Below are 72,089 nucleotides of genomic sequence, written 5' to 3'. Positions count from 1 at the left end.
CCCAATGTTCTTGGCCTGATGTCGCGCTCGCCCGTGTAAATCCAGCCTGGCAGGTCTTTTCCTGTGCAGAGCAACAAGCGAGCACAAAGGCTGACGGTCGGGCACATGGGTCCGCTCAGTGCCCAGTCTGAGTACAAAGAAATGAGCAGCACTCGTCCGCTGGCTGATTAGAGCTTTCAGGTGGGCTCCTCATCAGCAGCACATCTCCCCCTATATACAGGGGGTGTCCTGCCATTGAATGTTATCTATATGCTGACAAGTGGCACGTCCATCGCGATTTCTAGACTTTCCACTATAATGTGATGGGTGTGTAGATATTTGTATCAGGGTGGAATAAAGGCTAAGAGGGAGCCAAGAGATGGGGCACCGCTTATCACAGGCAGGAGAGTCCCTACCACAAGGCAACCCGAGGCTGCAGGATCTCAGAGGGGCAGTGCTATGTGGCCCACTGGGGGTTACTATTACTATTGGAGCCACTATGGGAGTCGCTATTAATACTTGGGCCACTATGAGGGTCACTATTACTACTGGGTCCACAAACAAAGTCACTATTGTTACTGGAGCCACTAATGGGGCACTATTACTACTGGGACCACTAACGGGGTCACTATTGTTACTGGGACCACTAAGAATCACTATTACTATGGGGGTCTCTATTACTACTGGGAACACTATTAATACTTGGCCAATTTCAGGGTCGCTATTGCTATTGGGACCACTAATAGGATCACTATTACTACTGGGACCACTAATGGGGACATTATTGGGGCCACTACTATGGATTACTATTACTACTATAGCCACTATAGGGGTTGCTATTAATACTGGGGCTACTAAGGGTGAAAATATTACTACTTGGGCCACTATAAGGGTCACTGTTACTACTTGGGCCACTAACAGGGTCACTATTGTTACTGGGGCCACTAATGGGGTCACTATTACTTCTAGGGCCACTACTGGTGGTCTCTATTACTACTGGGGCCACTATGGGGGCCTATATTACTACTGGGAACACTTAACACTTGGGCCACTATGAGGACCACTATTACTACTAGGGCCATACTGGAGTAATTATGGGGGTCGCTATTAATACTGGGGAGACTATTAATACTGGGGCTACTATGGGTGACACTATTAGTATGTAGGCCACTATGAGGGCCACTGTTACTACTGAAGCTACTAACAGGCTCACTATTGTTACTGGGGCCACTAATGGGGTCTCTATTTCCACTGGGGACACTTTTGGGCCATACTTGGGCCAATATGATGGTCACTGTTACTACTGAGGCCACTAACAGATTCGCTGATGCTATTGGGGCCACTAACGGGGTCACTATTACTACCAGGGCCACTAAGGGTGGCACTTCCTATTGGGCCCCCTGCTGGTACTATTACTTAGACAAGTCTCATTAGTCCAAATATGTGTTGGGCATCAGGTGTATTGGTGCCTTCAATGCCTGTAAATTAGTTTTTGTTTGTTTTGTGGGCGGGGCCATTTCACACTTCACCTCAAGCAGCATAAAGGCTTGGAGCGCCGCTGATCACAGGGCTGTCTGTTACAACACCAGGGACGCACAGAGTTTATCAAGTTTATTCATTGGTACAATCTGCTCAGATTTGGGGTATAGATGCCCCCCTGAACTCCAGAATTCTTCTATACATAGTTTCCAAGCACCTAGAAGAATCTGCCCACCAATGGTTATAACAAATGGAATAATAATCCTGTGCTAGTCTAAATTTCATCCATATAGCACCAGTTCGCGCTCTATCCACCATTAGCGTGATGATCAATGTCCAAGGGTGGGTCAGAGGTCACCATGTCCATGTACCCCCCCCCCCCTTCTTTTCGCTGGAGCACCATTTCTGTAACATAACCTCAGCTCAAATCTTGAAGTCCTTAAAATATTGTCCTGTAAATCCACTTCTGGAAATTGGCCACGGCCGTGTATACCCCGGGGTAGTTGGGGTTGGCGCAGCTGTGACCCCAGGATACAACGCCAAACACTCGTCCGTCACACACCAGAGGCCCCCCGGAGTCTCCCTGCAACGAAGAAGGTGACAAATTAGGCCAACAGGTAAAAAGTCCCCATAATAAGTTTCCATGCGGCTGGATTACAGCGAGGGGCGAAATGGGTGCTTACTATGTAAAATGTTTTGTAAAACAATAGTTACACATCAACCCCTTATTGCCACAGGGCGTAAGCTGACGTCCCGGGTGCATGGTACTTGGGGTAAACATAATTTCCTGTGGATGGCATGGGCTCATAAGTGAGTCTGTGCCATCCTGCAGCGTGAACTGACTGTGATTGACATCCGGGCTCCCACTGCAACAGCAGGGATTGGTGAGAACACCGATCCCCGCTGTTAATCCCTTACATGTCACGATCAATGTAGATCGCAGCATGTAAAGGGTTCACAGAGGCAGGGCACTCCCTCTGTGACAACTCTGTTGCTATGTAATTGCAGAGTGCCAATGGATAGCCATGACAACCTGACTAAAGACACTGGCGTCCAGGCCTGCCATGGCCAGTAATCGCTATTGTAAGCGACAATGCATTGCAGTACAGAAGTCAGCTGTGCAAATAAAATCACAACTATTAGTACCAACAGCTTACTATGGAAACATTCATGCGGAGCAATTTTAAGCATCGAACCTAAGAAAATAGCAACTGAAATTCCCTGGAAATATAGGTCTTGACCTATCTTTGTTGCGCAAAATGCAGGAGTATCCATAGACTCCTATGGGAACTGGAAAAAAAAGAGAGGGGGAGGGAGTTCTGCCACACCGCTAAACCCAGAAGCACTGTGTCCCCACAGGGATGAAGGAAAGCCCCGCGGCAGGGGACTCTCTTTATCCCCATTGCGGGGCTTCCCTTCACTGGAGAGAGAGAAAGATGAAGGGAAACCCCAAGGCTTTCCTTCATCTCCCAGTGGGTTCCATTCATCTCCCAAGGGTTCCCTTTATTGGAGGGGTGAGGGGACTCCCTGGGGCTTTCCTTCATCTCCCCAAGGTTTCCCTTCATTGCAGGGATGAGGGGACACCCCAGGCTTCCCTTCATCTCCCCGGGGTTTCCCTTCATCACAGTGATTAGGGGACTCCCTGGGCTTCCCTTCGTCTCCCTGGGGTTTCCCTTTATCGCAGGGATGAGGGGACTCCCCGGGCTTCCCTTCATCTCCCTGGGGTTTCCCTTCATCGCAGGGATGAGAGGACTCCCCGGGCTTCCCTTCATCTCCCTGGGGTTTCCCTTCATCGCAGGTATGAGGGGACTCCACGGGCTTTCCTTCATCTCCCTGGGGTTTCCCGTCATCGCAGGGATGAGGGGACTCGCCGGGCTTCCCTTCATCTCCCTGGGGTTTCCCTTGATCGCAGGGATGAGAGGACTCCACGGGCTTCCCTTCATCTCCCTGGGGTTTCCCCTTCATCGCAGGGATGAGGGGACTTCCCGGGCTTCCCTTCATCTCCCTGGGGTTTCCCTTCATCGCAGGTATGAGGGGACTCCACGGGCTTCCCTTCATCTCCCTGGGGTTTCCCTTCATCGCAGGGATGAGGGGACTTCCCGGGCTTCCCTTTATCTCCCCAGGAAGTCCCCTCATCCCCGCAATGAAGGGAACCCCCGGGGAGTTGAAGGGAACCCTCAGGGAGATGAAGGGAAGCCCTGGGGCTTCCCCTTATCTTTCTCTCCAGCAGTGCATATTTTCGGTTCCTCCCGTTCGTTGTGGAAAGATCACTGCTGAAGCTCGGGAAAATCGTCCATTTAGACAATTTTCTGCAGCTATAGTTGTGATTTTTTTCTGCCTAGGTTATAGCTGTGTGAATTCCACGCCCGTGTGAACGGGCACTAAGGGATTTAGATGGGCGAGTTGCGGATGAAACTCAGACCAATACCACACTTGCAAAGCTGCGATTTTTATGTGGGTGTGATGCATTTTGCACGAAAAGCATATTGCATCACGGCACTTGCGATTTTCACACATTACGGAAGCAAAAACGCATCGCACTCGCATTACAGATACGAAATCGCACGTGTAAATAGACCTATTAAAAACAACAGTTCCTGTGCAATTACTCTTCATCTCGCAACACACAAAAAGTGCGGAAGAAAATGCCCCGTCTGAATACACACTAACATGAGGCTATACCCACCTACACTCTAATCTATTGGCTGTACCGCCCCCTGCAGGCCGCGCAGCTGTATGACACCTACCTGGCAGGCATCTTTGCCCCCGCCGTTGTATCCAGCACAGATCATGTTCTTGGTGATGTGCCCGGAGTAAGAGGTGGAGCTGTTACACCTCCGGACGGGCACAATGGGCAGTTTGACGCTGCGCAAGGTGTCGGAAGCTTTACCGCTGACTGTGGTGGTGTAACCCCAGCCCGACACCTGGCACAGGTGACCCTCATTGGGTGAGACCCCCTGTGCAGGAAGAGGCACTATGGATACAAAGGAGTTATAGATAGCGGCACGGTTAAGCTGTAAAATAAATGGAGCGGCATTAATGTACGGTCACTTCCATCACTGCAAAAGGGGCAGTAAAGGGGAACTCCACCCGAAACCAGAAATGGCATCAAGAAGGAATCATTTGATGGGAATTAGCTTCCATGTTACTTTTTCTCTGACCCCGAATATCAGTCGGTGGGACGACGTTTGTAAAGGTGACCTCCACCCAATGACAGTATTTGGTACTGGCTATAGTATAGGGATAATGTATTTAGGGTGGAGTTACCCTTTAAGGTCTCCAACCTGAACTCCTCAGCTGAAGGAGATATAATCTGCCAAAGCAGTGCATTGTGGGTGGACAAATAAACTGTTCTGTTGGGGTGACTGTAATGCAGCTCTGGATGTGACTAGTGATTATATTTATTTTAGCACTTGCAATGGAATTCTGGCTGCAAGAGGAGTAATCATTTGGGCAGGAATGCCAAAATTGCACCTCTTTTAAAGTGTATGCCAGCCCCCGCCACTGTGTTTTAAAGAAAAGTGGGTAGGGCTTAGCATTCACGCCAGAAATTGGCTTGGCGCTGGCATAGATTTCAGATTTGGCGCTTGGAGGTGCTGAAAGATGCAACAAATAAATGTCTTTATAGACTCGGCCTTAATACATTCGTCGCACTTTTCTTAGATCAGCATATTGAAACCCTCGCTCAGTCTAAGTAAATGCACCCCGATGTAACACAAGAGCCGGACATGCTGGGAGTTGTAGTTCAGCACCAGCTGAGGAGCTGCAGGTTATAGGAGAATTCTGCTCCGTGTTTCACCAATGTTATACATCAACTACAAGGGGACAATGGTGAGCGGCTAATGCAGATCAGAATGTGCGCAGTCATGTGATGACGGCACCAGGATCACCCTGAATTGCTCACCTTGATCAGCATGATGTCCGCATTCTTGGAAGCCGATCTGTAATCCGGGTGACACACGAGCTTCACTGGGCGGAAAATCTGCTCCGTCCCTTCAAAGATGGACAGGGAATATTCCCCGGCGACGATCAGCATCTGGCTCTGCCTTTAGAAATGTGAGTGATGAGATCAGAGGCCGGATTGTTGCAGTTTATACTGACACATTGTATTCTGTTACATTGTAGATACTTTACAGACCTGTTACATTGTGTCTTCTGCTCTAGTTACATTGAGAGCTGCATTTACAGTTCTCTGGCCATCCACCTTTGTGATAGTTGAGGCTCTGCTCACATTTGGGTCGAAGGCTCCGTTCAGACGCACATCTATCCATGATGGACATCATAATGGAAGCCGAACAAACCCCATTGATCCATGATCGCACTGGGCCATTTAGACAGGGATTCCGTTTTTTTGCTACCATAATGGAGTCTTGCGGCCACGTTTACGTTGGGGGAATTGGGCGCGGATTTTTACCGCACGGAAAATCTGCGATAATTACAGCAGCAATGTGGGTGAGATTTTCAAAATATCGTCAACACGCTGTGGAGATGCCTTCACACGGGCAAGAAAATCGTGCGATGTGAGAGTGAGTGAAAACGCAGAATTATAAAACCGATGATTTTCAATGGTTTCATTCCCATGAAGATTCTGCGTAAAGAGATGTGGTTCTCCTCAGAGGACTGGAAGCCAGCAGATTTGTAAATGCAGCTTTGGATGTGACTGGAGTATAAAAGCATGAAAATCTATAAAGATTGTCTGAAAGATGCCATTAGTAGAGAAGCTCCAATCCACCGGCAGCAGTCATATATACTAAGACATGATCCTCTACTTACTCCGTCTTGCAGTGGGCGGCTGTCAGGACCCAGAACCTGCTGACCAGAGACCCCCCGCAGAAGTGGAGACCAGTATTTCTCTTCAGGGACACCAGGTATCGGGTAGAATATGGCAACACTGAATACCCCCCAATAATGCGGGGCGCGTTCTTCTGCCCCTCACCTGAAATACCACAAATCATTAACACCACCTTCAATTTTCTGGTCCAGTGAGCTGACAATCATATGAGAGCGAAGGTTGTGTCATCACAAGGAGGGGAGCACAGCTTAATCACTGTATAGCAAAATGTTTTTCATCTTTCCAACAGACCTCGAATTTCATTTCCTCACCATGTTCAAGAACTCTGCTTGCTTTCAGTGAATAAAAACCTTCTTTACATCCAAATGGGGCTTTCTTGCATTTTTTTGTACCCTGAATGGTATCAGAACCTACATTATAGAGTTACATTGATGAGCAAAGCAGGATTATTGGGGGAACTGGGAGCACTTTGTGCAACCTACTGTATGTTCCTATGCTCAATGTCAGTCTTCACTGAGAGTTTAGCATTCTTTTCATGAACCAGAAAGAGTGACGAGTATGAGCACATGAGGTGATCGTAGCACTCATATTGAGGAAAAGGAGATGCAGAAGGAATGGGAGATGAATTGGGGATGGACTAGCATACTAGTAAACCCAGTACAGGGTACAGCTGTAGATAGGAAGTATAAAATGGCATTATAACATAAGTACAGCACCAGAACCAAGCTCAGTATATAAATACAGCACAGAACCAACATTATAACATAAGTACAGCACCAGAACCAAGCTCAGTATATAAATACAGCACAGAACCAACATTATAACATAAGTACAGCACCAGAAACAAGCTCAGTATATAAATACAGCACCAGAACCAACATTATAACATAAGTACAGCACCAGAACCAAGCTCAGTATATAAATACAGCACGAAACCAACATTATAACATAAGTACAGCACCAGAAACAAGATCAGTATATAAATACAGCACCAGAACCAACATTATAACATAAGTACAGCACCAGAACCAAGCTCAGTACATAAATACAGCACAGAACCAACATTATAACATAAGTACAGCACCAGGAACAAGCTCAGTATATAAATACAGCACCAGAACCAACATTATAACATAAGTACAGCACCAGAACAAAGCTCAGTACATAGATACAGCACAGAACCAACATTATAACATAAGTACAGCACCAGAAACAAGCTCAGTATATAAATACAGCACCAGAACCAACATTATAACATAAGTACAGCACCAGAACAAAGCTCAGTACATAAATACAGCACAGAACCAACATTATAACATAAGTACAGCACCAGAAACAAGCTCAGTATATAAATACAGCACAGAACCAACATTATAACATAAGTACAGCACCAGAAACAAGCTCAGTATATAAATACAGCATGGAACCAACATTATAACATGAGTACAGCACCAGAACCAAGCTCAGTATATAAATGCAGCACAGAACCAACATTATAACATAAGTACAGCACCAGAACAAAGCTCAGTACATAAATACAGCACAGAACCAACATTATAACATAAGTACAGCACCAGAACCAAGCTCAGTATATAAATAAAGCACAGAACCAACATTATAACATAAGTACAGCACCAGAAACAAGATCAGTATATAAATACAGCACCAGAACCAACATTATAACATAAGTACAGCACCAGAACCAAGATCAATAAAGGGCTAATTTTGCAAAGTCTAGTCAGCCCCTGCTACTTAAGTTTATGCTACTACCCATCATCACTATTGAGATAATACACTGACTAGTGTTGCTCAACCGGACAATAAAATCACTCTAACTTTAGCTAAATCAAATCTGGGAGATCCAAAACGATTTTCCCATAATGCAGATATCAGTGTGCAGCCAATCAGCAGCAGGAGCACCTTGCTGATGTCGCAAAATGTGTTCTCCATCTTGCATATGGGCAGCAGTTTCATTGGATGCCTACATTACATGACCTAGCCATATATAACATAGGCACAATGTAACCAGTGATCGTTTTACAGTTGAGCACAGGACAGAGAAGTTATATCATGGCTATATACCTTGTGGTCTGGTGTTAAAAGTTGTGAGTCAGCAGAGAACTTAAACGGGAGCAGAGAAAGAAGCTGCATAACGTTTATATACCTACACGAAACATGGTCTGTACATTGGGGAGAGGGTATTTCTGCTGCTGTCAATGTATATAGCAGCAAAGCAGACAGACAAAATACACTTTGGTGTGGGGAATAATGCCGTTCTCTGTGGCCCCAGACATTGTTCGTCAGTCCGGCCACTAGGAATTATTTGCAGCAGTGAGGTTTGGAGAATTCAATTACACTGCGCCAAACAGACGCAGCTCACAAATATACAAACTATTCACTGTGACCTTCTGTGGCCAGGGATTGTGGCATATTCACTTAGTGCTGGTTTATTTGTTAATATGAAACAAAAAACAGGGAAACAGCAAATACACACGGTGCGTGTCAGCGGCCTCAGACAGAGGTTGCTTAAAGTCGCAAGTCTGGCCACTACGAATTAATTAAAGGTCTTACGCAGCTTGCAGAGGTTTTCTAAAATTGCACTGAAAATTAAACAATAAATAAATAAATAAAAGGGAAACCTGAAGAAAGCAAAGGGTAGGGGGAGGTGTTGGTGGTGGAGGTGATAGAGGACGGGCCAAATTGGCACTTCAAGTGGCTCCAACTGAAGCAACAGCTCCACGTTCAGCAGGAGATGATGCATTCCCCCTGCCATTCTTTAGACGTTGTTCTGCCTGTGCGTTACATCCGCAGAACAGGTCGTAGAGTGGATGACAGCATGCCTCAACTACCACCACCTCCTCTTCCTCCCAGCAACAGTGCAGTTAGACTGCACCAGTTGGCCATGGGCATTCCCCCTATACTTCACCCTGTGCCTAATCCCCCGCACCCTCTGAAGCAGTCCACATAGATTAGTCTGAGGGGCTGTTCGATCATTCAGTGTCATGGATGTCAACAGGGCAGTCCAAAGCATAAGAGGAGAAGACCAAGACATTGAAGGCACTGATGCCCACCCAAGATGAGGGTGGGTCAGTACTCGTGGACCCACCCTCTACTCAGGAGGAGGAGAACGATGAAGAGGAAGTTGATGTACAGGGTACAGCTGTAGATAGAGTGTAATAGATTGTGGGGAGGTGTTATACGGAGGGTGCCTTTGTTAAGGTGCCTTTACATGTGACAAGTATTGTCCGATTAATTGCTCAATAGCAAATCTAAGTGACAGTCATTCGGTGTAAACACGGCCACAGACGCTAACTGGCTATCGTAGTTTTTTGAACATTTCCCAACCCTCCCACTTAACTCTCATTGGCTCCTGAAAACACATAAATACATGCAGAGATTGCACTATTCTTTCCGGTCAGCAATGTGTACCTAGGTGAATGTGGGAAGAAAGTGTGTGCTGATAATTTGGAAGCCTGCCAACAAGCCACAATTACACTGTTAATTTTTCTTGCAGAAAATGTCTGTAAAGCTTCTAAAGACAAACTCCAGTTCTGCAAAACAAAGGTTGTTCTCCTGGGTCATTGTTTAGCCCAAGGAACTGGACATCTGACAAAGGAACAAAAGGCTGCTGTCCAGGCCATACCTGTACCTACATCCGTTGCCAAACTCCGCACCTTTCTGGGCCTTGTTTCATATCTGCCGCCCATGGATCCACTCGGTTTCCTCTCTCATGCAACCACTCTATGACTGTCTTTCAATTATTCTTTTCTCTCTCACCTCTGAAACAGCTCTCTAGTCTTGGGTATTCCCAACTACACTTTATCCTTTACTCTTTTCTGTACTGAACTTTCTAGCCATGTGACGGCAGTGTTGACACAAAAGCACAAAGGACAACCACGGCCAGTTGGATACTACTCCATGAGGCTAGATCCAGTGGCTCGAGGAGCTCCCTCATGTGTTTGTGCGGTGGCAACAGTACAGGCAATGGTTGACAAATCTTCTGAGTTGGTATTGGACTACAGCCCCCCTAGTAGTCCTCACCCCTCATGTCATTCGGAGCATACTCACGCAAGTGCAACCCAAGCACTTATTTCTGGCCCGTCAGATCCGGCTACAATGTGCTCTTTTTATTCTTTCCAATGTTGCTACTACTTTGAACCCGGCTACTCTTCTTCCAATTGAGTATCCTAGTTCAAAGGGGGGGAGGAGAAGGCATAGGTGATCTAGGTATTGCAGATCAGCTATTTTTTTATTTTTTCCCAACAAGGTTCTGATCTATTTGAAATAGAATATCAGCCTGATTGTCTAGCAGTGATGGTACAAGAAAATGTAAGTTTTAAAAGGTTACTGAAGCCCCTGTTAGCAATGCATATTTTGAGTTGTTTTTTTATAGATGGTCCCAGGGTGAGGATGGACGACTCCACACTGGATATGCAGTGGTCACACAACAAGATGTCCTAAAAGCAGAATGCCTCTGCATGTCTCAGCACAAGAAGCGGAACTGAAGGCCCTCACTGAGGCGTGTAGAGTGGCAGAAGGTAAGACGGCAAACATTTACACTGACTCCCGGTATGCATTTTGCATAGCTCATGATTACGGCCCAACATGGAAGGCCAGACAGTTTTTTACCTCACCAGGACAGCCAATTAAGAATGGTGCAGCGGTGCAGAGTCTCTTGGAAGTGCTACTTCTACCTGACAAAGTGGAAAGCTCACACCGATTCCTACACCAGAAAAGCAAGAGGCAACGCTATCACAGACCACACAGCAAAGGCAGCGGCCCTCAAGCCGTGGAAGAAAAGAAGAAAAGAAGAATTTGACAAAAATCTTGGACATTGACTAAACTTTGGACTTTGATAAAAACATTGGACTTTGATAAAAACTTTGGACTTTGATATGCTAAAGACTTTACAGTTACAAGCCAGCAAGGAAGGAAAAGACAAACGGACTTAAAGGGGTTGTCCCGTGAAAGCAAGTGGGGTTATATACTTCTGTATGGCCATATTAATGCACTTTGTAATATACATTGTGCATTAAATATGTGCCATACAGAAGTTATATACTCACCTTCCCTGCGTTGGCGTCCCCGTCGCCATGGTCCCGTCTAATTTCTGCGTCTAATCTCCCGATTAGACGCGCTTGCGCAGAAGGGTCTTCTCCCATCTGCTCTGTCCCGGCACGAGCGGCGTTCTGGCTCCGCCCCCTTGTACGCGTCATCGCGTGGCTCCGCCCCCTCACGTGTGCCGATTCCAGCCTCCTGATTGGAATTCCAATCCAGAGCAGATGGGAGAAGACCCTTCTGCGCAAGTGCCTCTAATCGGGAGATTAGACGCTGAAATTAGACGGGACCATGGTGACGGGGACGCCAGCGCAGGGAAGGTGAGTATCTAACTTCTGTATGGCACATATTTAATGCACGATGTATATTACAAAGTGCATTAATATGGCCATACAGAAGTATATAACCCCACTTGCTTTCACGGGACAACCCCTTTAATATGGGAGCAGCAGAACAGGGCGGCGTATGGTGAACAGTCAACAGAACTTGCCTACCACGGTCCCTGTGCCCCGTGATGGCCCAGCTGACGCACGGAAAGACGCACCTCCCAAAGCAGCAATGATGTCGGTGCTTGAACAAGGACGGGTGACACCTGGGTTCTCTGTAGCTGCTGCATCATTTGTCCAATTTTGCATGGTCTTTGCCTTAAGCAACAGGGCAGAAGTAAAATTTGCCACATCACACTTGCCGGGGCCACTCTACCCATTTCAGGGATTGCCAATTGACTACACTCAGCTCCCACTTGTTGGGAAGCATGAATATGTGCTTCTTGTTGTTGATTTCTTTTCAGGTCGGAGACCTACCCTGTTACCAAAGTAAATAAGCAGGTAATCACACAGAAGCTCATGAATGAGGTAATCTGCAGATATGGGGTACCGGAAGTGATTGAGTCAACAAAGGTACACACTTCACAGGTGAAATAATGCAACACATCACGTCTGCTTTGGGTATATCCAAGGCCTTTCACACACCCTACCATCCACAGAGTAGTGGGAAAGTAGATCCATGGGCAATGAAGAAAACGGGCAAATCTTGAATTGAGTGTCTTCCATTAGTTTTTTCTTAGTTAAGTCCATACCACAGCAACTGAGTTTGGGGAATGATTCTCTTGCTAATTTTGTCATGGGCCTCTCCAAGGAATTGTCAATAACACATTCTGTAGTCTCTGCTTCTCTCTCAGGTCCTACAGACGAGTGTAACAATCTAAAAACCAGGTGACAGGGTCTATGTGAAAAAGTTTGAGAGAAAAGCCTGGTTTGAAGGTCCCTACCAGATGTTGTTCACCACCCCAACTGTAGTCAAGCTCGAAAGAAAGTCCACTTGGATCCACACCTCGCACTGCAAAAAGGCCCTGGGTCCCGGAGCACAGAACTCATGATCCTGCATATCCTTTACAGGCTATGGGCAGGGTTGGGGACCTGGGCGGAAGTGGCTGTCACAGTGACATTGTGGTACAATTCCACTAACACACACAAGTAGCCACATACACCTTTGACTACTGTACACTAGCCCCCAGTTTCAGGGATCAGAACAAATTAATACAATCAATAAGTCTACACTGAGGGTGAGAATCCAACACCGCATTGTGCTAAGAGAGAAATTGACGATCCAGGTGGCAGGTTTGATCCACATGTATATATATATAGATGCAATAGGAGTGCCAAGGGGGGTGCCAGATGAGTTTAAAGCCAGGGATCAAGTTAAGGCCGGATTTGAGTCCCTGTTTGGAATAGTAACCATCTATAAGAATGTTGATATATATTACAACCAACAAAGGTTCGTGAACTATACAAGAGATGCACTTTAAGGGCTTGCTGATCAATTAGGCCCCACAGCCACCATGACTTTCCAGAACCGAATGGCTCTGGATATGATACTAGCCGAGAAAGGTGGTGTTTGTAAAATTATTGGTGAAACTTGCTGTACGTATATTCCAGATAACACAGGGCCCCACAGGTAAAGTGACTATCGCAATAAAGAAATTGGCCACATTGTCAGAAGAGCTGAAGCGTAATTCTGGGATAACTAACCCCTGGGATGAGTGGTTTGCATGGACCGGACAATGGAAACAATTCTTGATGCAGATAGGAATAGGGATTCTGGTTACTCTTATCATACTCCTGCTACTTTCTGTCTGTATTGTACCCTGCATAAAACGCTCCTGTGCTAAGCTTACAGATCAGATGGTGCCTGTCGCCCCCATACACGTAGATGTAGAGACCCCAGGCTATATGCCTATGATACAACAGAGCAATTTGTCCCCTTATGTCTGTCTCAGCAGAAGCAGGGGTGACCACTCTAGTCTTCCAGCCATTAGAATAGAGTAGCATGTGTGTTGTAGATCCCTTCTGTGTCTATTAGGTCTTCGCGTTTAGTTAGTTAGGATTAGCTGTCAGGGAAGGGATTAGCCCTTGAACGGCTGACCAACAATGATAGGTAGGGCATAGATCATAAACTAGAGATAGGGAAAGCAAACCTTACCCCGCCCTGTAGAAGTTATAAAGTATTGTTTATTTAGAGACAGTTTCTAGGGGGAATTGAGAAGGTACAGGCTCATAACATGAAAGAATCTGTTTCAAAATGGCCGCTAGATACAAAATGAAGCATTATAATATATAAATAAGCTTGTGCGTAGTGAAACAATAATTCAAGCAGAAATAACCTTAGAGCATGAGATTCGGTGCAATGTCTAATGATTTGTTTTTATTCTTCCGAGAACCAAGCCTGGAACAATCGTTATCAGAAGAGACTCCCCCACGCCCTGAGCTCTGGGAAAAGAGCGAATCACGCTAATAAGATGTTGCGACCATCCAAACTCACAAGGGAGGACGAGATAACATCCGGGAGATATAAACATTTGAAGGACACATATATTCTCACGTTACGCTATTACTGAACAATGCATGATTCTTAAATGTTTGTCTAAGCCAATGAGATTAATGCCGTGACTAATGACGCATTCCTTTCCTGTATTGAGAAACGCTATGAAAAGTTAATAAAGATTCAGAGTACGTACGCCTTAAGCAGAGTGAGCTGTATACTTGCCGGGGCTCTCTCTACGTATCTGAGGAGAACTGGAAACCGACTCTTTGTGTGATTCTTGGCCTCCTTGATGCATCCAGGTACGAACTAATTTGGACCCCAAGGCCTGAAAGGTTAATGTGACCTAGGGGTCCTTAACAGTGCTCACTGTGTAGAGTCCACTCAGAAGGAGGAGAATGATGAAGAGGAAGATGATGAGCTGCTTGACCCAACATGGACAGACCGGTAGAGTCATCATAGCCGCTTGTAGCACCATGCTAAGACAAGGAGTAGACCATACCGTCGCCATCAGCTACTACTAGTTGCAGCAGCACCAACATCAGGCCACAGTGAGGTCTGCTCACAGGACTTGTGCAGCATGGGCATACAGTGTAACCGCATGTGATGACAGAAAAGCGACAAGAATGTAAACAACCTCAACAAAACATGTGTGAGCAGTCACATGAACTCCACCACCCACTGCCTTGGAGAGCCCACTGGGCCAGAGGGCAAAGAGTCAGCCTCATCCTGCTCCCTCTTCCTCCTTTTCCCTCCCTGGTCATATAGTAGCCAGTACTGTTGTATCTTGTCTCCACCAGAAAGATAGGTGGAGACCTAGTGATACAGAGTATCCACCCAGTTAACACCCCCCAAGCTCCTGATTGGCTAGGGTGGCATCTTTGCATGGCTACAGTTTTACGGGTTAGAGCTGGAGGGTTAGGGTTAGGATTAGGCTGGAGGCGCAGGGTTAGGATTAGGGTCTGTTTCACTTAGCACCCCGCTGTCAGTGTCCCCAGTAGGCAATGGGTCTGCGGCTGTGAGGCTTCAGCAGCGGCTGTGCTCGGAGTTCTCGGGGTGTGACTCTCCGACAGTGGCCTAACAGCATGCTACAGACTCTGCCTCTCCCCAGCAGCCTGTAATCATTGTTCGGGTGTGACAGGAGCTGGCCACCTGCGATCTCACTACCCGCCGCGCTGCAAGCTCTGTGTTCTCAACAGCAAGCTGTGCTGACCAGCATGCGGTAAGTGTCCCCGGCGGTCTCAGCACTCTGTTCCCCGCCAACCCTCAAATGCATAGCATTGAGGACAGTACTATCCCGGCGGCCTCGGCACTGTGGTTCTACCAGCTCTCTCACTCTGCACCATGGCTGCCCATCAATGCATAGGACTGAGGAATGACATGCCAGGGCCGTAGATAGCACCGCACATAGGCACAGCAGTGGAGGGGTGATTGAGGAGTTGGCAGCACTCATCATCGCACGGCGCAGGTGTTAGGTTGTGCAACTGGGACCTGTCGTTCTACAAGCTTCCTGGTGCACACCTTCACAGGTAGGGGTTAATTGAGCTGGCTGGGTGTGGTATTCTCCGCCAGCCAATCCCCTTTACTCTGCAGCATTTAAAGACCAGCATTTCTGAGTAGTTGATGCTGGCCATTTTACTGCTTGGGTATCACTGTCTTGTGCCCACTCAGAGCCGTGTTTGCCTGCTTGTCTGTCTGTGTCTCTCTGCTTCCCTAGAGACGGTTTGGACACCAGTAGTCCTTGTCTGTATCATATGCAGACCCCCTCTTTCCTTCCCCTGACAGGTGAGGCCTCCAGACGTCTTATGTCTCTTTTGTGTGTCAGATGGTTGATGCCTGACACAGTTTCCTATGTCAGCACGGTGGCTGCCTGTCTATTCCCTGGTATGAGGACACTGAGACTTGCGGTGGTATTTCAGCTGCTTGCATGTGAACTCTGGGCGGTGTTCCTGTTATATGCACTATATGTTGTATGTTTGGTGTTAACAGTGATGTGTTTGATATGACTGTGCTGTTTGCCAGACATTTTACGTATGTCTAGTCCTGTTCTGCGTTCAGTGTGTCAGTACAGTGTCATGTCTTGTGTGTCTGTTTAGTGCATCTCTCCAGCTCCCTGATCGGGAAAAGTTAGGTTCAAGGAACGAGTGCAGGTCCTCATCTATCGACGCGATCAGTCTGCCGTGGTAGGCAGGGTCTCTCCCTCGTTCGTTACATATTTAGGGAAAGAGTTCCCATGTAACATAGTATGTAAGGCTGAATGAAGACAATGTCCATCTAGTTCAGCCTGTTTATCCTCCTATGTTGTTGATCCAGAGGAAGGCAAAAACCCCAAGAGGCAGGAGCCAATTAGCCCATTTGGGGGAAAATTCCTTCCCGACTCCCTAATGGCAATCAGACTAATCCCTGGATCAACCCCTAATAGTTCCTACCTGCCTGTATACCAGGATTAACAATTAACCTAAGATTTATATCCTGTAATATCCTTCCCCTCCAGAAAGACATCAAGTCCCCTTTTAAATTCCTCTATGGATTTTGCCATCACCACATCCTCAGGCAGAGAGTTCGACAGTCTCACTGCTCTTACAGTAAAGAACCCTTTTCTGTGTTGGCGATGAAACCTGCTTTCTTCTAGACGTAGTGGATGCCCTCTCGTTACGATCTCAGTCCTGGGTATAAACAGATCATGAGAGAGATCCTTGAATGGTCCCCTCATGTATTTATACAGAGTTATTTGGTCGCCCCTTAGCCGTCTTTTTTCCAGGGTAAATAATCCCAATTTGGATAGCCTCTCTTGGTATTCCAGTCCTGTCATTCCATGTATTAGGTTAGTTGCCCTTCTTTGAACCCCCTCAAGCACTGCTACATCTTTCCTGAGCACCGGTGTCCAGAACTGTATGCAGTATTCCATGTGGGGCCTGACAAGTGCCTTATATAGTTGGAGGATAATGTTCTCATCCCTCGCCCCTATACCTCTTTTAATGCACCTCAAGACCTTATTTTCTTTTGCAGCAGCTGACTGGCATTGGTTGCTACAGTTTAGTCTACAGTCACTAGTACCCCCAGGTCTTTTTCCATCTCACTTTTCCCTAGCAGTACCCCATTTAGTGTATATTGGTGACATCCGTTTTTGCTGCCCATGTGCAGAACCTTACATTTATCCACATTGAACTTCATTTGCCATTTTTCTGCCCAAGCCCCCGGCTTATCCCGGTCCGTTTGTAGCCGCACATTGTCCTCCGTTGTATTAATCATCTTATATAATTTTGTGTCATCTGTAAATATTGATATTTTACTGTGCAGCCCCTCTATCAGGTCGTTGATAAATATATTGAACAGAATGGGACCTAATGCTGAACCCTGTGGCCCCCCAGTAGCGACGGTGGCCCTGAGTACGAACCATTTATTACCACCCTCTGCTTTCTATCTCTGAGCCAATTCTTTACCCAATTACACACATTTTCACCCAGTCCGAGCTGTGTCATTTTATATATCAGCCTATTATGCGGCACGGTGTCAAATGCTTTAGAGAAGTCCAGATATACCAGATCAATAGACTCTCCCAGGTCCAGCCTAGAGCTTACTTCATCGTAGAATTGTACCGTAGTAGTATTTGATAAGAGTGTTTGCAGGTCTTAAATGGACACACTTGCGTCCCTTCTATGGAATGGCCCTTTTGTGTGCCAAGCGGACATAACAGCAAGGTAGCAGTACATACTGGCAGCACAGCAGCAGCATGGAAGCCAATCGGGTAAAAGTAAGAAGCTCCTGCAGCCAATGAGGAACTGGTGGCATCGCCTGGCTATCAGGCGGACTATCCCTTGTCTCCACCTATCATTTCTGGTGTAGACAAGATACAACAATACCGTAGTAGCCTCTGAGCACAGAGAAGCAGTTTTTGTAGGGGGCAGTAGCACGCGGCCGAAGAGCTGTTAACAGCTCTGTAGGCTCAAGCTGACATGTGGTGGCCAGAAAGTGCTGTGGGACTGTGTGAAAGAAGTATTAAATAGTCATACTGTCCCCCTGTAGTAATAAATAGCCATATTGTCCCCCTGTAGTATTACATAGCCATACTGTCCCCTGTAGTAATAAGTAGCCATACTGTAGCCTTGTAGGAATATATCGCCATAATATCACCCTGTAGTAATAAATAACCATACTGTTCCCGATGTAGTAATAAATAGCCATACTGTTCCCCTGTAGTATTATATAGCCATACTGTTCCCCTGTAGTAATAAATAGCCATACTGTACCCTTGTAGGAATATATAGCAATACTGTCCTCCTGTAGGAATATATAGCCATAATATCACCCTGTAGTAATAAATAACCATACTGTTCCCGGTGTAGGAATACCGTATATACTCGAGTATAAGCCGAGTTTTTCAGCGCAAAAAAATGTGCTGAAAAAGCCCCCTTCGGCTTATAATCAAGTGAGGTAAAAAAAAAAACCCTCAATACTCACCTATCAGCCAGCTTCTGTGTCCCCGACGCGATGCTGTCCTCGGCGGTGCGGCCAGCTGCTGCAGTCTTCTCCCAGCTGTCTTCTCCCTGGCTTGCTTTTGAAATCCCGGCCATCTGCACTGTGATTGGATCGAGCACCGGCCAATCACAGCTGGCGATCATTAAACCAATCACACCCATTCAGTGATGTAATTCTGAATGGCTGTGATTCGTTTATCGAACGACGGCTGTGATTGGCCGGCGCTCAATCCAATCACAGTGCTGACGGTGGGGATTTCAAAACCAAGCCAGGGAGAAGACAGTGGGGAGAAGACTGCAGCAGCTGGCCGCACCGCCGAGGAGAGCATCGCGCCGGAGACACAGACGCTGGCTGATAGGTGAGTATTGCTTTTTTTTTACCTACTATATACTCAAGTATATAGACTTATACGGTATATAGCCATACTATTCCTCTGTAGCAATATATAGTCATATCATCTGCAATAGTAAATAAAGAGCCATACTGTCCTCCTGTAGTAATAAATAGCCATACTGTCCCCCTGTATGAATATAAAACAATACTGTCCTCCTGTAATATTACATAGCCATACTGCCCCCTGTAGTAATATATAGCCATACTGCCCCCTGTAGTAATAGGCATACTGCCCCCCTGTAGTAATAAATAGCCATAATTTACCCCTGTAGTAATATACAGTCATATTGTTCCCCTTTAGTAATATATAGCCGTAAGGTACACTTGTAGTACTATATAGCCATAATATCCACCTGTTGTAATTTACATCTATAGCCACGTTGAGCGTGATGGAAGGATCATGCTGGGTGCAAGAAGATGTGGGATGGCTGGAGCCCACCAGGACAAGCAGTAGACTACCTTGGATGGCGGGAAAGCGGTTCAAAATCAGAACTGCCCTGCCGGACTCGGGACGGTTGGGAGGTCTACTGTAGCGACTAATCAGATGATAGTTGTCCTGTATAAAGCCACTCTTGGAGAAAAGGGGATGGTTAGAAGGCAGGAGGACAAGGGGCGAAGAGCAGGAAAGGTTATGCAGATCCACCTATAGATATGGCGGTAAGGTTTCTTCCCTTGTTTCTTCTTACATCTTGTGATTCCAGACGTGGGAGACAATGTGAGGCGGAATTGCAGCACTTCTCTTGGGACAAGACGGAGTGATGGGACCCACAAAAGGCTTAGCAGCACTGTTAGTATGACGGGGCTACCAACTACGAGGCCACCATCACCTTTTTGGCGGACGTCCAGGTCAGTAATAAGCCATCTAGCAGGCTAATGATGCGGTGAGTGCCAGGCGGGTCACACCACAATCCGGTGGTAGGTGTGGCCCAGACGGATGTGATTGGCTTCAGACTCTCCCCATTGCTTTGCTTGTAGGTACATTTTTTCCAACAACATGATGGGGCTGATTTAGTAAGGTTGTGGTTTTAGGTGCCAGTCTGAAAATATTCCAGCCTTCAAAAGATGCGATCGGTATATTAAGAGGTGCCGCCTCTTGGCGCACCTTAGACTACCCATGCACCAGAAGAGAAAAAAAAATCCATGCCAGCTACGAGATGGTGTAGATTTCAGCTATACTTTGCGTCAGTCTTCTAATGAAATTAATTAAATGTGTTGGGTTGTGGTTGCCCCTCCTCCTGCCACCAAACCCCACCCACCTTTTAAAAACATGGCGGCGTATAACTGCAAAAAGCTGCAATTTTTGAGCAAAATGTCACTTTCACCAAAATTGCTATTTTTTTAATGCTAGAATTTTGGTGCAAGTGCAATAATAAATTCCCTCTTTTGTGTCTATTTGTATTTGATGCTGATTGGTTGGGTAAAGGGATATCATATAAGTATCAGGTTCCCCTCTTAAAGGGATTATCTAGGGTTAAAAAAAACATGTCTGCTTTCTTCCAAACACAGCATCACCCTTGTCTGTAGGTTATGTCTGGTATTGCAGCTAAGCTCCCATTCTCTTCAACAGAGCTGAGCTGCAATACCACACACAACCTTATGGTCAAGGGTGGCGCTGTGTTTGGAAGAAAGCAGCCATGTTTTCCTGGACAAGCCAGGCAACCCGTGTCGTATATGTGAGAGGACATAGGAAGTACATACGAATCTGTGATCTAGAATTAACCCTGTGTTGACCATCAGCCACTATGTTGCCTCCAAGGTTGGAGGAGCCCTTTAAACGATATTCTCTCCATTTCACAAGCTGTTTATTGTAGATGTTGCGGCTTTGTACCCTTTGTGTGCCAATTACTGTATTCTTCCTTCAGGATTCCTGGAAGTAAAGACACAGAGCGGAGTCCTACTTTTAGGTTCCTGGATTCCTGCATGAAAATCATTAGTCACTCATCACATAGAGATGACCCATCTACCTCCAGGACCGCTTAGGCAAGGAACAGGTTAATGATGGACTATACTGCATGTAAGGAAGTTAATCATGGACTATTGCTACATACTCAGTATTTCAAGTGTCACAATGTCCCTTCAGCAACACTAGAAAGGAAATGTAGTATTGAAGGGAGTTCGTTCTGATGAATAGTCATCCATGTAATACAAGGACTTCTAGGACAGAAACAACTCATGCAGAGTAGCTCCACATTCTGCATAGGGGGATCATGAACGGGAGACCCCCTCCATGTTGTCCAGGGGGCGTCTTCACAAGATATGTCTTTATGAATTATAATAGAATAAGAGTGACCAATGGGGAAGGCCACAACAGACTGTCTGGTAGGGGAGGTGAAGGGGCCTACCAGTGACATCACTAGCACCCAGGGCACATGCCCCACCAAGTGAGCAATGCTTTCCACTCTCTATTTGTTCTTGGGTCCAGTTGAAAACTATGGCAGAGCAGAGAGCTACCTTAGGCCTGTGGGCTATAAGTTACCATGAGTGCACTGAGGTTGCTAGCTTTCCATTGCAGGTGGTGCAATGACCTTGCTGCATCGCGCCACCTGTGTCAGGTCTCACACAGACAAGGAGAGTTTGAGGCTTTTTCATATTTGTTTTCATTGGCACAAAGAGGGCACTATTAATGGGAGGGGGCAGAAAAGACATAACTACTGTATGGGCGCACCAAAGAAGACCACTTCTGTGTTGTGGCACAAAGGTGGGCTATAATTGTGTGGGGCCTAAAAATGGCACTATTAATGGGAGGAGGCTCAAATGGCATAGGTCCTACAGATGTAACTGTGCCAGGCTTGAAGCCTGGTGCGCTATGTGATAAAATGTTACTGGTAGGTTGCCACCCATTTTTGCGTGTCAATCTGCCACCTTTCCAGTCTGGAGAATGTTGAGTGGATCTAGGCAGTTGTATTGGAGGGGCCTTTGATCTTGTATGCTCCTTCAGTGATAACAAGATTAGCTATTTGCAGGAGATTCCATAGTCTTTCTGCCCCTCCAATACGCATTCCCCAGACTTACTGACTGTGATTTCCCACCACTGATATGGGACAAAGAAAAATGAATAACAGGGATTAATGGTCATTTCAAGGTGCCAGATCAACAGCGGTTATATGTTCAAAACCGGTGCAGTGCATTCAACTCTGGAACCCACAGAATGGCACACCTGTGAAACTAACCATCTGTCACATATCATGTTTGGTATCCACTTGTAAGTAAATTCATCATATGAAACATTGTATCCATAGCCTTCCTTTTGGAGGGCCTCCTAGGGAAATGAGGCTGAAATGTTAAATTTGGTTTCCATCAAGAAGATCTGTGCATCTACTTGCCCAGGCTTCGGTGATGTCATAAGGAGGACGGCGGAGGTGGGACCCTAAGGGACTTTAAAATTAAAGGGGGATCTTCCCCTATTGTCAGACCCAGGAGTTGCATCTAAAGGCAGACTGTCCAGCTCTCCGCATGCTCTGCACCCCGGGACTATGGGAGACAACTTTATAGACTGGTATCTTCTATTATATATCCCTTTTTGTTTCCATAGAGTTTGTGTGTACTTGTAGCTCCTCCCCTTCCATAAATATCTCTTTTTGTATACTTTTACCTAAGCGCTGCTGACCCTTTGTAGAATAAAGCTTTCAACTTTATAAGTCGTTCTTGAACACTTTACGCGTTCCTTAATCCCGAAGCGTGTTAGTCGTGTGTCGGCTGGTGGAAACAGAGGAGGCTGACCTACCTGTCAGAAACGGTCAGTGGTGGCAGCAAGGTGAGTTTGGGCGTGCAGGGTGCAATCTGGGCGCCATCTTGGATCCAGGGAGCTGGAAATAAGTCAACCCTGCAGTCTGCCTCTGGGTACCGTATGCCGCAGGTTGGTGACTGTCGGAACCAGAAACCCTAGTTCTGTGATATGCAATGCTAGACTGTTCGTGTATTGTGGCCGCTGCCCTTCAGGGTCGAAGGGCTGGCCACGCTGCGCTATTTCTGTAGCTGAAATGTATTTCCCATCCAGCACGCCAGAGCAATTCGCGCAAAAGCTGCTGCATCTGTATATGCGGGCACCAAAGAGGATCACTTCTCTGTGGGTGCACAAATAGGCACTATAACTGAGGGGAGCCTAAAGAGGGGCACTATTACTGTTTTGGGGTGCTGTTACTGCGTGGGGCACTAAGGGGGACACTATAAAGGTACCTGCACATGGAGTGGATTTGCTGTGAATTTTCGCAATGTGTTTGGGTATGATGAGGGGCACAGGACTCTAGTTAGACCCCTGGCACCATCCCATACCTTGCATATACAGGCTTCTGTCCATTGTACCCTATGAGCTTCCTCCCAGACCCCAGCAGTGCAATATGCTTCATTGGCTTCATTGACATGTGGGAACATTGGGTTACTAAAATACTCATCCGGCGCTCACAGATCACCTTTGGTGCCTTCAATTTCCGAAATGTGTATTTGGGTTACACACACTACAAGGCAATCCCATTCTAGCAATAGTAAGGAAATTCCGTCTACCAGCAGATGTGGTCTGATAACGGGACAGTCACATAAAGGACAATGCGAAGTAAGACAATCCCCCACATATAAGCTCTAGTCGCCCCCCAAATAATAGTGGAAACTCACCAATCAATGAGGAAAACTGCAGGATGAGCAGCAGCCGCAGCTTGTGACAGTCCATCCTAAAATATTGATGGGCACAGAGAGAGATCAGCTTGGCTGTGTGACCCACGAACCTCTACCAGCGGTACCCGCTCCCTTTCCCTGCCACCACCGCAACGCTCCAGCTGGGTAGAAAGGGCTATTATGTCCCATGAGGTATCTGAGGACAGAGGGGGCAGCACAGGCAGCTCATCTTTCCCCCTGCCAGCTCATGACATAGAGCTGGAGGTGGCATCAGCGCATCTCTGGTTTCGCTGGCAGCTGCCATGATAACATGAGACGCCGTCCTTACAATCTCATGTGCATCCAGGTCGTCACCCCAAGAACTCAATCCAACATGTTGGTTTAGTTAGGCCTCTATTAACCCCATAAGGACCAAGCGCTGGCTGGAGACGACTGCAGGCACAAAGGAAGGAGCGGTTTCCCCAAAAAGGGGTTCATGCTGTTCTATTGAGTCTTAAAGGGGTTTTCTAAGAACCCCAAACATTGGTGCCAGTGGGTGGGACAGAGTATGTAATAACATAAAAAACCTCACCACCCCCTGAGCGCTGCTCCCCCAATGGCCGCTGCTCCGCTTTTCCATCTACATCGGCTGCAGCGGTGACATGGGTTGTTTAATCTTGTGAGCCAATGGGAAGCCGGCAGGGATGTTATTCGTAATGTGCCATAAATGTACCTGGAGGCTACTACATTAGAAGCACACATGACGGGTTACGGGACGTCGCCAAGCTTTGTCGCCGGGTGACGTCACCTGTCAGCAGCCGCCGCAGCAGGGAGTGTATTGCTTTTATATAGTTGGGGAACAGGGATCCTAAAGTTATATAAAAGTAAGAACATGGAAAACCCCTTTAATGGTGGCTTTACATGGGACAACTATAGTCCGAATAGTCGCGTGACTGGAAGCGATGGCTGTTACGTGCTGGGTGGCGAGCGAGAATTCGTTCACTAATCGCTTCATTTCAGCTCCCCTAAAAATAGTCGCTGGTTGATTAATTATCGTCTGGAGTAAGGAGGTAATCGCCGTCTTAACAACTCGCCAACAACTTTGCAGGGTGATGTGCGCCTGTTCGGCGTGCGTTTCCTACCTTCTTTTGACTATTTTGCCCCGCCCACTTAACGCTTATTGGTTCCCGAAAACACATCAATACGTGCGAGTGATCCTCGACTGAAAAGTCCCTGCTGGTCTCCAAAAGGACGCTCGCTGCATGCAGAAGAGCCGAATGGAAACCGAACAGACCCTATTATAGTCAATGGGGTCCATTCAGAGCCACAAGGTGGATCTGTGCAGCCAGGGGGCGCCGTTTTCTAGCTGCCATAACAGAGCAGGAAAAGAAAACCAATACACAGATGTGGACGAAGCCGTAGGGCCCTTAAATACGGAACGATTATCGTTCAAAAAAAATCGCTGGATCATGGGAATTTGAACAATAACTGTATACATACAATGAGATTGCGGGGAGCATGGCAGCTGGGCGCCTTCTGAAGGAAAACAGGGCTACCATTGCAGATTGTCTATGAAGCTATGCCTGCGGCTGGCTGGGTAGAGTGCCTGTCAGATTGCCGGATAATGTATTACATTATATATCGTATATATATTAGATTACTAGCTGATATACCCGGCTTCGCCCGAGTTAATTTGGTACTGGTGTTTATCTGGTGTTCACACGGAAAATCTTATGAAGTCGTGGTTACTTTAGAGATACTGAGGAAAAACATATGTTCACCATTTTGCATAGTTCTCTGCGTTACCCAGGAAACACCACGTGGAGGTAACCATGTGACGTTTCCTTTATATAAAATGACATCAGGAAGCGAGAGAATTAGATTCCATACGTAAAATGTGGACGCTAATTCTTTTGCACTTAGAATTGAATAATCGAGTTGGGACCCATTAGCTTTTCCTATTTATGACATAATCAATGCTTGTGCCAAATTTCACTTTTCTATGACACTGGAAAGTGAGAAAATTACATTCCGTGCGTAAAATTTGGACGCTAATTCTTTTGCGCATAGAATTGAATAATCGAGTTGGGACCCATTAGCTTTTCCTATTTATGACATAATCAATGCTCGTGACAAATTTCACGTTTCTATGACAGCGGAAAGTGAGAAAATTACATTCCGTGCGTAAAATTTGGATGCTAATTCTTTTGCGCATAGAATTGAATAATCGAGTTGGGACCCATTAACTTTTCCTATTTATGACATATTCAATGCCCGTGCCAAATTTTAAGTTTCTATGACATTGGGAAGCGAGAAAATTAGATTCCGTAAGCAAAATTTTGACGCCAATTCTTTTGCGCTAGAATTGAATAATCGAGTTGGGACCCAATTGCTTTTCCTATTTTGGAGATAATCTATGCTTGTGGCAAATTTCATGTTTCTACGACATCGGGAAGTTGGAGAACTTTTGGCGAGTCAGTCAGTCAGTGAATGAGTCAGTGAGGGCTTTCGTCTTTATATATATAGATAGATTGTATGAGGGATCAAACAATCGAAAGTTCAAGTCCCCTCGGGGGACCAAAAAAGATGTAAAAATGAGTCAAAAAAGTTTTATTAATTAATTAAAAAAAGAAAAGGTAATAAAAGTTGTGGGCTTTTTTTTCGTTTTTTTAAAAACCATATTTATAATGAAAAAATCAAAATAAAAAACCTATGTGGCACTGTCCGAAGATTAGTAAATTCTGGTGGAGATTCAAAATTTGGTGCAAGCCATAGGGGGTCAGAACCAATATTTGCTATATGGTTTTCTTTGTGGATTTTATTTATAGTATGCACATGCTTGTATTCCATGAAAATGTTAATAAATACAAGTCCTTAAGGGGTTAAAACCTCTGTTGGCCGCACTATTTTATCAATGCTTTCCGTTGCAGGCTGCTGTCTCCGCAGTCACCGCTGTGCAGGTTTAGGCCTCCTTCCCACGAGCGTGACGGGCTCCGCCGCGTAATATTCCGCGGCGAAGCCCGTCACGGCGCCCCCCAGAGCCCCTATACTTACCTGCGGGAGATAGCGTGAAATCGCTTCCCCGCCCACCGCCCACCGCCCCCGCGTCACCAGCCGTGTCACGTGCACGGCCGGCCGTGTCACGTGACACGGCCGGCCGCGTCATATGGCGTCATATGACGCGCGGCGGTGGGCGGGAAAGCGTTTTTTCACGCTATCTCCCGCTGGTTACAGCGGGAGATAGCGTGAACGGACGGCTTCCATTGACTGCAATGGAAGCCGTCAGTGCGTACAGCCCGTCCTCACCCGCAGAAAATAGAGCATGCTGCGGGTGAGGACGGGAGAAATCGCGGTGCGTAATTCCGCGGTGGAATTACGCATCGTGAGCATTGTGCTATTAGGTTCAATAGAACCTAATAGCTGCGGGCAACGCAGCGGATTTTCGCCGCGAATTACGCGGCGGAAATCCGTTCGTGGGAAGGAGGCCTTAAACATGTTCATGTTAGTTAATTTGTTACTGCAGTTCAAGAAAAATGGCCGCCTCACTTGTAATTTGCAAAAATGAAGAGCAGCGTTCAGCCATTCGTTTTTTGTGGTCTGAGGGTGTGTCTGGTACAGATATATATACCCCGTTCCCCTGAAAATAAGCCCTATCCTGACTTTTCATGATTTTCGAAGAGTCTTGAAATATAAGCCCTACCCTGAAAATAAGCCCTAGCTGTATTACATTAAAAAAAAGAAACAACTTAGCTAGCAGGGTCGGTCTAGGTCTTCCTGCTGCTATCAAGCGCTCTGGCATGCGTCCTGCAGTCCTCGTTCACCCACAGAAGATCACGTCTTGGTTACAGGATTCATAAATCCCACCTCCAGGAAGTAATGGCTCTGATTGGTTCTTTAGCGCTGCTCAGCCAATCAATGGAATGCTCGATGAACCAATGCAATGGCTGTGATTGGTTCATTGAGTGTTGCATTGATTGGCTGAGCAGTGGTTGAAGAACTAATCACATTGTGGAGGTGGGATTTATGAATTAGCCAATCAATGACGCGGCTCAGTGCTTTGGAGCGCCAGAGAGCAGCGGGAGGGACCTGGACTGAGCCTACTTGCTAAGTATAACAAGGCATCCCCCGAAAATAAGACCTAGCGCCTCTTTTGGGGCAAAAATTAATATAAGACAGGGTCTTATTTTCTACGAAACACGGTATGTATTGCAGACTTCCTGTACAGTATGGAGGAAGTGTTTTGTCGTGAAGAAGTGTGTCTGAATGAATGGAGAAGTTAAAGGAAGCTCGTACAAGTGTCAGCCACAAAGTAGATGCCGGCCGTCCACGACTGATGACCACATTGAGCGGCTCGTGACCTGATCCTGTTGGATAGACGAGTGACAGCGGATTATGTTACAAATCATCCATGGCTCTGCCTACACAATAATCCACAGCAGACTTCGGTTCTGAAAAGGTTGTGTGAGACAGGTACGGGAACAAGTCACGGAAGAGCACAAACTTCATTTTGAGGTGTTAAAGCCTCCTCCCAGCAGTCCTGATCTTGTCCCATCAGACTGTCCCCTGTTTGGTCCCCTGAGAGAAGCCCTAAGAGGATGAAGATTCCGTCTGATGAAGAGGTGAAGACAGCGGGGCATTCGTGGCTCACGGCGCACCCTAAAACATTTTTAATGAGGGAATACAAAAGCTTGTTGACAGATGAACAAAATGTATCGAAAAGTAAGGAGATTACGCCGAAAAATAATATATTTGTCTTTTGTGAAAGTTGATTAAAATACATTCCACAGCCGGCGAGCGGATGGTTCGTGACTCACCCTCGTACTTAGTCCCAGATCGCTTCAGACAGGCGTTTCTCTTGCCAGCCTCTTTACTACCGGCGCTGAAACGTTTGCCCCTTAATAATGGACACATCTTATGCTAGTCTGGGTGCCAGGACTAAAATCTATGCCAACCGAAAGCTGGCATAGATTTGTGCCATCATATCCACCAGTTTCTAGTGTAAATAAATGTCGGGGCCACAGGAGGCCACACCCCCTCCCATGATGCCACGTCACCTTTATGAAAAGTGGTGCACATATTTTTAAAGTTTAAAAAGGCCCACTTTTTTTTAAGCATTACTCATATTATCCGTTTCCTGACGTGGTCCGTGCACGTGGCGGACGCCAGGCGTCATTGTACAAAGTGCGCTCAAGAGGTGAGCCTGATCTATACATGGACGGTATCGGCTGCCTCGGACCGCTGGCACCCAGCTGCAACTTCTAGGATTGGACATGACTAATTTAAATGGCCCAACAATGGAAGGGGCTCCTCTGTCTCCTGAGTGACCCCCCCATAATGAGATTGTTACCATGGCAGCCTGAGGCCTGTCATGGACTTCCTTCTATTAAACCCTGCCTGTGGTTTATTAGGATGCCTACAGATGTACAATATACTGCAATACTGCAGTATATTATACATGTGATAAGATGTGAGTTCACGTTCCCTATGGGGACTAATAGAAATAAGATTAGTAACAAAACTTTTATATAAAATATTAAGTTTAAAAAAAACGTAATGTTCCCAGTTATCACTTCAAAAACATTAAAAAAAAATATATATATATAAAAAAATTGGTATAATTGTGGGCATAAGGGCTTATTCAGACAGGCGTATATCGGTCGGGTTTTTACGCCCGGCCGATATATGCTGCCCCTCCCTGCAAGGGGAGGAGGTGGGACGGGACAGGAGCTAATGCACTGAGCTCCAGCCCCCTCTCCACCCCTCGCCACTGTTTGCAACTTACCTCCACCCCCATCCTGTGCCCTCCCATTGCAAACAGTGGTGAGGGGCAGAAGCTCCTTGCACTAGCTCCCATCCGGTCTCGTCCCCTTGCAAAAAAACGGGAAGCGTGAAAACCTGACTGATATACACCATGTGAATAAGCCCTGAGAGTCCAATTTATTGAAATATCACATTTTTTAATTCAAAATGTTGAACAATGTTAGAAAAATGCCCAACACCAGAATTGCCCTTTTTTTGTCACCCCGCCTCCAAGAAAAAAAAACTGAATAAATGCAATCAAACAATTATGTTTCCCCTAAAATGGAAACGGTACCAGTTTCCCCAACAGAGCTGCATCAAGATAACAAAAATTAGGGGGGGAAGGTTGAAGATGGCGACAGAAAGGTGTTGTTTTTTAACCCCTTAACAGCCCAGGGCATATATTTACATCCTGGGGTGCAGGGTTTATAAGGAGCGGGATCACGAGTCGTTGCAATACAAGGCGGGTATCGGCTGTCTATGATAGCTGACATCCGCCTGCAACAGCTGCGATAAGCACTAAAGCTGATTGTGGCTGTTAACCCTCTAAATGCTGCTGTCAATTCTGACAATTCTGATTTAAATACCCCAATCGTTGATGCGATTGTAGGGTGCTGTTTGGGGCTGCCATGAGTAAATAGCTGTGAAGGTGTGACTGTGGCACACCTTCATAGACTGCCTGTTAAACTGTGCTACAGTGTAATACTGTGGTATTACATTATACTGTATGAGTGATCAAACAATCTCAAGTTCAAGTCCCCTATGGGGACTAAAGAATGTAAAAATAAGCTTAAAATAGTTTCAAATAGTAAAAAAAGAAAAAAGGGAAGTAAAATTTTTTTTTACCATATCAATAATAATGAAAAAGGTAAATATATATTTGGTGTTGCTGTGTCCATAAAAGTCCGATCTATCAAAGTAAGGGCGTCTGCACATGAGTGTATTTGCATTACGGAATCCGCAGTCGGTGTCCGCACTGCGGATCTGCAGCAAATACTGTTCATAGGTTGCTATGGAAACACGCTTTTTCCTGCACATTGTGGAAACCAATTGCGGTGAGAAAAAATCAGCATGCTCCATTTTTGTGCGGCGTCTTGGAAGGTGAATGGAAGCTCTCCGACCCGCGGCCTGTCAGCAACTGGCATTGCGGATAGGTCGCGGGTACACCTGTCATCGCCTAGCAACAGTATGTCCGACAGCGAGCCGCTGGGTCCATCTGCAGTACAGACGAAGAAGTGAAAACACAGGTACGCACGGACCCCGGCTGCTGTGCGGGTCAGATCCCGCTGTGGGCCTAAGGCCGGCTTCACACAGACAGACTGGATTCTGCATGGGGAAAGCCTGCAGCGAATTCCGTCTGTCAGCCCGGCCGGCGACCGCCGCATGCCTGACTTTTCTGTATTGCATATGTGCAGCACAGTTTTTTTTAGTGTATGTATTTCCCGCGCCGTCGCTTAGCGATGATGTGGGCACCCACAGCCCGTCAGCACGGAATCCGCAGCAAAAGACAATATGCTGCAATTTTTGCTCCGCTCACGGAATACGCAATTCGTATCCACAAATGTGAGCCAAAAACTGATTTAACTTGCTTTTCACTGCCTCTGTTTTGCCACGGATCCTCTGTGCAGGTTCCGATCACGGTTTTCACAATTGGATGCGGCCATTGTTTACCCCGCAGGGTTTATGCTGTCAGAAAAGAATAACGCCAAAATTGTGAATTTTTGGTCCCGCCAACTCCAGGAAAAAGTTTAATAGAAAGCAATGAAAAACTCACACGAACTCCAGAACCAATAGAAACGACCGGACGTCCTGCGGAGCCTGAGCCGCGCGCAATACGGCGACGAAGAAGTAAGAATAACGTTATGGCGGCAGAAAATAATTTTATTTTTTAAAAGTAGTACAACAAAAACAACTATTTACATCCGGAGCGCCAGTGAGCGGAGCGGGGGGGATTGGAGCGGTGGTGATCGGAGCGGGGGGGGATCGCAGCGGGGGGGATCGGAGCGGGGGGGATCGGAGCGGTGGTGATCGGAGCGGTGGTGATCGGAGCGGTGGTGATCGGAGCGGTGGTGATCGGAGCGGCGGTGATCGGAGCGGCGGTGAATGGAGCGGTGGTGATCGGAGCGGTGGTGATCGGAGCGGTGGTGATCGGAGCGGTGGTGATCGGAGCGGTGGTGATCGGAGCGGGGGGGGATCGGAGCGGTGGTGATCGGAGCGGTGGTGATCGGAGCGGGGGGGATCGGAGCGGCGGTGAATGGAGTGGTGGTGATCGGAGCGGTGGTGATCAGAGCGGTGGTGATCGGAGCGGTGGTGATCAGAGCGGCGGTGAATGGAGCGGTGCTGATCGGAGCGGTGCTGATCGGAGCGGTGGTGATCAGAGCGGCGGTGAATGGAGCGGTGGTGATCAGAGCGGTGGTGATCAGAGCGGTGGTGAATGGAGAGGGGGGATCGGAGCGCCCACAGAATGGAGTCATCGGCTCATGTTTGCCGCAGTCTGCGCCGCAGGAACATTTCACTCCACTTTGAATTTTTTTAAAGGTTTTTCGGTGCATCATTACATATACGACAGCCCCCCCCCCCCCCCCCGCCCCGCAGAGGATAACCGGCAGAGCGACGCTGATGGGTGATTAAAAGAGTCAGGATTTTATTAAAAAGGGGAAGAAAAACTGAAAGAAGGATATTTATTTATTCACTTATTTTCAGAATAAGAGGGCAAAAAACTTGGTACTTTTTGGCTTTCGGGCTCAGATGGCACAGCGGGCAGCTCTGTTGGCTGCAAACTTGTCTGTCTTTTTCTGCAATGATTGATAATTACATAGATGAAGAAACTTCCGGGTGTTGGGTGGGTGTCAGGGGCCCCCCGAGTATTGGGTGGGTGTCAGGGCCCCCCGAGTATTGGGTGGGTGTCAGGGGCCCCCCGAGTATTGGGTGGGTGTCAGGGGCCCCCCGAGTATTGGGTGAGTGTCAGGGGCCCCCCGAGTATTGGGTGAGTGTCAGGGGCCCCCCGAGTATTGGGTGGGTGTCAGGGGCCCCCCGAGTATTGGGTGAGTGTCAGGGGCCCCCGGGTGTTGGGTGGGTGTCAGGGCCCCCCCGGGTGTTGGGTGGGTGTCAGGTGCCCTCCGGGTGTAGGGTGGGTGTCAGGGGTCGCCGGGTGTCCTGCAGTCAGACTACAACCCCCATCGTCCCTCCCCCCGGCGCTGCGCTCTGATTGTCCCTCCTCAGCCAATGAGAGAAGCCGCGACGTCCCGGGACTGCAGGACGGATCAGCGGCCGGACGGGGCAGAGAGCGGGGCGAGCCGGAGGAGCGAGCAGGTACACAGGGGCTCAGTATATACAGTCTGCGGGGGGCACTATATCATGTATACGGGGGGCACTATATCATATATACGGGGGGGGCACTATATCATATATACGGGGGGGGCACTATAACATATATACGGGGGGGGCACTATAACATATATACAGGGGGGCACTATATCATATATACGGGGGGGGGCACTATATCATATATACGGGGGGCACTATGTCATATACACGGGGGGCACTATATCATATATACGGGGGGGCACTATATCATATATACGGGGGGCACTATATCATATATACGGGGGGGCACTATATCATATATACGGGGGGCACTATGTCATATATACGGGGGGCACTATATCATATATACGGGGGGCACTATATCATATATACGGGGGGGCACTATATCATATATACGGGGGGGCACTATATCATATATACGGGGGGCACTATATCATATATACGGGGGGCACTATATCATATATACGGGGGGGCACTATATCATATATACGGGGGGCACTATGTCATATATACGGGGGGGCACTGTGTCATATATACGGGGGTGGGCACTATATCATATATACGGGGGGGCACTATATCATATATACGGGGGTGGGCACTATATCATATATACGGGGGGCACTATGTCATATATACGGGGGGGCACTATATCATATATACGGGGGGCACTATGTCATATATACGGGGGGGCACTGTGTCATATATACGGGGGGCACTGTGTCATATATACGGGGGTGGGCACTATATCATATATACGGGGGTGGGCACTATATCATATACACGGGGGGCACTATATCATATACACGGGGGGCACTATATCATATATACGGGGGGCACTATATCACATATACGGGGGGCACTATATCATATATGGGGGGCACTATATCACATATACGGGGGGCACTATATCATATATACGGGGGGCACTATATCATATATACGGGGGGCACTATATCACATATACGGGGGGCACTATATCACATACACGGGGGGCACTATATCATATATACGGGGGCCACTATATCAGATATACGGGGGGGCACTATATCACATATACGGGGGGCACTATATCATATATACGGGGGGGCACTATAACAGATATACGGGGGGCACTATATCATATATGCGGGGGGGGCACTATATCATATATACGGGGGGGCACTATATCATATATACGGGGGTGGGCACTATATCATATATACGGGGGGGCACTATATCACATATACGGGGGCACTATATCACATATACGGGGGGCACTATATCACATATACGGGGGGCACTATACCTTCTACTCGGTGCTGAAGACCAAACACTGCAGAGCCGAGCGGCATCACTGCACATCATGTAGGACAGGATATTCACACTACACATAGAATATACACAAATACAGCATGCAGAAAACATAAACATGTATATAAACTAATAGAGAAGATGCACAAGGAATTATTGATATATAATATATACATGTAATATCCACTCATTGTCAGTCCCCTCCTCCCCTGGAAGTTGTTGGGATGGAACTTTCTCTCTGATTGTAACATTGTTATAAGTGATTACAAGATCAGAGCAAAAGGAGAATTTATTGTGGAGAACCGACCCCTTGTAGGGAGGCTCTAGTACCCTGTTGTACCGCCTCTAGCTTGGATACAAGATGTGATACAGGCAGGCATGGAGGCTCTAGTACCCTGTTGTACCGCCTCTAGCTTGGATACAAGATGTGATACAGGGGGCATGGAGGCTCTAGTACCCTGTTGTACCGCCTCTAGCTTGGATACAAGATGTAATACGGGCAGGCATGGAGGCTCTAGTACCCTGTTGTACCGCCTCTAGCTTGGATACAAGATGTGATACGGGCGGGTATGGAGGCTCTAGTAACCTGCTGTACCACCTCTAGCTTGGATACAAGATGTGATACGGGCAGGCATGGAGGCTCTAGTACCCTGTTGTACCGCCTCTAGCTTGGATACAAGATGTGATATGAGCCAGCACATAGGCTCTAGTACTCTGTTGGGCTGCCTCTAGCTTGGATACCAGATGTGATACAGGCAGGCATGGAGGCTCTAGTACCTGTTGTACTGCCTCTAGCTTTGGATACAAGATGTGATATGGGTGGGCATGGAGGCTCTAGTACCCTGTTGGGCCGCCTCTAGCTTTGGATACAAGATGTGATATGGGTGGGCTTAGAAGCTCTAATACCCTTTTGGACTGTCTCTAGCGTGACTGGAAGATGTGATACGAATGTGAATGGAGGCTTTAGTACCTTTTTGGGCCACCTCTAGCGTATATTCAAGATGTAATGCGGGTGGACATGGAAGCTCTAGTATCTTGTTGTACCACCTCTACCTTGGATACAAAATGTGATACAGAATAGCATGGGGGCTATTGTACCCTATTCGTCTGCCTCTAGCTTGGATACAAGATGTGATAAGGGTGGTCATGGAGGATCTAGTACCCTGTTGTGCTTCCTCTAGCTAGGATACAAGATGTGATACAGGCGGAGATGGAGGCTCTAGTACCCTGTTGTACCACCTCTAGCTAGGATACAAGATGTGATACAGGTGGGCAGGAGGGGCATGGAGGCTCTAGTACCCTGTTGTACCACCTCTAGCTAGGATACAAGATGTGATACAGATGGGCATGGAGGCTCTAGTACACTATTGTACCACCTCTAGCTTGGATACAAGATGTCATTCGGGCAGGCATGGAGGCTCTGGTACCCTGTTATACCACATATAGCTTGGATACAAGATGTGATGTAGGCGGGCATGGAGGCTATAGTACCCTGTTGAGCTACCACTAGCTTGGATACAAGATGTGATAGGGACGGGCATAGAGGATCTAGCAGCCTGTTGTACTGCCTCTAGCTTGGAAACAAGATGTGATACGGGCGGGCATGAAGGCTCTAGTACCCTGTTGTACTGCTTCAAACTTGGATACAAGATGTTATACGAGCCGCCATGGAGGCTCTAGTTCCATATTGGGCCACCACTAGCTTGGATACAAGACATGATAAGGGCGGGCATGGAAGTTCTAGTACCCTATTGGGCCCCCACTAGCTTGGATACAAGATGTGATACAGGCAGGTATGGAGGCTCTACTACCCTGTTGTACTGCCTCTAGTTATTATGGTGGGTATAGAGGTTCTAGAACCCTGTTGGGCCGGTTGTAGCTTGGATACAAGATGTGAAAGAAGCTGACATGGAGGCTCTAGTAGCTAGTTGGGCCTATGCCAGCTTGGATACACAATGTGATCCGAGTGGGCAAGTAGGCTCTAGCACCCTGTTGTGCCACCTATAGCTTGGATACAAGATGTGATACAGGGGCATGGAGGCTCTAGTAGGCTGTTGTACCACCCTTAGCTTGGCTGGAAGATGTTATACAGATGGGCATGGAGGCTTTAGTACCTTTTTGGGCCACCTCTGACTTAGATACAAGATAATAATAATAAACTTTATTTGTATAGCGCCAACATATTCCGCAGCGCTTACATAGACAGGGGGATACAGAAAGACAAAAGTACAAACATTACAGAACCACGGTTACATAGTAATCAGATGATGGAAACAATAGGGGTGCGGGTCCTGCTCCAACGAGCTTACATACTACGAATAGTGGGGTGATACAGAAGATAAAGGGCTGGTGGTGTGCACTGTATGGCGAGGTGGAGAGTGAGGGATGCTATATACAGACAATGGTCAGACATTTAGTCGTGTGACGGCAGGAGCGGTTTATGATGGCTAGCAGGGATTGCAGTCAGTAGGTCAGGGAGCATGTTATCAGGCGGAGTACAGAGGGGTTTGTTTAGGGAATGCGGTATGCCTCCCTGAAGAGGTGCGTTTTTAGAGCACGCCTGAAGTTCTGTGAGTCCTGGATTGCTCGGGTAGCCTTTGGTAGTGCGTTCCAGGGGACCGGTGCTGCTCTGGAGAAGTCTTGGAGGCGGGAATGAGAGGTTCGAATTAGAGGGGTGTGCAGTATAGTTTCATTAGATGTGATACAAGCTGACATGGAGGCTTTAGTACCCTGTTGTACCACCTCTAGCTTGAATACAAGCTGTGATATGGGCAGGTATGGAGGCTTTAGTACCCTGTTTTATCGCCTCAGCTTCGATACAAAATATGATACAGGCAGCTATGGAGGCTCTAATGTCCTGTTGTATCACCTCTAGCTTGGATACAAGATGTGATACGGGGGCATGGAGGCTCCAGTAGCCTGCTGTACCACCTCTAGCTTGGCTGGAAGATGTGATACGGATGGGCATGGAGGCTTTGGTACCTTATTGGGCCACCTCTAGCTTAGATAGAAGATGTGATACGGGTGGACATGGAGGCTCTAGTACCCTGTTGTACCGCCTCTAGCTTGGATACAAGATGTGATACAGGTGGGCATGGAGGCTCTAGTACCCTGCTGTACCGCCTCTAGCTTGGATACAAGATGTGATACGGCTGGGCATGGAGGCTCTAGTACCCTGTTGTAACGCAACTAGCCTGGATAAAAGATGTAATATTAGTGGGCATACAGGATCTAGTCTCCAATTGTACCACCTCTAGCTGGCATACAAGATGTGATACAAGTGGGCATGGAGGCTCTAGTACCCTTTTGTACCGCTTCTAGCTTGGATACAAGATGTTATACACGCCGGCATGGAGGCTGTACTACCCTGTTGGGCCACCTCTAGAATTTGATACAAGATGTGATATGGGTGGGCTTAGAGGCTCTAGTACCCTTTTGGGCTCTGTCTAGCTTGGTTGAAAGATGTGATACGGATGGGCATGGAGGCTTTATTACCTTTTTGGGCCACCTCTAACTTAGATACAAGATGTGATACGAGTGGGCATGGAGGATTTAGTACCCTGTTGTATCGCCATTAGCTTGGATAAAGGATGGGATATTAGTGAGCATAGAGGATCTAGTACCCTGTTATACCGTCTCTAGCTTGGATACAAAATGTGGTATGGATAGGCATGGAGGTTCTAGTACCCTGTTGTACCGCTTCAAACTTGGATACAAGATGGTATTCGAGCCGGCATGGAGGCTCTACTATCCTGTTGGGCCACATCTAGAATTTGATACAAGATGTGATATGGATTGGCATGGAGGCTTTTGTACCCTATTCGGCTGCCTCTAGCTTTGATACAAAATGTGATATGGGGGGCATGGAGATTCTAGTACCCTGTTGGGCCACCTCTATCTTGCATAAAAGATGTGATCGAAGCTGACATGGAGGCTCTAGTACCCTGTTGTACCGCCTCTAGCTTGGATACAAGATGTGATACGGGGGGCATGGAGGCTCTAGTACCCTGTTGTACCGCCTCTGGCTTAGATACAAGATGTGATACAGGTGGGTATGGAGCTGGTGGCTATCATGTCGTTATATCCTGCCATGTGTGTCATTATGATGAATTTGGCGCACACTCTGTCATTTTCTTCTCATACGACCGTCCCATCTATTGTTTCTGCAGGAGAAATCCGGGTGGAATCACAATCTGTAAATCTCCTTAAGAAGATGAATGAAGATTTGTGCTGCCGGGAAGATGGCGTCTTCACCAACAACCATTCACAGCTCAGCGATCCTGACTGCGGCCTGGAGACGGAAATTATCAAGAAACTCGTACAGAAGAGCCACGAAGCCAAAGCCAGAGCTTACTGCCCCTACAGCAGATTCCGGGTCGGGGCGGCGCTGCTTAGTCAGGACGGGAGGATTTTTCTGGGTAAATACATAATTCCTCCTATGGTATCCCTGCCGCTCCTCTGTGACGTCCCCCAGTACCCCACTGGTCTGGGTCAGCGGCCCTTTAAATAGTCCATCTAATTCCTTGTTACATTGTTGCAATATTTGTTCCAAACTTGACCTAATTCATAGAGTGAGTGCAAGGTGGTCACACGGCTACATGGCTCAGGTTTAGGTGGATCCAGGCGCTAATTTCTCAGACATCTGGTAGATTTTGTAAACTTCATTCCTCAATTTTTGCGCAATACTTGTTACAGGAACACAATGGAGTCGCGTCTGTTACATTTACACGGAGGAAATGTCATTACACCAAATTGCGCCACATTCGTAAAGCCTTCTAGGAAGTGTCGGCCATGGTGTGTCAGACATTACATAATATGAGATGTTAGTAAATGTCCTGCAGACGTGACCCTACCGGCAGTGCAGAGATGAGATGTTTTCTTTCCAGAGCAAAGGCGATACAAGGTCACTGAATGTGAAGCTGAGGCTATGTGTTTCACATATGTGGCCCCTGAGACCTGATATTGAGTCCCGCTACATGCAAGGAGTGTTCACTTCAATCAGAACACTGCAGTACCCTTCCTGGCCACTGTGCCATGCACGGAGCTGTCTGATTCCTACAACAAAGCAGCTCCTTACTTTAGAACAGCGGTCTAGGCAGTCAGCGGTGGACCCCCGGTGATCAGCTATTGATTATCTACCCTGAGGATGGGTCATAAATCTTCAAAGTGGGGAAACCCTTTTAACCCCTTAACACTGCAGGATATAAGTTTACATCCTGGCAGGGGGGCACTTAACACAACAGGACATAAACTTACTTTCTGTGGATGACATGGGCTCAAAAATCCCGCATCGGGAGACGGCTGTGACTGATATCCGGCCACCTGCTGCAACAGCAGGGATCAGTGAGAACATGGATTGCCCGCTATTAACCCCTTACATGCCACGATCAATGTATGTACTCCGTCTGTGACGTTATCGACACTGTGCAATACAATTGAAGGCTAATGGGTTGCGATGGTAACCGGACGCCATACACTGTCCTGGCCTGCGATTGCTGTTGTGAGTGATGTAATGCATCATAGCGATCAGCGCTTTTATGGTTCAAGTCCTCTGCAGGGACATAAACAATGTAAAAAAAATATGAAAAAATAAAAACTTTTGTGCGTTTTTCCATTTGTATATAAAAAAACAATTAAAAAAAAACACACATATTTGGTATCATCGTATCCGTAAAGATGTGTACAATAAAGTCAATGCACTATTCATCCCGCACAGACAAAAACGGAAAAAAAAATGCTAATTTTTTTACATTTTGTCTCCCAAGGAAAAAAATGTATTAAAAGTGATCAAGAAAGCTGTATGTAACCAAAACCGAAAAATTACCCCACATCATGCCAAAAACTAAACCTCACAGAACTCCGTTAATGGAAACTAAGGCTTTGAATGCAATGATGTAAAAAAAAATTTCCAAAAAAAAGTGTGCAGAAGTGGAAAAATCTAAAACAATAATTATAACTTTGATAATGTTGTATTCATACCGACCTGCAAAAAAAAGTGTATCATCTCATTTATGCTGCATGATTAACCCTTTCCAATCCACTGTCTGATGTCTAAAGACATTCTGATTGAAGGCCGTACAGCTCCGATGTCGGACGACGTCCGGCAGGGTATTCTTACTGTAGATAACTGGCCGCTCTGTTGTCGGGGGGCCTCTCCAGCATGTGACATACTGCAGTACTGCCTTTAGCCAGCAGATGGCGCCATTGTATAATGGCAGAAAGAGAAAGCCACCTAGTAACCCCTGAATCCAAAATTGGATTGCAAAGGGTTAACACTGTAAAAAGAAAAAAAACAATGGCGCAGTTGATGTGTTTTTTCTCGCTGCCTTCCATGGAAAGGTTTCTAACAGTTCTACAATACATTATATGTACCCAAAAATTTTACCAATAAACTTACAGCCCGCGACACAGAAGCCCTGATACGGTCATGTAGATGGAAAAATGATTTTTGAAAGGTGGAGATGAAAACCCCCCATAAATTGTTGAGTCCTCATGGCCCAAATAGGCCGTGACACTAAGGGGTTAAACTGCTGATCGCCTCCTTCACTGCAGATATCTGACGCCGGCTAAATCTGATTGACTTTTTAGGTTGCAATATTGAGAATGCCTGTTACACGATGGGGATCTGCGCAGAACGTACCGCGATTCAGACCGCCGTGTGCGAGGGCTCCAAAAAGTTCGTTGCCATCGCAATTGCCAGGTAGGTGAAAATTGGCGTCAGGAAAAACATCTCTCCAGCTACAGGTGGCATCCAAATCTGCTTTGACCAGGCTCAAGTACCAACATATTCCACCCACATGCTGGTGCCAGGGGAGGAGAGAAGGCGCCAAGCTTCTCCTGTCTCAGTAAAACACAGCTGCTTTCTTCCAATAATAGTGCCTCATCGGTCCTCAGGTTAGGTCTGGTATTGCAGCTCAGCAGCTTTTATTTCAACGGGGCTGAGCTGCAATACCAGATACAAGCTATGGACAAATATAGCGCTGTTGCTGGAAAAAAAGCAGTCATGTGTTACTAATCCTGTACAACTGCTTATTCATATAGCCACCTCCAGATCCTTTGTTGCCCTTCATCCCTTGTACCCGGTGCTCTGTGCCTTCGGCCTCTATCCTACATGCTCCTCGGGGGCGGGATAAATAAGCCATCAGCAGGAATTGAATGCTTCCCTCATCTGTGCTTGTCATACATGGTGCCAGTTGTCAATGTCGACTGTAATAATCAAACCGCAGAAGCTGAACCCATGCCATCTGCAGCGCATCATGGGTAGATTGGAAAGGGTAGAGTCTGGTGCAGGGGAGGCCGATCAGCAGCGAGTTGCAATAATCGAGCCGGGAGTGGATGAGGGCAACAGTGAGCGTTTTTAGCGTGTCTATGGTGAGAAAAGAGCGGATTCTAGGATTGTTATTGAGGTGCAGCTGACATGTTCGGGCGAGAGATTGGATGTAGGGGGTAAATGAGAGATCAGTGTCAAATATGACCCCAAGGCAGCGGGCATGCTGGGAGTTATTGTGCCACAGACACAGACTAGGATGGAGATGTCAGGATGAGGTCGGTTAGTAGATGGCGGAAACACCAGGAGGTCAGTTTTAGGAAGCGAGAGGACATAGTGTTAGAGACAGCGGACAGACAGTCGATGGCGTTCTGAAGGAACGGTGCTGTGATGTCACAGGAAGAGGTGTATAGCTGGGTGTCATCAGCGTAGAGGTGGTACTGAGCCAAATCTCTTGATGGTTTGTCCAATAGGGGCTGTGTAGATGGAGAAGAGGAGGGGGCCGAGGACCGAGCCCTGGGAGACCCCAACAGCAAAGGGAGGAGAAGAGGAGGGGGCCAAGGACCGAAGCCCTGGGGGACGCCAACAGCAAGGAGGGAAGAGGAGGAGGGGGCTGAGGACCAAGCCCTGAGAGACGCCCAACAGCAAGGGGAAGAGGAGAGAAGGGGGCCGAGGACCGGGCCCTGGGAGACCCCAACAGCAAGGAGGGGAGGAGGGGTCTGAGGACCAATCCCTGGGGGACCCCAACAGCAAGGGGAAGAGGGGGGGAGGTAGAGCCAGCAAAGGAGATGCTGAAAGAGCGGTCAGATAGGTAGGAAGAGAAACAGGAGAGAGCAGTGTCCTTTAGGCCAATGGAGCGAAGCATACTGAGGAGGAGTTTGTGGTCAACAGTGTTGAATGCTGCGGAGAGGTCGAGGAGGATCAGTAGGGAGTAATCACCCCTCGATTTGCTGTCTGGAAGTCGTTTGACACATTTGTAAGGGCGGTTTCTGTGGAGTGTAGGGGGTTGAGAAGAGTGTTTTCTGATAGATAGCTTGTAAGGTGGGAGTAAACCAGGCGTTCTAATAGTTTGGAGATGAAGGGGAGATTTCAGATGAGTCGGTAGTTGGCAGCATCAGTCGCATCAAGAGTCGATTTCTTTAGCAGCGGGGATATGATGGTGTGTTTGAAAGAGGAGGAAAAAATGCCAGAGGTCAGAGAGAGGTTGAATGTAGTGGTGAGATGAGAGGTGACCACTGGGGAGAGGGACCCGCGGAGGTGTGAGGGGAGACGGTCGCTAGTGCAGGTGGTGGGGTGAGCAGAGGAAAGCAGTCTGGAGACTACTTCCTCTGTTGTTGGTCTGAGTACAGACAGTGAGCAGGGGTTGTTACTGACAAGGCTAGGGTCAGGGCTAGCCTGGGATTAGGAGGTTATTTCCCGCCGGATGTCATCGCTTTTCTTTTTGAAGTTGGCAGGATTGAACACACTAGTTGTCCTCTACGGCCAAAAACCCTGTAAAGAATGAAGCAAAAATGCTTATTTTGTTAATTTTGCTTCCCAAAAAAATATAATAAAAGTGATCAAAAAAGCCATATGTACCCCAAAATTGTACCAACAAAGACTGCAGCCCGTCACGCACAAAACAAGCCCTCAGAGCTCCGCCCATGGAAAAATAAAAAAGTTCTGGGACTTTGACTGTAGCAGTACAAAGAAAAATAATAATTTACAAAAAAGCTTTTTATTATGCAAAAGTGGAAAAACCTAAAAAAACCTGTAATTTTGTTATTGTTGTAATAGTACCGACATGCAGAAAAATGCATCATGTCATTTATGCTGCCTGATTCACGCATTTTTAAAAACGTGACAGAATTGATGTTTTCTCTCTCTACCCTCCAAAAAATGAAATAAAAGTTTTACAATGCATTATATGTAGAGATGAGCGAGCCTCAGTCTTCTCGAGTAACTGCATTCTTGTCTGAGCGTGCTTGGGGGAGCGGCGGGGGTGAGTCGGGGATAGCGGAGGGTAGCGGGGGAGAGACTGAGAGATCTCTCTCCCCCACCCCACCCCCTCTACACTACGAGTAACTGACTTCTCCGAGCGTACTCGCTCATCTCTAATTATATGTGCCCCCAAAAATAGTACCAATAAAAGCTAAACGCAAAACACGAGCCTCCTTTGGCCGCGGAGACAGGGAAATAAAAAAGTTGTGGCTTTTGAAAAGTATTGAGGAAAATCCTCCAAAAGCCGACGCCCCCTTATGGCCATAATAGGCGCCTCCATGGACTTGCTAACAACATGTAGAATTAGCTGTTTTTTGTTGCCAATTTCGGGTATCTTCGTGCGTTTCTATGTGTGGATTTTCCGCTGCGGAATGCGTTGCCCTTTGTGGTCCGGCAGTGTTGGCGCCTGCCCTGCGGTCACACTGGCATGCTTTAGTTTCCAGTATCAACAAGTGCGGATCTCCAGCGGCTTCAGTGCGGCTCTGCAGCAGGAACGCTTCAGAATCTGTCATAAAACTCCATTTGCGGATTTGGGGGTGGACTTTCCGCTCCCCTTGATCTCTATGGATAAAATCCGCAGCAGATTCACACAGTTTCCACAAAATAACTGATCTGTTGTGGATTTGTAAACGGGGGCGTTTTTAAAATTTCATGTTTTTACGCAAAAGAAAAAATCCGCAATTTGTGGAGATTTGTACAATCTCATTCACTTTCGGTGCGCGGTAAACGCTGCCGAATCTGCACAGCATTTCCACTAGTGGTAATTCTGCAGTGTTGACTGCCTGTGTGAAGGCGGCCTTAGTGTTGCAGCTTGTGAAAATGTCAGTGCTAACTGCAGATCTGGCATTCTATTCATGAACCCTGAGGCACAAGATGAACATACTAGGTTTTGACCAGATAGAGAGTGAGCTTAAGGCCGCTTCCACACGGACGACGTGATATTGCCGTCAGAAACTCGCAGCAATATCGCATTGGTGTTGTGTTCTCTTGCGACGATATTGCGATTTTGTGTCGATACAAAGTCGCATATGGTGCTACAAAGTCGTATGACTTTATAGCACTACATGCAAGGATTTTTTGGGGGTGCGCTTGAAATATAAGCCCTCCCGTGAAAATAAGCCCTAGCTGCATAATTATTTTTTTAAATGTTCCAATGGATGGCTGCGATTGGTTCATCAAGCACTGGCTCTGATTGGCTGAGCCAGTGCTTAAGAACTCATCAGTTTCCTGGGGCGGGGAGTGTCGTGCCCCCCCCCCCCCCCCCTCCTCATTGCACCCTCACAATGTAGAAGAGCTCGGCGGTCGAGGATGCCGGCGCCGATTCATTCATTTCTACAGGACTGCGAGAGATAATAAAGTTCAAGCATGTAGCTATCTCCAGCACTCCCATAGGAAGGGGGAGGTGAAAAGGGAAGGGGAACACGAGACCCCTGATCGGTGGGATCGCAGCAGTGAGTCCCTTATTGATCAGACTTTATCCAGCCGATAGGTGGTAAGAATCAATTCTGGCAGACCCCTTTAACCCCTTCCTGACATCCACTGTTCATATATGGAAGTGGTTGGGCGGGACAGGATCTGAGCTGCCAGCTGTAAAGCACATTGCTCTGATCCTGGGCCATTTAATCCCTTAGATGCGGCGGTCAGTGCTGACTGCAGCATCTAAGTGATTAGACAGATGGAAGTGGGCGCCCTCTGTCCACCATATTGGCCTTCCTGCGATGCATTTGTGAGATGCTGAACAGCCGCCACAGCAGCCGAAGGCCTACTGCAGCTCTGCATATCAGCTCCAGGGCCACCATAAACTTTACATCACATCGTAAATTCTTTGAGTCTCTTATGAAGTCTACGATTTCTGGATGAGAAGATTTTATTGATGTCACATGATTACATTGTATGTACCGCTCAGTGATCCCGTCCCCAGGCTCAGCTCCGCCCCTCCCAGGCTCAGCCCCGCCCCTCCCAGGCTCAGCCCCGCCCCTCCCAGACTCAGCCCCACCCCTCCCAGGCTCAGCCCTCCCCCAGCACTTAGACACTTTAACTCCACCCCCTCCCCTTCCCCAGAGAATCCTCGCATATTCAGCATATTACGCATCTCTTGTGTATTGCGTGCCACATCCCTATTGACTTCTATGGGGATTTTGCGCTCCGTGTGAAGGGGATCGAAGAGCCGTGAGTACAGGAGAGAGATTTGTGCTGCACTGATACATTGTAACAACCGCAGCTGTGTGAACAGGAGACAATCAATTAGGTGTTAGGATATTGGTTGCTGCACCCTGATCAGCCACACAACCCAACTGATAACAGAAAACAATAGATTATATTCACCTGGCCTAAAACATGGCAGATACCAGGGAACAATAGAAAAAACCTTTTGGGTCTGTTGAAGACTCTGACATGCTGTAAATGATCGGATGATTGTCACCGCTGACCCCAGAGATTAATGATTGATACTGAGCAGCTGCCAAACTGGAGTTAACCCCGAAACTTCAGTTACTTATTAACCGGGAGGATACGGATGGTACGCGGTTATCACTCATCTATTATAATACGAAAAACAAGAAGTAACCATCGTCCCTGGGGGGTGAGGTCATATAAGGGGACAAGACTTACAATCCGATATCATTAGGATCACAACATCTCTGTTGCCTTCCTACATTTATAAGGAACTTCCTCTTTAAGAGGCCTTATAGGATATTAGTACTTTATGGTTCCTGCAATCAATGGAGAGACCTCAAGTAAAAGTGCCAACCGTGCCCACAACAGTGCCAGGAAGTAGAAGCAGAGCCCTCTATCTGCCCACAGCCTCTGCCCTCTGCTGTTGTCAGTTGTGTAATCCTGCCTATCTTGATCCCGCAGTGCAGCAGACTTGTTATTTACTCTCTAGTCCCTCCCTCTTATAATAGTCGGACATTCAGTCTGCTAAGCGCGGGTCTACTGACCCAAAATCACAGCATCATAGATCGCTCTGACGCTGTGTGGTTGGGACACTCGACCATTATACAAGAATGTGCCCGTAATACGCTCGTGTGAATGTGGACTTACTGCCCTCTAATGTACAGTGCGCAAACTGCGGTATCTATTATAGGTTCGTTTTCTATATGGATGGGGACGATGTCAGTAATCACTTTGTCGCGCTTCTCTCTTGCAGTGATAAGGAAGAAGAATTTATAACCCCATGTGGAGCCTGCAGACAGGTCATGAGGGAGGTAGGAGGACTAATTACTAATCAATTACCTAATCAGTCAGCTGACCATATGCCGGACTATCTTAGCGGTTCTGACTGTGCCTGTATGGTCCTGTAGTGTTCACATACTCTCCCCCACCCACCCCAACAGGTATAAGGGACCGCTCTGCCCTGTGCAAAAGCAGCATTTTTCTTTTCTGTTGCTAATGTATTATGTAAGAGGGGTGAGCGGTGCTCTACTCCCCTCTTACTGCAGCCACTCTGACAAGCGGGCGCTTTTGCTATGTTAAGCCATACTCCCTGCCAGCACAATGTCCTGGTGGAGAAGTGGGGTGAGGAGTGGCCGGGCGTATGCCAAAAGACCGGCACACAGCAGTACTGAGACCCAGAGGAGCGGATTCTGGTGCACAGAAAACACAGAGGGTCTGGGAAGGCTCATGGTTGAGCTGGGGGCTATCCTAAATGATGTCCACAGTGACGAGCCTAGTGTGTCACCATCTGAAGACAGCCCTGAGTAGGGAAGTGTATAGGTGATAAGCCTTGCCCCATTCCCAAACGAACCTGGGCTTTCTCGGTGGCCTGCAGGCGCCATAAAAAAGGATTTTGAGCTCATCAAAGAGAAGAAAGTGGACAGAGACTGTGTGGAGAAAGCGGTGCTGGGGTGGCGCTTGACTATGAGTCAGAGGGGTGCTGTAGGGAACAGCATTGATCAGCCAGGAGGCCATGAAAAGAGTGGAGAGTAGCGTTCCCGAGCCTGGACAACCTGTCCTATCCCCGGGGACAAATCCTCTTGCTCCTGCCACTGTCCCCAGCAGCAAGCTGTGTCAGGAGAAGCCGTTCTATTCTGCAGACAGCTTCTCCTCACAGTGTATTTGTTCACTGCCACACTGTTAAGGTGTCAGTGCATCAGGTGTGCAGTAGTGTATGCCACAACCCAATGCACTGACCCTGTGACAGTGCAATCAGGTCCGGCAGCGAGCGGGCACGCTGTAACGAAGAGAAGCCGTCTGCAGAATAGAACAGCTTCTCCTGATACATCCTATTGCTGGGAACAGTGACAGAACACCTCTGTGGTGGGACAGACAAATGGGGGATACAGGAGCACTAGAATTACATTAAATAAGATGCAGTAATTAATAAAATGGAACTGTATAGTGGCAACAGCATGTCTACAGCTCTTCTAGAGATAACAGGTATAGACACAGTTTGATGGAGCTCCCTCTACTGCTGTAGAGTCAGGAGAAGATGGATTTCTCCAAATAAATACTCTATACTTTGGTTACTCCATCTGCTGCATTACATCCTGAATCCTGCATTGCTGCACCTTTTCCTACAACATATATGGCCGTCTGTTCTGTGTCCCGGCAGTGAATGAAGCAGCTCTCATTCCCCTCTCACAGCCAGAACTCCTAGCCGATTAACTGCAAAAAAAAACACCATTCACCTGTCAAACAATTAATGCCTTCACGCCCTCCTTATATTATCAGATCCTTTTATACGAATGTTCTAATCTCCTCTTATTATATATGATTTATTTTTCCAGTTTGGCCCTGAGTGGCGGATCATCCTCTCCAAGCCAAGTGGCTCCTATGTTATAAAGTCCCTCCACCAGCTGCTGCCGATGTCCTTTGGACCTGAGAACTTGACCACCGAATAAGAGGAAGACTATTCACCAGATGTATATTGTTATTTATTGAGTAAAGGACCGATTCTCAAGGACGATCGACCCCCATACGGCCCCCCTGAGTACAGTGATGGCGGAGGTCACGTCACTATCACAGGGTCTGGGGTGTAGGAGAGTTCTTGAATATTACCAGGGGTGGGACAAGCTATCTTGATGCCCAGGCCAAAGATTTCAAGATGTGACGCTCCATTCTAAATGTTTCTGTGATAGCATATTATGTCATACAGCGATGTATTATCTTCTACAATGCTGGAGCAGCGGGTTGTGATCCTCATGGGTGATTATAAGGGGCTTGTGCCTAGAGGTCCTTGAGAAGTCTCCAATATTCTACTTAAGGTTACAATGGGCAATTTTTCAGCCACATTCCCGAGACGGAGCACCACTCTGAGCAGCACTTGTCTCCAGGAACATATCTGTACCGTGGAGGTCCTGACTGCCCCACCGGCCATATGTCATAATATAAACCATGGATAACTAGAGAAAGGAGGAACGGCGCCGCTGTCCTTGAAGAAGGTAACCAAATTGGTGAAGTTAATTGATTTTTGTATTATTAGTCTATACATTAGACTCCTTCGTCAGGCCTCATTACAGGAACAGAGAAACAAGGGACATTTAAATAGACAATACAAGCAGGAAATCGGAGCGTCTGATGTCATGGGGACTCCACCAATCCCCACACGCCAGCGCTCATAGCATGTAACACAGATTGAAGACCATTCCAATTCTATCTGTTCAGTCATGTCCGACTCTTGGATACTCCGTAGGCCGGTCCTCTCCATACTTATTTATTCTCTACAGCTGCTTTCAGTTGCCTGATGTCCGTTGCCGTGTCCTTCTTGATGGTCTCAAGCCAATGTGTCTTTGGTCTTCCCTGTTTCCTTTTACCACTGGCCATTCCAAGTAGCATCTCTTTTTCCAGTGAACTCACCCTCATTACGTGTCCAAAGTCAGTCAGTCTCTGTCTGGTGATCTCGCGGGACACCTCTGGGTTGATACGGTCCAGGACAGCTTTGTCCCTAGCTGTCCAGGGGATTCGGTGAAGGTTTCTCCAACACCACAACTCGAAAGCATCAATTTTTCTTCCCAATGTCCACGTCTTACAGTCATAGGGTGCAATTGGGAAGATGATGGTTGTGATTAACCTTTGTTTGATGGTGACTGAGACATCCTTCACTTCCATATTGGGTCAATGCTCACTATAGCCGTACGCCCCAGTGCTGATCAACGCTTTATCTCACCTGTCAAGCTGCCACTATGATAGATGAGAGACCCAAGGAATACAAAACTATTAACCACTTTGATTTCCTCATTGTTGACCTTTATGTGGACTTCCTTGTTGGCAGCGGTCATGATGGTTGTCTTCTGGATCTTCAGGTGAAGTCTCATCTTCTCACTTTCTTTTAGCTTCAGGATCAGCGTCTTCAGAAGCTTCGCTGTCTCAGCTACCAGGGTCGTATTGTTTGCGTATCTTAGATTACTGACGGCTCTTCCACCTATTTTCCACCCAATACCCTGATCATTTAAGTCCAAAAGAGGCACAGGGTCTTATTTATTTTTTGGGTGGGGGGGGGGTGTCTTGTACTCACCTAGCAGATGCCATCCGGCTTCCTACCCGCTGGGCTCCGGCAGGCTTCCGTGCAGGCCTCAATGCCAACGGAGCATCTCTTGCTGGTGATGGGACTTGAATACCCTGCCTCCAGCAAGCGATTGCTTTGATTGGGTGAGGCAGTGCTCCTGAACCAATCACAGCCATTCAATGATGTTATTCAAGGAATGGCTGTGATTGGGTCATCGAGTGCCGACTCTGACTGGCTGGGGCGGCGCTTGTGAATTAATCAGAGCAATCGCTTACTGGAGGCGGGGTATTCAAGTCTGGTCACCAGAAATAGATGCTCTTTTGACATTGAGGACTTCTTGGAAGCCTGCTGGAGCCTAGTGGGAGGGACCCAGATGGCGCCTGCTAGGTGAGTATTGCTTTTTTTTTTCATGTAGTATAGCTAGGGCTTATTTTTGGGGTAGGGCTTATATTTCAAATTCTATTGCTTTTTTTCCCTTCTGTTTTACATAATATAAATCATGATTATTATATTTGTTATTCACACTTTGTTTTCATTGCTTATTTTACAGCGATCTCCCCCTAGTGGTGGATAGATAGACAGACAGACAGACAGACACACAGCCACCACTAGGGAAAGCTCATTGTATACTAATATATACAGCCACCACTAGAGGGAGCTTACTGTATACACAGCTACCATTAGGGAAATCTCATTGTATACAAATATATGCAGGTACCACTAGAGGGAGCTATATATATATATTAGGGGGAGTTTACAGTATGCAGATTTATACAAGTACCCTTAGGGGGAGCTCATTGTATACAGATATATGTAGCCACCACTAGGGGGAGCTCATTACACACAAATTTATACAGCTGTCATAGAATGTTATACAAACTGTTCAAAAAAGGCTCAAGCGACAGATTTGTGTGACTTGCTGTCATGCGACTTTTTTGGATCTGTGACTTGGTTTTAAAAGTACATTAATAAATAACCCAGCCAAATTGCAAGTAATTTGCACGTGACTCGCACTTACTGAGGTCTGTGCTGGCAGAGTGACACGTAACCTGTGACCAAAAACCCAACAGTCGCGTGACGCTCACAGGTTAACACAACCCTACTGTCGTCTATTGGATGTAATGTCACAATCGGACTTGGTGATCTTCAAGTTATTGTATGTGGCCCACTGGCCGTGCATCAAACCTAGCAGAAGTTCTTACCTCCCCAACCCCCCCCCCCCCCCCCAGCCTGAAGCGGGCGGCGGCGGCAGTGCAGTCTGACTGCTGACCCCCCACCCTGCTGTGTGCCGTCCTGTATGCAGCGCAGACGCTGCAGGGAGAGGTCAGCGCTCAGACTTAGCAGTGGACTAGAGCTACACACTGGGGGAGTGGGGTGCCTGCAGGGATGCTGCCAGTAGGGGTCGCTATTACTATACTGTCTTACAATTACAATCAGCCATTTGAAGGCAACCATAAGGCTGATGTTTAACATCCCTGCCTTAGTTTTTAATTAGCTCCCCCTAGTGGCTGATGCTGGTAGATAATATCGAGTCATTTAGCGCTGGTGGTCAGGACGAAGCAGATAAGCATTTAGGCAGGAATAGTTGAGCCATGGGGCAAAGAAAGAGGAGTGTGCAGAGACCAGCAGCATTGTCCAGCACTGTGTAGAAGGGGGAGGTTTTCTTGGGTGCACCGATCATCCAGATGCCTTGCTGTATGTGCAGGGAGACGATGCTGCTATTATAAAGCAGTTCCCTCTGCACTCACAGTAAAGGCTAGCTGATCGCTGGGTCCGCTGTCAGGGTGGACAGAACTGCAAGGCAACAGCGCTGTCCCTATTGCAGTGGCCTGCTTTGGTATTACAGGCACTGTTCCCAAAGAATTCACTGCCTGCAGTACTAAAAGTAAAAGTCCTGGCCAATCCCTATAAAGCAGGTGCTTGTCACACGTTTCCAGGTTGTGCCTATGTAACAGGCACGGCTCTATATCCAATGCGATGCAATGTGCTCATTAAACCCCAGCAGCCAATCTACAAGTATAACAAGCCTCCCAGACTCAATGCTGAGAAAATGTAGAGGCTGGTTATGTCCCCCATGTCTGAGTAGTAATGGTGGCCATACTGGTTATCACTCTGCCGTCCCACAACAGAAATGGCATGGAATCAGCTGAATGCAATAGAATTTCTAGAATCACGGGAACCGCCGCGGTCGCTGCTGCACTGCTTCTGTAATTCCAGCAGCCTCTGCATTCATTCGCATTCTGGATGTGCAGGTGAGCTCATCAGACGGGGCAGGGGACACCCGTCCTGTAGATGAGTGCAGCTCCCAGAGATTGAACTCCAGCTGCAATCAGATGACCAGAAGATCAACAAGTAGAGAATAAAGTCAGTCCCACCAACAGCACTAAATAGTCCCTTACCAGGGTCAGGCAATCAAAAAATGCAAAAGCCAGTTAAGAGCCAAAAAACCAGAAAGGCTCCAGATAAATGTCCATATGAATGATGAACTGGCAGCATGAACGGATGTATGGAGGTATAAAAGCGTTTTATTACCCCATTACAAATGAATGCGACGTTTCGGCACTCCTCAATGCTGCCAGTTCATCATTCATACAGAAGATCAACAAGGTCGCCCATCTCCTCCCTTCGCAGGTCGCGGTGTCATTGGCTGCAGAGCTGGAACGACAACATCAAGGCCATGTGCCAAGCGGGCAAGGGTCACCCTGTGCCTAGTGTTCAGTACTTGCACCTTTCTCCAATGTGTCTACTGCAAAACCAGCAGTGACCAGCAGATGTCACCAGAGGCCCAAACTTGTGTTAACACAATATGTTAGGCTGAAAAAAAGCAGATTCAGATTCACCATCACCACGTCCTCAGGCAGAGGGTTCCATAGTTAGGACTTGCTGGGAGTTGTGGTTCTGCAGCGGCTGGAGACACTGATGACCCCCGAGAGTGCGATACAAAATACAACAGTGAATGTACCGGTACAAAAAAAAATGTTAAAAAAAACCCTTTTTGGTGCACTTTTCCCTCTTTGAATACATTTTTTATTTTTATTTTTATTTTTTTTAAACCCATTTTTGGTATCATCAGACCCGGAATGACCTGTATAATGAATTGAACACATTATCTGCATAGCCGTGCGCATCTACAGTCCCGCTTTCAAACCATAATGCAGGGGAGAAGGACTGTGGATATACAATGCCAGTGACGTATGACAGGCCGGGTCACAGAAGGAGAAGGAGTGACAGCGTTGGCACGGGGCACCTTGAAGAAAACATAACATAGTACTCAGGCGAGAGGTGGCACAGATGGGGAGCACAATATGGCTTATTACAGAGAGGGAACAGAATACGGCTTATTACAATGGGGGCACAGAGGGGTACTGTTACATGGAGGAACAGAATACGGCTTGCAGTGGGGACACAGAGTGTTTATTACTATGGGGGCTTTAATATTTTGTGGTGGGCACATTGAGGTGGCTATTACTTTGTAGGGAGAACTGAGTAGAGCATTAGCATGGCTGGAGGACGTCTTCATGGCGGTCTTGGCCAGATAGAGAGTGGGGCCTTTTTGGAGCCTTGGGATGAAGAGTGGCAGGGCAAGCAGGAAGAAAGGCAGTCTTGTGAAGAACAGAGCAGCAGCACCGCAGGAAGACAGAAGGAACTGCAAGCAGCTGCATCTAGAGAGACAAAACATCGGGAGATACCCAGGTTATACCAGCATGGCCCATATCACTATATACAGGGAGATACTAGCTGTACATATATAATTATATGCAGGAAATACCCAGGTTATACCAGCATGCTCCATATCATTATATACAGGAGATATATACTTTGTACCAGCTCTACATATATAATTATATAAGGAGATACCCAGATGTATAACATATACCAGCTGTACATATATAATTATACCCAGGTTATACCAGCATGCTCCATATCACTATATACAGGATATGTATAACTTATACCAGCTGTACATATATAATTATATACAGGAGATCCCCAGATTATACCAGCATGCTTCATATCACTATATACAGGAGATGTATAACTTATACCATATATATATATATAATTATATACAGGAGATACCCAGGTTATACCAGCATGGTCCATATCACTATATCCAGGAGATGTATACCTTATACCAGCTGTACATATATAATTATATACAGGAGATCCCCAGGTTATACCAGCATGCTCCATATCACTATATACAGGAGATGTATACCTTATACCAGCTAGACATATATAGTTATATACAGGAGATACCCAGGTTATACCAGCATGCTCAATATCACTATATACATGGAGATGTATAACTTATACCAGCTAGACATATATAATTATATACAGGAGATACCCAGGTTATACCAGCATGCTCCATATCACTATATACAGGAGATGTATAACTTATACCAGCTGTACATATATAATTATATACAGGAGATACCCAGGTTATACCAGCCTGGTCCATATCACTATATTCAGGAGATGCACAACGTATACCAGCTGTACATATATAATTATACCCAGGTTATACCAGCAGGCTCCATATCACTATATACTGGAGATGTGCCGAGCATAGACATCAGATAGCTGTTGGTTATAAATACTCCGGTGACCTGGAGGCGCCTTTATTAAGGGAGGGGAGAAGCAAATTAGCTGCAGTCACTGAAGGGGAGTAGATTAGAGCTGCACGGGAAAGAGAAGGCTGCACCTTGAGCTCTCCGACAAGTGTCTCCGCTGCGCCTTGAAGTCTCTACAAGTGTCTCAGCATGGCTGCAGTAATCGCCATCTGCAGAGCTGCCGCCAGAACCTTCTCCCCAGCACCTGCGTTTGGCCTCCTCTATCCATGCAACCGCACGATTCTGGGGTCCCTGCCAGTTTGTGGGCTCAGGAGGCTACAGTCGCCCCCCGAACGCGGGATTTCAGACAAAAGGTTTAACGTTCCCCCGAGTGCCGAAGACGTGGCTCGTCCGGTTGGAGTTTGCACTATGATGCGTCTTCCCTACCAGGAGTCTGCAGAGGGGCTGAATGCAGCCTTTATTGGGGTCCCCCTGGATACGGGCACCTCAAACCGACCCGGAGCAAGGCAAGGACACTGTAGAATGTTCCCCCGAGCGCTAGAAGTATAAACTCCCCATAGCCTCAGGGCTCACTTACACGGGCGTATTCTCTGTCCGTGTTTTTACTGACAGCATACGGACATCTCACAGACGCGGTAAAGTAAATGGCGCATTGAGACGTGCGGATTTTATGTGGACCCATGTTGCTTGTAAATTGCAGCATGTTGTATTTCGGACTCCATTCTTGGACCAAGATCGCCCATAAAAGTGTATGGGAGTGTAAAAAAACCCAGCGTACACGGATGTTACACGCATGTGTGAGGCGCTAATTATTAGTGTCGCCAGAAGGCAGTGAAAACAATAAAGAGACATCATTTGCATTTTTTTTTCTTTGCATGTTTGAAAAACAGACGGCACGCGGGTGTAAAAAGCGCACAGCGCAACAAAACCGCATGCGACACATATATACACATGTGAAGTACATGAAAAGCGCATACACCCGTGTGAATGAGCCCTCCAGGCAGGAAGGAAAAATCCACTAAAAATCATGCTGCAAAATCTGCCATAAATCCGCAGGAAAAATGAAATCTCCTCCATCCGCCCATTATGGTAATCCGCTGCAGATTTTCTGTGCGCGCTTTCACGGAAAAACCGCAGTATTTCCGGTATCTATAAATGTATCTTAAGAGAACAATGCAGCGCAATAATGCTATACACCGGACATTACCTATGGGATGTGACAGCTAAAGGCAGTGTGATGCTGTGCTATCTGTGTATCTAATCCCATCACGTGTGATACTGTGCTAGCTGGGTATCTAATCCCATCACGTGTGATACTGTGCTAGCTGTGTATCTAATCCCATCACGTGTGATACTGTGCATATAATCCCATCATGTGTGATACTGTGCTAACTGTGTATCTAATCCCATCTTGTGTGATACTGTGCTAGCTGTGTATCTAATCCCATCATGTGTGATACTGTGCTAACTGTGTATCTAATCCCATCATGTGTGATGCTGTGCTAGCTGTGTATCTAATCCCATCACGTGTGATACTGTGCTAGCTGGGTATCTAATCCCATCATGTGTGATACTGTGCTAACTGTGTATCTAATCCCATCATGTGTGATGCTGTGCTAGCTGTGTATCTAATCCCATCATGTGTGATACTGTGCTAGCTGTGTATCTAATCCCATCATGTGTGATACTGTGCTAACTGTGTATCTAATCCCATCATGTGTGATACTGTGCTAGCTGTGTATCTAATCCCATCATGTGTGATGCTGTGCTAGCTGTGTATCTAATCCCATCATGTGTGATACTGTGCTAACTGTATATCTAATCCCATCTTGTGTGATACTGTGCTAGCTGTGTATCTAATCCCATCATGTGTGATACTGTGCTAGCTGTGTATCTAATCCCATCATGTGTGATACTGTGCTAACTGTGTATCTAATCCCATCATGTGTGATACTGTGCTAGCTGTGTATCTAATCCCATCATGTGTGATGCTGTGCTAGCTGGGTATCTAATCCCATCATGTGTGATGCTGTGCTAGCTGTGTATCTAATCCCATCACGTGTGATACTGTGCTAACTGTGTATCTAATCCCATCATGTGTGATACTGTGCTAGCTGTGTATCTAATCCCATCATGTGTGATGCTGTGCTAGCTGTGTATCTAATCCCATCATGTGTGATACTGTGCTAACTGTGTATCTAATCCCATCTTGTGTGATACTGTGCTAGCTGTGTATCTAATCCCATCATGTGTGATACTGTGCTAACTGTGTATCTAATCCCATCATGTGTGATACTGTGCTAGCTGTGTATCTAATCCCATCATGTGTGATGCTGTGCTAGCTGTGTATCTAATCCCATCATGTGTGATACTGTGCTATCTGGGTATCTAATCCCATCACGCGTGATACTGTGCTAGCTGTGTATCTAATCCCATCACGCGTGATACTGTGCTAGCTGTGTATCTAATCCCATCACGTGTGATACTGTGCTAGCTGTGTATCTAATCCCATCACGTGTGATACTGTGCTAGCTGTGTATCTAATCCCATCACGTGTGATACTGTGCTAGCTGGGTATCTAATCCCATCACGTGTGATACTGTGCTAGCTGTGTATCTAATCCCATCACGTGTGATACTGTGCTAGCTGGGTATCTAATCCCATCATGTGTGATACTGTGCTAGCTGGGTATCTAATCCCATCATGTGTGATACTGTGCTAGCTGGGTATCTAATCCCATCATGTGTGATACTGTGCTAGCTGGGTATCTAATCCCATCATGTGTGATACTGTGCTAGCTGGGTATCTAATCCCATCATGTGTGATACTGTGCTAGCTGGGTATCTAATCCCATCATGTGTGATACTGTGCTAGCTGGGTATCTAATCCCATCATGTGTGATACTGTGCTAGCTGGGTATCTAATCCCATCATGTGTGATACTGTGCTAGCTGGGTATCTAATCCCATCATGTGTGATACTGTGCTAGCTGGGTATCTAATCCCATCATGTGTGATACTGTGCTAGCTGGGTATCTAATCCCATCATGTGTGATACTGTGCTAGCTGGGTATCTAATCCCATCATGTGTGATACTGTGCTAGCTGGGTATCTAATCCCATCATGTGTGATACTGTGCTAGCTGTGTATCTAATCCCATCATGTGTGATACTGTGCTAGCTGTGTATCTAATCCCATCACGTGTGATACTGTGCTAGCTGTGTATCTAATCCCATCACGTGTGATACTGTGCTAGCTGTGTATCTAATCCCATCACGTGTGATACTGTGCTAGCTGTGTATCTAATCCCATCATGTGTGATACTGTGCTAGCTGTGTATCTAATCCCATCATGTGTGATACTGTGCTAGCTGTGTATCTAATCCCATCACATGTGATACTGTGCTATCTGTGTATCTAATCCCATCACATGTGATACTGTGCTATCTGTGTATCTAATCCCATCACGTGTGATACTGTGCTAGCTGTGTATCTAATCCCATCATGTGTGATACTGTGCTAACTGTGTATCTAATCCCATCTTGTGTGATACTGTGCTAGCTGTGTATCTAATCCCATCTTGTGTGATACTGTGCTAGCTGTGTATCTAATCCCATCATGTGTGATACTGTGCTATCTGTGTATCTAATCCCATCATGTGTGATACTGTGCTATCTGTGTATCTAATCCCATCATGTGTGATACTGTGCTAGCTGTGTATTTAATCCCATCATGTGTGATACTGTGCTAGCTGTGTATCTAATCCCATCATGTGTGATACTGTGCTATCTGTGTATCTAATCCCATCATGTGTGATACTGTGCTAGCTGTGTATCTAATCCCATCATGTGTGATACTGTGCTAGCTGTGTATCTAATCCCATCATGTGTGATACTGTGCTATCTTTGTATCTAATCCCATCACGTGTGATACTGTGCTAGCTGTGTATCTAATCCCATCTTGTGTGATACTGTGCTAGCTGTGTATCTAATCCCATCATGTGTGATAGTGTGCTAGCTGTGTATCTAATCCCATCATATGTGATACTGTGCTAGCTGGGTATCTAATCCCATCATGTGTGATACTGTGCTAGCTGTGTATCTAATCCCATCATGTGTGATACTGTGCTAGCTGTGTATCTAATCCTGTCATATGTGATACTGTGCTAGCTATGTATCTAATCCCATCATGTGTGATACTGTGCTAGCTGGGTATCTAATCCCACCATGTGTGATACTGTGCTAACTATGTATCTAATCCCATCATGTGTGATATTGTGCTAGCTGTGTATGTAATCTCATCTTGTGTGATACTGTGCTAGCTGTGTATCTAATCCCATCATGTGTGATAGTGTGCTAGCTGTGTATCTAATCCCATCATATGTGATACTGTGCTAGCTGGGTATCTAATCCCATCATGTGTGATACTGTGCTAGCTGGGTATCTAATCCCATCATGTGTGATACTGTGCTAGCTGGGTATCTAATCCCATCATGTGTGATACTGTGCTAGCTGGGTATCTAATCCCATCATGTGTGATACTGTGCTAGCTGAGTATCTAATCCCATCATGTGTGATACTGTGCTAGCTGGGTATCTAATCCCATCATGTGTGATACTGTGCTAGCTATGTATCTAATCCCATTTTGTGTGATACTGTGCTAGCTGTGTATCTAATCCCATTTTGTGTGATACTGTGCTAGCTGTGTATCCAATCCCATCATGTGTGATACTGTGCTAGCTGTGTATCTAATCCCATCATGTGTGATACTGTGCTATGTATCTAATCCCATTTTGTGTGATACTGTGCTAGCTGTGTATCTAATCCCATCATGTGTGATACTGTGCTAGCTGTGTAACTAATCCCATCATGTGTGATACTGTGCTATCTGTGTATCTAATCCCATCATGTGTGATACTGTGCTAGCTGTGTATCTAATCCCATCATGTGTGATACTGTGCTATCTGTGTATCTAATCCCATCATGTGTGATACTGTGCTAGCTGTGTATCTAATCCCATCATGTGTGATACTGTGCTAGCTGTGTATCTAATCCCATCATGTGTGATACTGTGCTAGCTGTGTATCTAATCCCATCATGTGTGATACTGTGCTAGCTGAGTATCTAATCCCATCATGTGTGATACTGACTGCTGGGCTGATGTATCTAATCCCATCATGTGTGATACTGTGCTAGCTGTGTATCTAATTCCATCATGTGTGATACTGTGCTAGCTATGTATCTAATCCCATTTTGTGTGATACTGTGCTAGCTGTGTATCTAATCCCATCATGTGTGATACTGTGCTAGCTGTGTATCTAACCCCATCATGTGTGATACTGTGCTATGTATCTAATCCCATCATGTGTGATACTGTGCTAGCTGTGTATCTAATCCCAACATGTGTGATACTGTGCTAGCTGTGTATCTAATCCTGTCATGTGTGATACTGTGCTAGCTATGTATCTAATCCCATCATGTGTGATACTGTGCTAGCTGTGTATCTAATCCCACCATGTGTGATACTGTGCTTACTATGTATCTAATCCCATCATGTGTGATATTGTGCTAGCTGTGTATCTAATCCCATCTTGTGTGATACTGTGCTAGCTGTGTATCTAATCCCATCATGTGTGATAGTGTGCTAGCTGTGTATCTAATCCCATCATATGTGATACTGTACTAACTATGTATCTAATCCCATCATGTGTGATACTGTGCTAACTGTGTATCTAATCCCATCATGTGTGATACTGTGCTAACTGTGTATCTAATCCCATCATGTGTGATACTGTGCTAACTATGTATCTAATCCCATCATGTGTGATACTGTGCTAGCTATGTATCCAATCCAATCATGTGTGATACTGTGCTAGCTGTGTATCTAATCCCATCATGTGTGATACTGTGCTAGCTGTGTATCTAATCCCATCATGTGTGATACTGTGCTAGCTGTGTATCTAATCCCATCATGTGTGATACTGACTGCTGGCCTGATGTATCTAATCCTATCATATGTGATACTGTGCTAGCTGTGTATCTAATTCCATCATGTGTGATACTGTCTGCTGAATCTAATCCTATCATGTGTGATACTGTCTGCTGAATCTAATCCTATCATGTGTGATACCATCTGCTGAGTTGCTGTATCTAATCCTACCATGTGTGATACCGTCTGCTGAGTTGCTGTATCTAATCCTATTGTGTTTGATACTGTCTGCTGATGTGCTTAACTAATCCTACCATCAGTGATACTATCTGCTGAGGTGCTGTATCTAATGCTATCATGTGTGATACTGTATCTAAGCCTATCATGTGTGATACTCCCAGTGAACCACATAGCCCTACATCTTGGATCATGTTTCTCAATTTCCTTACGATTCACCAGATTTGGTCCGCGCCACATCAGAGCTGAATCCGCGATGATCCGGAGATATAATGCCACCACCAGGGCGGCGCCATACAACTCACTGGTTGTGGCTGATATTGGAGATGTCAATGTCAATCTATATGACCTTAAGAAGAGCTGTCAGAGGATTCGAGAAGCCTACCAGAAGATCATGGGGGCTGGATGTGTACCCTTAACCCTGGGTAATATGCAGCGTACAGCCGCATTACAGGAGGCCGATGATGGAGTTTCTGTATCTTGGTTTTCTCTTGTGCAGGTGGAGATCACACCATCACGTACCCCATCCTGCAGGCTGCAGCTGAAAAGTAAGTGAAGGGGTCAGTGATTTAGGGGATTATCAGCAAGTGGTGCAGATTTGCCCCCTTATGTGAAGGAAATCCACTATGGAAATCTGCAGCATTAATTGACATACTGTGGCTTTAGAATTCACTGTGCAAGTCGGAGTGCCTTGTAGATTTTCTCCACATTGTGTCGGTGGGATGTCAGTAGCTCCTAAAGAACTGGAGTTACAGCCATGTGAAGTTGGGTGAGGAATGCTGAATTTACAGCTGTCAGTTTTCAGTGGATGAGCAGAGAGGAAGGAGGCATGGGGGATGGAACCGCAACAGAAAAGACCTGTGATTCTCCTGTATGTCTCCTTGATCCGGGAGAGGAGTGACAGGAATTTTTGTTTATGTTATCACCTCCATCAATCAGAGAGCATATTTGCTTTCTGATTGGCACACATGGGTTTTCTCCAGAGCTTGAGAAAGGCCAAGATGTGTGTGTGTGATGGAGGAATAAAGTCTCTATATGAAACTGTACTGCTGAGGCTGCTGAAGTCTTTTCTTCCTATGGAGTGAAATGATGAGAAGCTGCTTATCTAAACACTCCTCTACACCATTTAACCCTGAAGATGCTGTAGCCATTGCTGACTATAGCATCTAAACCTTTTTACAGAAAAATAAAAATTAACACAAGGCTTTAAATATTTAATACATTTTTAAAAACCTACACATAATTAGTATGGCCACATGCATACTATATACTCATACTATAGAATACTGCATTATTTATCCAGCACAGTAAATTCAATAGAAAATGAGTGTCAAAATATCAGTTTTTTGTTCATCTTGCTTCAGCAAAACAGAAATTTAAAAAAAAATTTTTTTTTAAATGTCATATGTGGGTCATACTGAAAGTAATACAAAAGTGGTCAGACCTTTATTAACTGATGTAGATCGCTCAGATTGCACATGTAGTTGGAGGGACTCTTCCTCTATACAAATTTGCTACTTCATATAGTCTCCATTTAAAAGCAATGTATTGCGCCACCTATTGCTCACCGTTGATGGTACGGCTTCGTTCCAGAAAATCATGGAGAATGACGCCCTTGTCACCCCAAAAAACCGTCACCATGGCTTTCTATGCTGAGCGCTGGCTCTTGAACTTCTTAGGCCACATGTCCACAGGGACAAATCTGCAGCGGGTTAAATACCTGCGGATGTCCTTTTCCCCTGAGGCACGGATTGCGTGTGCGGGAAAACACCCGCGGCATGCCCCATTTTAGTGCGTGTCTCCCGCGGGGACGGCTTCCGCAGGCTTCTATTGAAGCCTATGGAAGCCGTCCGGATCTGCGGCACACCTGCAGCTGAATTCCTGCTCTCCGTCGTGGGAGAGCAGGAGTTCAAATAAAAAAAGAGTGCATGGCACATGCGTGCTGAGCACATCTGCCGGGCCGAAGAAAGAAGATCTGGCCACGACGGAGGGAAGATGCACAGTGTCCGGACTGGTAAGTAAATTCTTATTTTTAGGCCTCATGTCCGCGGGAAAGGAGGGACCTGCTGCGGGATTCTGCATGTAGAATCCACGGCGGGTCTGATTTTCCCCGTGGACATGAGGCCTTAAGCCTTGGAGAAGAGGTGTGCCGCCATTGGATGGACCGATTCTTCGTTTCCGGATCATAAAGATCCGCCCATGTTTCATCCGCTGTCACCAGATCGTAAAAAACCTGTCTTCATAGACTTCGACCGCTTCAAGCAGATCAGAGCAGACTTGCACCCTTGGAATCCATTATTCACCAAAAAGCAAGAAAAAGATTCTGAAACCCCTTTATAGAGGAAGAGTCCCTCCAACTCCATGGCCAATGGGAACGATCTGCATCAGTTAATAAACAAGTTCTGACCACTTCTGCATCACTTTCAGTACGACCCTCGTATACCGCTAAATGGCACCAATAGAAACTAAAGTTGACCCACCAAAAAAACCAAGCCTCATCCAGCTCTGTCGATGGAAGATTAAGTGTGGATTCAGACGACCGTATATCGGCTCGGTTTTCACGCCGAACCGATATACGTTGTCCTCATCTGCGGGGGGGGGGGGAGGATGGAAGAGCCAGGAGCAGGAACTGAGCTCCCGCCCCCTCTCTGACCCTCTGCACTATTTGCAATGAAAGGAGGCGGGACAGGGCGGAGCTAAATTCCAAGCATTAGCCCCACCCCATCCCACCTCTCCCTATTGCAAATAGTGCAGAGGGGAGGAGAGGAGGCAGAGAGGGGGCGGGAGCTCAGAGCACTGCTCCTGGCTCTTCCAGGCTCCCCCCCCCCCCCTGCAGAGAGAGATGATGTATATCGGCTGGGTGTGAAAACCCAGCCGATATACGTTTGTCTGAATCCAGCCTAAAGCTGCTCTGCTCTGGGATGCGGCGCCGCAAAAAATTATTTTTGATTGAAAAGAGAAAAAAAAGTCTTTATATTGTGCAAAGGTGGTAAAACAGAATAAAACCTCTATACATTTAGTACTGTAGGTCCCCTTAGAATAAAGGTAATATAATATTTACACCATGTGGTGAACGCCGTAAAAATAAATCCCAAGAAACAATGGTTTAAAATGCCCCCAGCAAAGAAAAATATAAAAGTGATGACCGCTGAAACACAAAAAAAGGAAATAATTTACTGGCTCTTAGGGCTTATTCACACGAGCGTATATCAACCGGCCGTTGTCATGACTGGCCAATATACACTCCCGTGTGATGCACGGGGCGGCGTATACACCATCGAGCAGGGGGAGACAGACAGCTTAGCTGTCTTCCCTCCTCTCTCACCGTCTCTCTGCAAGGGGAGGAGGCGGAACGGGGCAGGAGCTAGTGTGCTAAGCTCCCGCCCCTCTCTGCTGTTTGCAATAGGAGAGGAGGGACTGGGGTGGGGCTTAGCCCCCCCACCCCGCCCATTGCAAACAGCGGCAAGGGGCGGAGAAGAGAAGGGGGATAGAGTTTAGCAGCTCCCATAGGAGTCAATGTAGCTGCCGCCGCTGACGTTAGGGCGGGCTTTTACGCTGCGGAGATACACCCGTTTGCACTGCTGCATTGTATCAGAGGGGCAGCGTACAACGCCCGGGGTGTGAAAACCCGGGAATAAGCCCTTAAGGCTAAAATTAGTTATGTCACTAAGAAGTTAAAAATGCACTTAAGACGGCTGAGTTCTGCGCCAAATATATTTATAAGAGACAAATATAAAAAGTGACAATTTCGGAAAGTTTTTTTTTCCCGCCGAATTTAATGCGACTGTTGGGGTTAAGCCCTGTCCACACGCTTGTACTAATGCATTTCCAATCCATATGAACATACCGTGAGATATCATAAAGCCGGGGTTATCCACTGTGTACGGCTACAGGCCTGTAGACATTGGCGCACACCTGTGATCCGGCTTGCACTTTAATTGTGGTGGCAAAAAGTCGCAAATGCAAAAATTAGAATTTTTTACACCAGCCCCCCAGCTTTTAAAAAATTGTACGGTCCTAAGAATACATTCACATGGGCAAGAGGGAGTCGCGGCTGACAGTTTCGGAGTGAAACTTGCATCTCACAGCACACGGACACTCCATCCGTGTGCTGCGAGAACACCGCGCATCCGCATGCTCTATTCTTGTGCGAGACTCGCACGAAAATAGAACATGCTACAATTTTTCTGTCTTACGAGAAAAACATCACCCATAGAAATACAGCTGTTATAAATAACGGACGGTCTTTTTGTGCGTGTTTTGTACGTCTCACACGTGAGAATATCGCCCATGTAAATACGGCCTTAGGGTGGATTCAGACGACCGTATATCGGTTTGGTTTTCACGCCGAGCCGATATACGGGGTCCTCATCTGCAGGGGGGGGGGGGGAGGATGGAAGAGCCAGGAGCAGGAACTGAGCTCCCGCCCCCTCTCTGCCTCCTCTTCGCCCCGCTGCACCATTTGTAATGGAAGGAGGCGGGATGGGGCGGGGCTACGTTTTGAGAAGTAGCCTCTCCCCATTTCAAATAGAGCAGAGGGGTGGAGAGGAGGCAGAGAGGGGGCGGGAGCTCAGTTCCTGCTCCTGGCTCTTCCATCCCCCCCCCCCCCTGCAGATGAGGACGACGTATATCGGCTCGGCCTGAAAACCCAGCCGATATACGGTCGTCTGAATCCACCCTTAGCATTAGGGGGTGACCATGTGCAGCCCGTCAGATGTATTAGACAAACTGGTGCAAATTACAGCTAAACTCTACGCCAGCTGCTAGAGGGCATGGGTATCAGATTTGTGGCACCGACGCGCCAACAGATGTGATACACGGCTTGTGTCCCAATACATCTGTCACATTTCACTGCAGCGCTGAAAACTCGTCCTGAACAAATACTAACGAGGGTTTATTAGGGCTGCCTGATACGGAGGGATCAGCGGTCAGATTCTCGCTGGATCGTGGAATCTCAACGATCTTTTCCCAGTGTAATCCCACGCACTGCGAACGATGGATGGTAACTTGTTTGCTTATCGTTCATCATTCAGTTTCCGCAGGCATACAATCTGACGATGGATTGGCCCGTGTGAACAGGTAGTCATTCATTTAGGAACCACTGCCTGATTACTGTGAATGGCTGGAGGAACGATCCCCGGCCGCTCCATTCAAAGAGAGATCATTGCTGCTGTGTAACAGGAATGATTACTGCTGGGATGACTGTGCGGTGTCTGTGGGGCGTCCCGTGTAAAAGGGCCCTAACAGTGTAACAGTCTGGACAATCCTCTGTGAGCGCAGCAATGATCTCTGATAGTTTGTTGCAACGTCAGACAGAATCCACAGAACTGACAAATATTTGCAATGGATAATTTGGATTTCATTTATTTCCCCAACTTGTTATTCATTTCACACATGAAGAATTAACCCCTTAGTGATGCCGTCTAGTTTGGCACTGGGGAACGAACAGTTTGGTCAACGCTCATATAGTTCATTAGGACAGTACAGATGTTCCCAATAAGCACACAATTTGCGCGATGTTTCGGGCTCAGCGCCCTTTTGTCAAGCATACGCAGAAAGTTGACGTATTAAAGGTTCTTGATTTTAAAAAATGCAGCCGGATATGGCGAACATCTAAAAGTGGGTCAGACAGTAAAAAACACCTATGGTATGATATGCAGAGGGGACCTCAGTCATGCCTGATAAAGGGCGTTGATACCGATACAGTCTGAGATGGAGGGGCGCTGCACAATGCCCGACCTGCATGAGGGAGTGCTACCAGTTTTAGTTTGGTACTTCACACTGGCGTATATCGACCTGTTTTTCACGCCCGGACGATATACGCTGCCCCACTGATGCCCTGCTTTACAATGCATGAGTGCACATGGGCGTATTTCTGCAGCATAAAAACACCCGGCCAAGATAGTGCATTTCAGCCGGGCGCTTTTACGCCGCCGGCTGCATAGACTCCTATGGGAGCCTATGACAGCTGCCGGAGAAGGGAGGTGGAGGGAGTTTAGCAGCGTGGCTGCTAAATTCCCACCCCCTTGCCTGCTTCTCTCCACCCCTTGCCAGTTGTTTGCAAAGGCAGGGGGCAGAGCGGAGCTAAGCGTCACCCCTCCCATAGCTGGCTGCGACATGGGGGCGGGAGCTTAGCACACTAGCTCCCGCCCCGTCCCGCCTCCTCTCCTTGCAGAGAGCCTGGTTAGAGGGGGGGAAGGGGGAGAACAGCTTAGCAGAGCTAAACTGTCTCCTCCCGCCCAATGGCATTGCGGCCTTTGGCGTTTATGTTAGATCTGTGCGCCCGTTCACGCGTTTTTACGAACCTGTGCTCTTATGATTGCTCAGATAATACACTATTACAATACTATGCCAATTACTTGCCATTAAATGGTATGGCAGAGCCGGAGGCCACAGCTGCCCAAGGCAACCCATCAGCCCAGTCTCATTTCATGGCAAAGGGCCAATGGCATGATAGAGGGAGCTCCCTCCCTCTGTTAACTCCGTACATGCTACAATCAACATTGATCATGGCATGCAAGGGGGTTAACGGGATCGGTGTTCTTGTAGATCCCTGCTGCCGGTTCAGTTCCTAGGTCCATGCCAGCTACATATAAATCCAATGATAATTTTATGATATAAACACAGCACAAGCCCAGACTATATCACAGATAGAATGCCAACATGCGACCCCTCCGGTTGAATAAAGAACCCCTTTTAGCTGTGGATTTTCTGTCTGGGACAGACTGGCTTTGATTTGGTCCTCCAGCTGCACCATAATTATGTCAGACGGTGTCAGAAGTTCTATTTGATCTTATTTTGTTACAATGTATCAGTCTGCAGTGCAGAGAGCGCCATCCAGACTGGATACAATTGTAACGCACATGACTAGAAGACTTGCTGGCATTGCAGACTCTGACGCTTTCTGGTTATTCCAGACACGGACCTGTTGGTTTGATTCATGTGGACGCTCACACGGACACCGGGGAGCAGGCGCTGGGGGAGAAGATCTATCATGGGACCCCATTCAGGCGCTGCGTGGATGAAGGGCTCTTGGACTGTAAGCGGGTTGTGCAGATCGGGATCCGCGGTTCCTGCTACAGTCCCGATCCCTACAAATTCTGCAGGGAGCAGGTAAGAAATGAAGCTTGAGGGATCGTTCGCACAGGACAGAATATTCCTCAACAGCGTTGCAGAATCTGCCCTCCTGCGGCAATTCTGCATCTAAATCTGCAGTGACAGCGGAGCTCTATATATAAATATATATAATAACAGTATGGATAACATTGCGCTGACTGCAGACTATAATAAAATACATAGAACTGGAATCAGTGGATGGCAACAGTGAGCAATAAATATTAAATATGCGCCCCGGTGTGTCTGAACGGGTTGTCACGAACATACACATGTGAGGGGATATGGAATATGCATAAGTTACCATACAAAAATAAACAGGGAAGAGAAAAGAATAAAAAATACTACTCTAATGTGTACTAATATACACATACATGCAGAATTACTGACACATACACACCCACCAACATAACTACCTGTACATGCGCATGCAGACACACAATGTGACATGATCATATCAACTAACCTTCACTCTCAGGGAAGGGAACTCATAACCTCCTTACTAGAGATGAGTGAGCACGCTCCGATAAGGCAGTTACTCGAGCAAGCATCGCTTTTCTTGAGTAACTGCATTCTCACCCGAGCAGGCTCGGGGGGGGGAGGGGTAGAGAGATCTCTCACTCTCCCCCCCCCCCCCCCCCTCTGCTTCCCCCCACCGCCCCTCCGAGCCTGCTCGGGCGAGAATTCAAGTTCTATGTATTTTATTATAGTCTGCAGTCGGCGCATTGTTTTTATTATTACGCATGTATCACTATGTATATACTGCTGTTATTTTTATCCACCATGTATATATATATATATATATATATATAATTATTATTTTTTTCACTGTACCCTTGTGTAATATTCATATGTGTTTTGCCCATGTCCCGTTAGTCATCCCAGCATGAAGGGTTTACCCTGAAACACATTTATTAGCTGGATTTGAAATTCTAATATTCTAAATTAAACGAGAAGTTGGATATTCATCCAATTGTTCTGCTACCTTTATTGGAATCTCCAGAGAGTTGCGCCTACACAGCAGATTTTTCTTTTAGTAGATAGTAAAAATACGGCGAGTGGGGGCAGAAGAAGGGATTAAATTAAAGCCCCTCTTCTGCAATTAATCAGAAGCAGGTCAGGTTGTTAGCTTTTAGTGACAGCTGAGAACCCAAAGGAGAAGGCAGGAGTGGTTTTTGACTCCTTCTGCCTCCTCCAGTAGATAGTGCTCAATGAGCGCTATGTACTAAGAAGTGAAAGTGGAAGTTTAACTTCCACTATGCGAGGCGGCAGTGCAGAGCTACAGGGTTCCTGCAGACCATGATCAGCTCTATTAGTGACTATTGTCACTATAGGGGATGTTTTCCCTGTACCTGAGGCTCCTATGGATGCCTCAGCTACAGTTGAAAAGTGTCAAATAAAAAAAACAAAAAAACGTGCATGACCCCCAGAGGTCTTATGTGACGTCATGGGGGACACAGATAGTAAAAAAAATATTGCATAAATAGAAATATATACATATAAAAGAAAATAACCCAAAGCCAACGCCAAACAAAACCATCACCGTATGCGCCTTGTAATCCAAAACCATACATATTATATATCAAAACATCTGAAACAAAATGAGGAACCCGTTCCTATACTTTATTTTAGCATATTTATTATGATTTTTAAAAAATTGCTATAAATTTTAAAAAAAGGGTTTTTTTTCGTTTTTTTAACCCCAATAAAACAAAAAAAATTAAAAAGATTTAAAAAATGCAGTGAAAAAGATATTAAAAAAATCGCCCTATATGTCAAAGGAAAAAAAACGCAGCAAAAATAATTTTGGTAGCTGAAGGAAAAGAAAATCGGGCAGTTAAACCACCACATGGGTAAAATCTCTAAAAAGTCTCTGGTCCTTAAACCAAATGATAAGTGAATGAGGCAACAATGATATTTAGGTTGTGCCCCCCCCCCCCCTTCCTTCCCCAACCCGATGACATCACCGCACTCCTGTATCTTGCAGGGTTTTCGGGTGGTGATTGCTGAAGACTGCTGGCTTAAGTCTCTGGTTCCGCTCATGTCAGAAGTGAGACAGCAAATGGGAGATAAGCCAGTCTACCTCAGTTTTGACATTGATGGAATTGACCCATCGTTTGCTCCCGGTACAGGGACCCCAGAGATTGGCGGCCTGACAACCCACCAGGTAGGCTGCGGTCGGTAATACTGTAGCGTTAAGTTCTGATGGTTCATGTTTCTGGGCGTTGATACAGCAGAGGGGTATGATAACAGCCGCTAGGCCCCTCATCCTTCTTGGGGCCCCTCATCCTTCTTGGGGCCCATCCTTTTGCTACAGTTTCCTAATAATTTTTTTTCTGGAGTCACTGCTCTTAGCTGTGTCCTACTAGATCAGCGCTGTAGTGTAAAGCATAGGGAGAACCAGCTTAAAAGGTTATGTTCATCTACTATATATGCCATAAAGGTCTGACAGATGCTCCTTTAAGCCTGTGTAGGAACATGGATTTCAGAGTAGTTGAGACTTCACTACCCAATGCAGCAGAGCCGAGGTCCCCTGAACAGTACTGTAGTGTACAACACGGGGGAGAAACAAAAACAAAAACCATGAGATGGGGCTCAGATGGCCCCGGATGCCGATAGGCAATGTACTAAGAATATAGAGCTTAACCCCGATTACATTTTGATTGATCCGATGCTACATGGCCGAGTATGAATGATCACTGAATGATCACCGCGTTACTCAATAACCGGTTTTCCACCTTTTTGGGCGACTACAGCTTTCAGATGTCAGGGAATAGACTCCATACTCAACTCACCCCATGCCCGCTGCAGCAGCTCCATAGGGGCACATGTTGTGGATACGTGGGGGCAGATCTCAAAGCCTTTTCCAGCATATCCCAAACATGTCCAATGGGGTTACAGTCCGGTGAGTTTTGGGGCCAAGGCAATGTAGAGAATTCGTTGTGATGTTCCTCCAACCACCCCCTGGTGATCCGAGCTCCATGACAAAAAGTGTCATTCTACTGAAAGATGGCGCTGTGGCCGGGGAAGACTTCCTGAGGATACGGGTACACAGATTGGGAACACCGGAGAAGTGCGACTTTCTCAGGAGTCCTGGCATCACACCTCTGGGCACCAACAATCTGCCCGCAGTCAAAGTCCCCACATTCACCCATGACTGCCAAAGGTTTCCGCGCAGCGGAGAGGTCAGCAGATGCAGTCATCATGTGGTACCACGTTTCCGAGCACACAGTGCCACGCGCCAGCCATTCCTAATGCAGTGGTCATTCAGTGTATAAGCTGTAAACATTCATGACCTACCCTGGTGCAGCCGCTGACCATCTGATATTTGTCTCCTGTGACCAGGCTCTGGAGATTATCCGAGGATGCCGTGGTCTGAATCTCGTGGGTTGTGACCTGGTTGAAGTGGCACCTGTGTACGACCTATCAGGTGAGCCAGATGACCTAAGGGACAATTATGATAGAGGAGAATGAAGAGCATGCAGACCTGCATTGCATAACTGAACCAGCAGGGGGGGCTGCAGCGAGACATCAGTTCTGCTCCACGATATAAACACTCCTTTTTGCCATTTCCCCAGGTAACACCGCACTGACGGCCGCCAACTTGTTGTTTGAAATGCTGTGTGTGCTGCCCGGAGTCCAAGCCTGCTGAACACTGAGGACGAGCAGCAGGGGGCGCCACCCCAGCACCATTGATTGGACACAAAAACTCATTTCCAAAACTCATAGAAGCAACAATTAATTATCGTACTAGATTTCCACCCATTATCAGACGGTCCGAGTACGGATTCAGAACCGCAGCTGCGGCTCCACGTGAGAAGAACAGAACTCCAGGCTAAGCATCACATCCCGCGTCGCTCCGTCACAGCGCTGCCAATATAATCAGACACAGACGATGCAGCGCCCTTGCTTTCCGTTCGGTGACAGGTTGGCACAACATATCAGAATGCTTTATGTAGGAGGTCTATTAGTATTCCTGCAAGTTCAACTGCAACATTTCTGTAGCCGAGAATGGAAATAATAAAACTAATTAGCAATTAAACTTGTAATAACTTGGTTGCATACCAGCAATGGGTATAGCAAAGGCATAAAACATATCCACTAGAGATGAGCGAGTATACTCGCTAAGGCACATTACTCGAGCAAGTAGTGCCTTAGCTGAGTATCTCCCGCTCGTCTCTAAAGATTCGGGGGCGGTGGGGGACAGCGGGGAGATCCCTCCACCCCCCCACCCACCCCCCGCTCCCCGCCGCTACTCACCTGTCACCTGCGCCGGTCCCCGATTCTTTAGAGACGAGCGGGGAGATACTTGGCTAAGGCACTACTCGCTCAAGTAATGTGCCTTAGCGAGTATACTCGCTCATCTCTAATATCCACCCATGACATAGAAACATCTGTCATTCATAGGCGGGATCGCGCTTATCATATAGGATAAGGGATAAATAAGTAAAGCTTATATACAGCCTGTTGACAACTTGCAAGTGCAGAGATATACAAATGATGGAAAAGTATTGCAAATCTTGGCAGTAAACTTCTCTCAAA

General features: G+C 46.8%; 3 protein-coding genes across 3 annotated transcripts; 2 read left to right on the top strand and 1 right to left on the bottom strand.

Annotated features, from left to right (window-relative positions):
• Nucleotides 1-1,897: 1,897 nt before the first annotated feature.
• LOC136633496 (trypsin-3-like) lies at nucleotides 1,898-11,345 on the bottom strand. Its single transcript, XM_066609256.1, has 6 exons — nucleotides 11,317-11,345; nucleotides 8,822-8,850; nucleotides 6,232-6,394; nucleotides 5,363-5,504; nucleotides 4,206-4,472; nucleotides 1,898-2,041 (listed from the first exon to the last, which is right to left on the bottom strand). Exons 1-6 carry the CDS (start codon nucleotides 11,343-11,345, stop codon nucleotides 1,898-1,900), a joined length of 774 nt encoding a protein of 257 aa, XP_066465353.1.
• Nucleotides 11,346-32,626: 21,281 nt separating this feature from the next.
• Nucleotides 32,627-49,946, top strand: CDA (cytidine deaminase). The gene is made up of 5 exons (XM_066572615.1): nucleotides 32,627-32,698; nucleotides 38,173-38,421; nucleotides 40,592-40,703; nucleotides 46,399-46,456; nucleotides 47,978-49,946. The coding sequence occupies exons 2-5, from the start codon at nucleotides 38,217-38,219 to the stop codon at nucleotides 48,089-48,091; spliced, it is 489 nt and encodes a 162-aa protein (XP_066428712.1). The 5' UTR covers nucleotides 32,627-32,698; nucleotides 38,173-38,216; the 3' UTR covers nucleotides 48,092-49,946.
• Nucleotides 49,947-54,391: 4,445 nt separating this feature from the next.
• AGMAT (agmatinase (putative)) lies at nucleotides 54,392-71,548 on the top strand. Its single transcript, XM_066572614.1, has 7 exons — nucleotides 54,392-54,778; nucleotides 60,657-60,859; nucleotides 60,934-60,982; nucleotides 67,352-67,547; nucleotides 69,535-69,714; nucleotides 70,893-70,977; nucleotides 71,126-71,548. Exons 1-7 carry the CDS (start codon nucleotides 54,462-54,464, stop codon nucleotides 71,197-71,199), a joined length of 1,104 nt encoding a protein of 367 aa, XP_066428711.1. The 5' UTR covers nucleotides 54,392-54,461; the 3' UTR covers nucleotides 71,200-71,548.
• The last annotated feature ends 541 nt before the right edge of the window (nucleotides 71,549-72,089 follow it).

The sequence above is a fragment of the Eleutherodactylus coqui genome, chromosome 6 (genome assembly GCF_035609145.1).
Source record: "Eleutherodactylus coqui strain aEleCoq1 chromosome 6, aEleCoq1.hap1, whole genome shotgun sequence".
In the NCBI taxonomy this organism is placed as follows: Eukaryota; Metazoa; Chordata; class Amphibia; order Anura; family Eleutherodactylidae; genus Eleutherodactylus; species Eleutherodactylus coqui.
Note: the sequence above shows the minus strand (reverse complement) of the source record. Positions and strands in the feature narration are given on the sequence as shown.

Coding starts and splice junctions, on each gene's coding strand:
- LOC136633496 (XM_066609256.1), bottom strand. CDS start 11,345: ATGGCGACGGGGACGCCAACGCAGGGAAG. Junction 6,395..8,821: donor AGAAAACCTCTGCAAGCTGC/GTAAGACCTTTA, acceptor GTGGTATTTCAG/GTGAGGGGCAGAAGAACGCG. Junction 4,473..5,362: donor CGGACATCATGCTGATCAAG/GTGAGCAATTCA, acceptor TTTATTTTACAG/CTTAACCGTGCCGCTATCTA.
- CDA (XM_066572615.1), top strand. CDS start 38,217: ATGAATGAAGATTTGTGCTGCCGGGAAGATGGCGTCTTCACCAACAAC. Junction 38,422..40,591: donor GGACGGGAGGATTTTTCTGG/GTAAATACATAA, acceptor TTGACTTTTTAG/GTTGCAATATTGAGAATGCC. Junction 40,704..46,398: donor GTTGCCATCGCAATTGCCAG/GTAGGTGAAAAT, acceptor TCTCTCTTGCAG/TGATAAGGAAGAAGAATTTA.
- AGMAT (XM_066572614.1), top strand. CDS start 54,462: ATGGCTGCAGTAATCGCCATCTGCAGAGCTGCCGCCAGAACCTTCTCC. Junction 60,983..67,351: donor CTGCAGGCTGCAGCTGAAAA/GTAAGTGAAGGG, acceptor TGGTTATTCCAG/ACACGGACCTGTTGGTTTGA. Junction 70,978..71,125: donor ACCTGTGTACGACCTATCAG/GTGAGCCAGATG, acceptor CCATTTCCCCAG/GTAACACCGCACTGACGGCC.